The 72,089-nt window shown below is 45.1% G+C and overlaps 2 protein-coding genes across 2 annotated transcripts in view; one reads left to right on the plus strand and one right to left on the minus strand.

Moving 5' to 3' along the window:
* Positions 1-2,098: 2,098 nt before the first annotated feature.
* On the minus strand, positions 2,099-36,342 carry BIVM (basic, immunoglobulin-like variable motif containing). Its single transcript, XM_068268006.1, has 10 exons — positions 36,140-36,342; positions 32,372-32,952; positions 30,160-30,283; positions 19,793-19,888; positions 18,631-18,735; positions 14,201-14,295; positions 7,738-7,870; positions 6,094-6,177; positions 4,279-4,375; positions 2,099-2,519 (listed from the first exon to the last, which is right to left on the minus strand). The coding sequence occupies exons 2-10, from the start codon at positions 32,841-32,843 to the stop codon at positions 2,223-2,225; spliced, it is 1,503 nt and encodes a 500-aa protein (XP_068124107.1). The 5' UTR covers positions 32,844-32,952; positions 36,140-36,342; the 3' UTR covers positions 2,099-2,222.
* Positions 36,343-49,274: 12,932 nt separating this feature from the next.
* POGLUT2 (protein O-glucosyltransferase 2) overlaps positions 49,275-72,089 on the plus strand; it is a 120,187-nt gene continuing 97,372 nt past the window's right edge. Inside the window, exons 1-2 of the mRNA XM_068265257.1 lie at positions 49,275-49,724; positions 69,257-69,462. Coding sequence (XP_068121358.1) covers positions 49,552-49,724; positions 69,257-69,462 — 379 coding nt within the window. The 5' untranslated portion in view covers positions 49,275-49,551. The remainder of the gene's footprint in view (positions 49,725-69,256; positions 69,463-72,089) is intronic.

Raw genomic sequence — 72,089 nt, forward strand, 5'->3', positions numbered from 1 at the left:
TTAGCATAACACAAGGCATGCTGTGCAGTACATATTTATAGTTGCAGTGATGCATACTTTTCATGTACTGTATGCTTCATTGTATGTGCAGCATTGCACGCGTAATGCGAGTCTGTTGTGTTGCGATCCTTTTTTTACAGGATCTGTAGCAGAACACCCCAGCGTAAAACTAGTCTACCTCTGTACAAGCTTCAGAAAACACTTTAAAACCCAATTTGGAATTTAGTTCACAGAAATAGAAATCAGCAGTGAAGGTGGAAGTTCTTTCAGTACACCGAAGAAAACAAAGCTCAGTCGTGTTAGGCTCAGATATGGATATCTCCCCATAGCAAGAAGAAAAAAAGCAAATCACTAGGTATGCTTTGAGAAAACACCCGTCTTTCAAATACCAAGCCTCAAATATTTTTTTCCTTTTAAACAATGCCCATTGCCTGGCTGCCCAGCTGATCTATTGCTTCTAATACTTTTAGCTATACACCCTGAAGTAGCATGCAGATCAGAAGTTTCTGACAAGATTAGCTGCATGCTTGTTACAGGTGTGTGATTCAGACACTACTGCAACCAAAGATCAGCAGGACTGCCAGGCAACTGCTATTGTTTACAAGGAAATAAACATGGCAGCCTCCATATCCCTCTCACTTCAGTTGTCCTTTATGCCCAGAACCCTCTAGCAGCACTTTTCTAAGCCTTTTGTAAGTGCTCATGATTTGAAATGCTCTTGCTAATGTTATGCTATGTGTATAATCCCACTTGAGGGATGCGTTTTTTTTTTTTAAATCCCCCATAGCATTGCATTAACAGGAGCCTTTCAAATCACAAACTCTTAGAAAAGCTCTGCTACTGGGTCCCAGGCCTGAAGGCCCATTCAGACTAGACGTAGGCCTCACAATGGCCAGCAGTGGTGCTATGTGCAGAGTTTGGCTCCATGCCTAGTATGAATTAATTATTGTGAATGCTTATGGGCCTGTTATGGACCAGCCACACTGGTGCAGATTTCCATTCAGAATTAGACACGGCCTCCAGTGGAAATAGGCCCCAAGACTCCTCTTGCTAAGGGCTGGCTCACACTGTAAGAGCTTTTATTAAGCGCTTGTGGTTTTAAAAGCTCTTGCTAATGTATGTGTGTGTTCTCACTTGAGCAATGTGATGCGATTTTATAAAAATCACCCATAGCATTACATTAGCAACTAGCAAGAGGTTTTCAAATCGCTGGTACTAAAAAAGCTCTTGCAGTGTGAACCAGACCTGAGGCCCCATTCACACTCAGAAACCCAAAACGCCAGTGATTTTTTGCAGGAGTGATTTTTCCACGATTTCACATGGTGCAGGTGACGCATTTTTGGGCGATTTGCAGCGATTAGCACAAATCGCCCAAGTAAGAACGGGTCCATAGGGTTTCATTACACTAGCGCTTTTAAAAAGCGCTAGCGTTTAAGCGTTTTGCTGAAATCGCAAGAAAACGCTCTAGGGTGAACCAGGCCTAAGAGAGGATTTAAAACAGCTTGGAGTCCTGCTTTCTATTGCATTTATAATGTCAAGCTTTTAAAGGATGTTACTGTAAAAGTAGCTTAATTTCAGAAAAATATGCTAAACATGCAAGCTGAACCATGGGGCTTGGCTTGTGTACTAAATCAGTCAATTGTTGGGATTGCAGAGGTGATGTTCTGCACGGCAAATTATAAATGACTACCCAAGTAATTATAAATTATGCAGGTCATAAGGCAGGTCTGTCCTCAATCACAGTGTTAAGGCTTCATGGTTTCAGAACGATAAAGCCCAGTGCCGAGATGTCAGCCTTAAGCTAACAACACTTTGCAGCGGTTTATTGAACAGGTTCATTAGATTCAGTAATAGTCTCATGTCATAAAATACTGCAAGTGTGAAGTTCTTCCTGCCATTGCTCCAGCATCATGGATTGGACAGTATGGATAATGGCTACTGTTTGAGGCAACAAGTCAGAATTACAGATATATTGAGCAGCTTACAAAACTGATCTGTTGAACACAAATCTCAGCACTGTATTGTGCATCAACTACCTCAGTTGTATTTTACAGTTCCATTAAAATAAATTTGACAAAACTAACAAAAATCAAGAAGAGAGAGATAGGAGAATATGTATTCCTCTCTAAGACAAGTTCCTCAGCTTGACAGTATTGCTGCAAATTGCTCACGTGGTACAAATTTTATAGGTTAACATTGAAGTTGAAATGTTGGTTTTCAGATCATTCGGTTCCTTCGCCATCTGTATCGCTCTCAGGGGAGCCGCTGCCCCGCCTCTCATGGATGTTACAGATTCTCTTCCATGCAAGCTCCTGATGAAAGCTTGCACTAAAGGACCTTCCCAGGCGGCCATGGTGCTTCTTGCTTACATTATCTTCACTCTCTGACTTCGGTATTCTTTTCACCTGAGCTGGAGGCAGTGGTTCAGGTCTCAGGTTACCAAGCTGCAAGGACCATGGACCAAATCTTTGCCAGTTGAGTCTCTGAAAAGCCATGATGCAGTGGAGATTGCCTCCAGTCTGAAATATAAATCATGTTGTTATGATTATTATTATTGGGAATGTAAAGTACTTTTTTACTTATCAATACAAAAATAGATTATTTTTACTGCCAGCTTCATATGAATTATTACTGTACAGTACACTGTAATGGCTGAATAGGGTACTGGTTTAGGGCTCTGCAGTTCGAATCCTGGCTCTTCTTGTTCAGTAATCCAGCACCTATTCAGTAGGAGACCTTGGGGCAGGACTCCGTAACACTGCTATTGCCTGCAAAGTGCGCTCTAGTGGCTGCAGCTCTAGCGCCTTTAGTCTGCTAGGAGAAAAGCGCAATATAAAATGTTATTTATCGTCTTACTTATGGATATTTAATATTTTCCACTCTAAATCTAACCCAAAATTGCAGCTATTTGACATGTTGGCAGTATACTGTATACGGTAAATCAAAAACAATAATAATTGCCTATTCACAAGAAATATTATTGGAAGTCGTTAACTAGAGCAAGTGCCTTGCCCAAGGGCAAGCCACCAGAAAAAGCTTGCATTTTTTTTTTTTAAATTGGCATAGCTTTATAAAGAAAGGAAGTCATCACAACATAGCAAGCATTTCTTTCAGTCCACAGCAGATTAGGATCAGTAAGCATCATTAATGCTAGGTACCCATCATACAATTTTCTGGCAGATTTACATACCAGATCGTTTTTTTCCAACATGTCCGATATGAATTTTCAGATCGATTTCTATAGAAGTGAACGATATTAATCAGAAAATCGATTGACATTCAAATCGGACGTGTTGGAAAAAAATCTGGCAGGTAAATCTGCCAGGAAATTGTAGGGTGTGTACCTAGCATAATGTGTTAAATTTGACTTAAAGGGATACTGTAGGGGGGGTCAGGGGAAAATGAGTTGAACTTACCCGGGGATTCTAACGGTCCCCCGCAGACATCTTGTGCCCGCACAGCCACTCCCCAATGCTCTGGCCCCGCCTCCGGTTCACTTCTGGAATTTCAGACTTTAAAGTCTGAAAACCACTGCGCCTGCGTTGCCGTGTCCTCGATCCCGCTGATGTCATCAAGAGCGCACAGCGCAGGCTCAGTATGGTCTGTGTCTGCGCAGTACACTCCTGGTGACATCAGCGGGAGCGAGGACACGGGCGTGCAGCCGCAGTGGTTTTCTGACTTTAAAGTCAGAAATTCCAGAAGTGAACCGGAGGCGGGGCCGGAGCATTGGTGAGTGGCTGCGCCAACACAGGATGTCTGCGGGGGACCATTAGAAGCCCTAGGTAAGTTCAACTCATTTCCCCCCGACCCTCTACAGTATCCCCTTAAATCCTATTATTTTGCTGTGCTGGAAAAGGCAACCAAATGCAACAAAATACAACTTGTAAGAATAGGCTAAGACAGTTGCTGCATTAAAGGATACCCGAAGTGACATGTGACTTGATGAGATAGACATGTGTATGTACAGTGCCAAGCACACAAAGGGACTACAGTGTGACCCTCACTGATAAGAAATTCCAACTAAAATGGCTTCTGAGAGCAGGAAAGAGATACAAAGGGTAAATAGTTCATAGATTTTAGCTGTGGCATACTTCAATAAATGTGTCATTGAGCAAAAACAGTTAAAACTTAAAAAGTAGCTTTAAACATAAAATAAAACTGGAATATCTTAAAAAGTCATTTAGGAGAAGATAGATACAATTGTTTACTTCATTAGTTTATTTTCGACATGGGTGCCCTTTAATTTCTCTCCTGTAGATATGTAATGGTCAATCTCACCTTTTTTGTTTTCCTGTACTGTAGGCCTCTCTCAGTGTGTCGAATATCAAAGAATTCTGGATTCTGGGTGTTCAAATCTGTAACAATGTCTGCCCACCTGTAAGATTAATATTATGCTTGCTTTTTATGCAAATAATAAAATGAGGACCTCTAATACACCTTTAGCATTGGGATGAAGGATTTTCGTTTGAAGAAAAAAAAAAAAAAGCTATGATTCTTAATTACCAGAAATAAAAACCGTATTTGAATAGTCTATGCCTCTTAAAGAGACACTATAGTGAATTAGCTCATTTTTTATTTAATAGGCACAACGTAACAGGTATGTGGTAGAAGTGTAAAAAAAAAAAAATATATAAAAAATAAATAAATATATATATATATATATATATATATATATATATATATATATATGTATGAATAGCAGTCACAATGATCACTTATTTAGTGGGCATCCTGTGACTTGTGATAGTTAGCGACAGAGATGCCAATCAGCCCATTCACTTGTGGGGGACAACAAATGTAATAGAAATCTTTTAAATTAATTTTCCTCCCTTCAAAGATGTGGTAGGAACAATGGTACCTTCCTACCTTCTAGAGGTCTGTTGCACTGCTACTACTGGTAAAGCGCATGAACCGGCAAGTTCTGCCTTGAGGCTGCTTCCACACAGGGACGTTACAGGCGCACGTTAGTGCAGCCTGTAACACTCCCCCAACGCACAGCAATGTAACACAAGTGGGCTGTTGAAACAGCCCACGTTGCGTTACATGTAACGCTGCACGTTCTTAAGAAAGTGCAGCATGCTACGACGTTAGAGCGGCTTCAGCCGCGTTAGACTGTCTGCACATGCGCAGTCATGTTGGGGAGGAGCGGAGAGCGGCCAGGCACATGGCTAATTAATATTCACTGCACGTTGTGACGTGCAGCGTTTACTTCCTGGAGCGGCCGCTCTGTGCGGTGATTGGCCGGCGGGACCACGTGATGCCGCATGCGCACATGAGTACGCATCACGAACGCCAGAGTGAGCTGCACAACGCGGCTCACTCGGACGTCCACATAGAAGAGCACCAGGCCTTGCGTTAGGTGCACGTTATGCGACCTTAACATAGCACCTAACGCAACGTCTTGGTGTGCAAGTAGCCTAAAACAGGATTATCAATTCCTACATGAGCTAGAAAGTGCTCATAACATACTGTGTATATATAAAACAAAAAAATCTCATCTACAATAGTATATAAGAAATTGGAGAATGAAAGGGAGGTTTTGACTAGATACTCTGGGTCACAAAAACGGTTCTTGAAGTAGTAATGCATAAGGCTGGTTTTACATTGCCAACCAGCATTAGGCATGCGTAGAAAATGATGGGGTTCCCACCACAACGCCAAAAAACAGCCTTTGGGATTTCCGAGTCAATGCATGGTAATTCCCTTCTGGCTGAAAGCCAAGCAGGAAGTGAGGCTCTCCAGCGCTCCATTCCTGTGGTCGAAAGAACGAATTGCGTAGAAGTGTATTGGCAGAAATACGCTTCCACGCATGTAAGCCACAACGCTGCTGCGAAAAATTAAAATATCTGCGCTGTCATAGATTGACATGCCTTCGAGTCTGCGTGTCATTGTTCATGTAGTCCACCAATGCGCTGTTGATCTAGCATCGCCCATGTGGCGGAAATGTCACTTCCAGCGCATCGCGACAGGTATAAAATGCACCATAGACTTTGATTAGTGTAGTGTTACCCTGCAGAAAACAAGGTAACGCAACTCACCAGTGTGAAAGGGCCCTGAGGCTCAGTGCGACGTGCCAGTGCACACTTGACTTACTTTTTGCAGTGAATTGTTGGATGTTTTCTGCTTGGCTCTCCTATTAATATCCAGTATTCAACTTCATGTGGGAAGAGCTGACCTCTGCAACAGAAATATGTTATAGAGCCTCATATTTAAAAATACAGAATACCACATTGCACCATTTATTTTCTTTGTATGTGTAATGATCCGCTCAGCGGTCTGCACAGACAGACAGCTGTTTGACCATTCCTTAAGTCTGAGGGCTGCAGGTCTCTGGAAAAGAGACCTGTCTTTGCTTTGCAAGTTTCAGACCTGCTCTGCTGCTGAGGAATTTGCATACATTCGTTATGCAAATTGCCTACCTGCCTCCTTTGAAGGCTGGCAGTATAAATACCATGTTCTCCCAGAATACTTTGCTAGTCATCCTCATGGTTTGTTACTGATAAACACTCCTAGAGTGTCAGCCTTGCCTGTTTGTCAAAGATTATCTTAGAGTAATTCTTGGGACTGTACTAGGCATTCCCTCTAGTGCAGTCAGATTGTATTATCTGTTTTGCCTGTACAGTCTTTGTGTTGCGATTGTCCTGTCGCCAGCGACGGTCGACAGGAAATCGTTCTGTCTGTCTGGGGATGCTAACCAGAGCAGCGGTTGCTACTGGTAGCCCCTTCTGTTCATCTGTCTGGATTGCACTCGCCCTAGTGGTAGTGGCAGTGCCTCCTTCTGTTGCGATTGTCCCGTCGCCAGCTGCGGTCGACAGGAAATCGTTCTGTCTGGGAGTGTAGGCCAGAGCTGCAGTTGCTGCTGGCTGCTCCATCTGTCTGGATCGTACTTGCTCTAGTGGTAGTGGTAGTGGCAGTGCCTCCTTCTGTATCTCTGCCTTAGGGGTGCTAGCCAGAGCTGCGGTTGCTACTGGCAGCCCCACCTGTCTGTCTGTCTTGTCTGATATGAACGCTTGCTGTAGGCTCGGTGAGGTAACCGTTTAGCAAGCGTTCGCGTTCTCCATTTCGTGTTTGTCTGTCATTGGTCAGTTAGGGTGGCACGCTTATCACTGGGCGCCTAACGCGCGGTGATCGTGCAGAAACGTGTTCGCTGTTGCAAATGAGTGCGGTGTTCGCGTTTAGCTAGAGTTTGTTATTTTCCTTATCTTCTGATTGTTGTTTGCTGTGCCTTTGCTACTCTCATGCTCTGTTCTTCTCAGTCTGGTGTCTGTTGGCAATCACCATTCGCATTCGCGCTTTCTTTCCGTTGATGTGTGTTCATCGTCGCTGGGGGGGCGCGACTAGATTGGTGAACACACATTCTGTCTGTCCCTGTGCCATTTCTCTTGAGGGCTATTCAGCCCTGCTTGATCCTGCTCGTACAATTCCCATCTGGCATCTGTGGCCGTGCAGAGGCTGTGCTCGTCTGCACGCCACAGCTCCATCTGCTGGTGGGAATTACCCTCTACTGGTGCATTGCACCTAACCTGGGTTCTCCCAATTACATGTTTGTGGAGGATTTTCCACCGCATCAGCTCACGTCTGATGCGCTGACCACGGAAACGATTCCGCAAACGTTACAGTATGGTTGGGATCTGGTTAATATGTCAGTGAATGTTCACAGTTCCCTGAATTACTTAATTGATTAGCTATTAATTCATAAGCTCAATGTAGCATTCATAGAGCTTAGACTTTGCTCACCTGTATGCTTTGCATGCCTTCACTGGAGTGGCTTCAAATCCAATAGGGCAAAAGTAATGATTCTGGCAGTGATAAATGTAGGCCATGGAATCATCTTTCAAGCCTTGCGTTAACTTTGACAAAGCGCCAGCCGCTGAAAAGCACAAATGGAAAGCTAGATCAGAAAAGCAGAAATGAATTATTAAAGCACCTGGAACAATAACCTATTACAGTCGTGGATAATAGACTGGCTGCATATTTATTAACTCATTTACTAATGTATTTCAAGTAAAAGTGTTATTATGGTTTGAAAACCAAACTACAGGACTGCTTATTTGAGGGTACCACAATGTTACCTTTAGATAGTGTCTTGTTGTCTGCAGAACAATTAAAATACTCTGGTGCTTTATGACTCCTAGGAAAAGGCACAGCAGAGCTCCAAACCAGAAGACCAATCTGTATCCAGTTTCTGCTTGGGATATAAAACATTCCCAAGGCACACAGGAAGAGATTAATTAGGGCCTATTAATAAATGTGGCAATCTGCAGTTCATCAGAAAAGTACTGTTATAACTACAGAAATAATAGCTCATTTCTAGCGATCTTCAGATCACCACATTTAAGTGGTGAGGCATGGAAATCCTCAAGTAGTAACTTATGACTCTGGAGTCCCTCCTTTGTCTCCCCCAAGCACCAAAGGCCCACAGATGAGTCTGCTTATTCTATACAACCTTCAGGCCTCTCAAAGAGAGAGTCTGAAGCCAGCAAAATTACCTCTTCATTTCCAAGTCCTCTTCAGCATTAACATCAAAGATGATCTGCCGCAGAACAATGTATTTAACCCCCCCCCCCCCCCCGAAATCCTGGGGCAAAAATTCTATGACTTTCCAAGTTGCAGATTTTGCTGCCCAGAGGAGGCAGAACTGAGCGCAGTAGCTCTGCCTCCAGTCCAATCATTCTCTGCCTCTCCTCACCCCTCTCAGTGCAAGAAGACAGAGGGGCGGGGAGAGGCGGATATTGACTGCACTGGAGGCAGAACTACAGTGCAAAGCTCTGCCTCCTCCAGGAAGTACCGGAGAATTTTGCCCCAAGGATTTCGGGGGAATTAAATACATTGTTCTGCAGCAGGGATGCGGCGAATCAGCTTTGATGATGAGGCTGAAGAGTACTTGGAAATAAAAAAAATAGGTAATTTTACTGGCTTCAGACTCTCTTTAAAAACAGACCAGAAGATTGTTAAAAAACAGATTCACTTACCTAGGGCATCTCCCAGCCCCCTGCATCCTTCCTTTCCTGCGCCAGTACTCAAAGATTCTCCGCAGCTCCATTTCACCACCGTCGATGGCTGCTGTGCCTGCGTATGTATGCACAGGCACAGATGGCTGCAGGGGGCTCACAGAAGTCCCAGGCAGGGCTGTGGAGTCGGTACAAAAATCCACCGACTCCGACTCCTCAGTTTAGGATTCCACCGACTCCGACTCCTCTAATTTGCATATTACAATTTTGTTGATTAAAAGTATGTAACATGAAATTCGTCTCTTAACTGCCAACGCTTAGGAATTTTACAAGACAACTGAAGTGAGAAGGATATGTAGACTACTATATTTATTCTCTTTAGACTAAAACTAGTCCTTGGTAGGAGTACTTGTAAAAGGTGCAAACCGGAACAAAGAACATCTATCAGACCCTAGGCAATGTAAGTGTGGGTACATGTAAGAATGATGTGCAGGTACTCTGCAGGGGAATGAGGAGATTGTAAACAGACAACACCTCTGTGTTCAATGTGCACAGCATTTTCAGTGGATTCCCTGCAGCTCTGTGGGGAGTGCATATGTAGAGTATAGTACTACTGTGTAACAAAGTAAACCTGAGACAGATGAAATTCAAGTTTTATACATACCTGGGGCTTCCTCCAGCCGCCTTCAGGATAATCAGTCCCTCATTGTCCTCCACCACCTGGATCTTCTGCTATGAGTCCAGGTACTTGAGCCAGTCAGGCGTAGTGCGCATGCACACACTCCGCCGCCAGGAGCATACTACACCTGTGCAGCACTATTGCGCAGGTGCAGAATGTTCCTGGCTGTGGGAGCGGCATGCGGCCGGACAGCGCTGACTGGCTGAATTACCAGGACTCATAGCAGAAGATCCGGGTGGTGGAGGACAGCGAGGGACTGATTAGCCTGAAGGGGGCTGGAGGAAGCCCCAGGTATGTATAAAACTTTACTTTTCATCCGTCTCAGTTACCCTTTAATTTGTAGTCACCAAACCAAATTTTAATAACATATCACATTATTTGATTTCATCAGCAAAGGGAGTGCATACATTTGCATAAATCAGCATCAATGCAGAATTATTTCCATCTCGTTGACCATCTCTATTAGTGACACAGCTACACATCAGGCTTTATTCTTACAGCATAGATGTTATTTAGTATATATAAGAGATTCCTGTGTACACATCATATATACAGTCACAATCAGATATGTATATCTGACCTTAAAAATACGGGGACTGCTTTATTGAAGCAGCACAAGCAACTAATTTTGATTAGTTTATTTCATTTTTGTGGACTAAACACAGCTATTACTGTATATATACATTATTTTTAATGACTATTATCCGAGAAATAGAACATTTTATCATATTTTCTATTTTAATTACAGTTACAAATTCATTAGGAGTCGGAGTCGGTGCATTTTTTCCCGACTCCGACTCCAGGCACCCAAAATTGCCCGACTCCACGACTCCGACTCCACAGCCCTGGTCCCAGGTAAGTGAATTTTTTTTTTTTTTACAATCTTCAGGTCCGCTTTAAAGGTAGCAATACATCTAGCAATTTCCCATCGAGCAATTAAGCGATCAACTTGATTGAGGAATCAACTACAGTGTGGTTGATTGAAAGTCAATCGACTAGTGGCACACCCACTACAAGAAATATCGTGTGCGATTCACCTTCACTAATCAATCTGAACGATATTGTGCCTCCATGCTCTGAATGCAAAAGTTGATAGTTTGTCGATCAAAATCATGTGAACAGTAGCCGATTCCTTTACAATTGACCAGTGGCATAGCAATAGGGTACACAGAAGTAGTGACTGCACCAGGGCCCCTGGACTGAAGGGGCCCTCCATCCATCTCATTAGCTTGTCATTGGTGTTGTGCTGGTAATGAACATCTCTATACAGTGGGTTGCAAAAGTATTCGGCCCCCTTGAAGTTTTCCACATTTTGTCATATTACTGCCACAAACATGAATCAATTTTATTGGAATTCCACATGAAAGACCAACACAAAGTGGTGTACACGTGAGAAGTGGAACGAAATTCATACAGGACTTCAAACATTTTTTACAAATAAATAACTGCAAAGTGGTGTGTGCATAATTATTCGGCCCCCTTTGATCTGAGTGCAGTCAGCTGCCTATAGACATTGCCTGATGAGTGCTAATGACTAAATAGAGTGCACCTGTGTGTAATCTAATGTCAGTACAAATACAGCTACTCTGTGAGGGCCTCAGAGGTTGTCTAAGAGAATATTGGGAGCAACAACACCGTGAAGTCCAAAGAACACACAAGACAGGTAGGTCAGGGATCAAGTTATTGAGAAATTTAAAGGGATACTTAAGTCAAATAAAAAAAAAATGAGTTTTACTCACCTGGGGCTTCCCTCAGCCCCCTGCAGCTGTCCGGTGCCCTCGCAGCATCGCTCCGATCCTCCTGTCCCCGCCGGCGGATGCTTCCGGTTTCGGCGACGGCCACCGACAGGCTGGGAACGCCAGTGATTCTTCGCGTTCCCAGCCACAATAGCACCCTCTATGCTGTTATTGCGGCCTTCTTGCCGCAATAACCGCATAGAGGGCGCTATTGTGGCTGGGAATGCAAAGAATCACTCGCGTTCCCAGCCTGTCTGCGGCTGTCGCTGTCGTTTGCAGTTTGCCACAAGCCATGTGGGGGACACAGCAACCATCTGGAAGAAGGTGCTGTGGTCAGAGGAGACCAAAATTGAACTTTTTGGCCAAAATTCAAAACGCTATGTGTGGCAGAAAACTAACACTGCACATCACTCTGAACACACCATCCCCACTGTCAAATATGGTGGTGGCAGCATCATGCTCTCTCTGCATCTCTTCAGCAGGGACAGGTAAGCTGGTCAGAGTTGATGGGAAGATGGATGGAGCCAAATATAGGGCAAACTTGGAAGAAAACCTCTTGGAGACTGCAAAAGACTTGAGACTGGGGCAGAGGTTCACCTTCCAGCAATGACCCTAAACATAAAGCCAGGGCAACAATGGAATGCTTTAAAACAAAACATATCTATGTGTTAGAATGGCCCAGTCAAAGTCCAGATCTGAATCCAATCGAGAATCTGTGGCAAGATCTGAAAACTGCTGTTCACAAACGCTGTCCATCTAATCTGACTGAGCTGGAGCTGTTTTGCAAAGAAGAATAGGCAAGAATTTCAGTCTCTAGGTGTGCAAAGCTGGTAGAGACATACCCTAAAAGACTTGCAGCTGTAATTGCAGCAAAAGGTGGTTCTACAAAGTATTGACTCAGGGGGCCAAATAATTACGCACACCCCTCTTTGCAGTTATTTATTTGTAAAAAATGTTTGGAATGATGTATGATTTTCGATCCACTTTTCACTTTGTATTGGTCTTTCATGTGGAATTCCAATAAAATTGATGCAGGTTTGTGGCAGTAATGTGACAAAATGTGGAAAACTTCATGGGGGCCGAATACTTTTGCAACCCACTGTATGTACACTGAATAATGGTAATCCTTCACATCCTTACTCTAAATACTGTACACCTGTGCTGACACTGCAGATTGATAGATTTTGGGGCTTCATAATAGAGTGCTTGGGGCCTCATGTAAAAAACTCGCACTAGGGCCCCAAGCTCCTTACACCACTGCAAATCAACTTATATCTTCCACCCTGCTCGATCAAAAAAAAAAAAATCGGTATGATTCACTGAGATATCTGTCTATTATTGTTAATCGCGCATACTGGAACACAGTTTGATGAAATAATCAAATCTGTTGGTCAATTGGGCCATCAAAATCGCTAGATGTATGGCCACCTATATAGGAGTGCATACTCTGCAAACCTGTTATCACTACACCTCTCTCTATCCCTCATTAACAACCCACTCTTTTATTGCTGAGAAAGCCCTCCTGCTTTTGGTGAGTGAACAAAGCAAAATGTGACCTGTGTCTTCTTGAGCAGTAGAGAAATGTATTTAGGAGGTGCACTCTCTGATAAATACCAAGTCCTAGGTCCATATGCAATTTACTTTTTCACCTGAGTTTTCTCCTAGTTGTTATTTTCACAACTTGTACATAAAATGCCTTTTACACCACAAACATGCGAGGAAATACTCAAAATAATTTTGCTAGTACTTTTTCACCTACTTTTTGGTACTTTTTCCATTGGAAAGTGCTAAAAAGTTATTTTAAATCAAAGATGAAAAATGATCTCCTAGGAGAAAACTAAGGAGAAAAGGTGAATTGCATATGGGCCCTATTGTACACATACTGAGCACTCTTTTAGTAAAAATATCCTAATACTGACTAGCACCTCACTGTATCATCAAAGCAGCCTCTATTCTGTATGGCAAATAAAAGTGCAGGAGAATGATGCAATTTGTTTAAATTGCTTTAAGAGTTGGCATGCCAGATCTTGAAGCGACCTCATGAGAAATGGGGAACACTGGCACACGGGGAACACTGGCACTAGAGACACAGGGTGGCAAAGGAATACAGAGGGGGCACTTAAAGAGGACACCTTCGGATCATAAGACGCACTGACTCCCCCCCCCCCCCCCCCCACCCCCACATAAACACACTTTTTGGGGGAGAAAAAGTGAGTCTTATGGTCCGAAAAGTATGGTATGCCAAACTCTGTGGGCCACCTGTGCTCAGAATGTAACAACTCCCCCCCCCCCATGTGTCACTGAAAGATGAAACTGGTTAACTGCCTAGCTCAAATGCAGGCCTACCCTATTGTTCTTCCACTGACCCTACCTGCTCTTTTGTACAATGTGCTATTGGCCTAGCAACACATCTGTGCAGAACTCGGCCCCAGTGTCGCTCAAGATATTGCGTGCCAATCGCTGTGGGCGACAGTCCTTATATGTGTGTACAAAGTTTTATGGGAATGGGTTCAAGAGCTACAGCTGCAGGTGACCAAATGTTTCCAACTCAAAAGATCACTGAACTGGAGTCACTGATGTTAGGGAACACACCAAATATGATGAAAGAATCTTTTTTGGGCAACATACATCTGGGATATGTGCACAGCTTTACACTCCTGAGATCATTACTACCCCCCACCACCATAACTTAATGTGACCTCACCCCTGCAAGTGTATATACTTGGTATTTCTTATATATGGCTCTTAAATTATTGGAATCAAATCATTTTGAAGTCCAAATTAACATTTTTTATTTGGGTGTACCTTTCAATATATGCACTGTGTACACTCACCAGACTCGCCAGCAGTCTTGTTTTTTCCATGAGGTTTGTAAAGGATATATGAACATCCTTTCACATGAAAATGGTCATTTATTTGTCTAAACCATCTAGAAAAAAAAAGAAAAAAGTAATTGCCAGTTAACTAGAAATGTACATACAAAAGCTATGGGCAGCACGATTGGGTAGTGGTTAGCACCCTCGCCTTGTAAAGCTAGGTCCCCTGTTCTAATCTGAGCACTATCTGCACGGACACTAGAAAGACAAAAGAGATTGAGAGCCCCAATAGTGCAATATGTCGATTCGATGTGGTAATATACTCACAAAGGTGTGTAACCACTGTGATGGCAGGTGGGGAGATTAGACCCGACCCCACTCGGGTTAAAAATGTCGCTCTCTGTAGATATGAAGAAATGGGGTAAACCCCTCCACCAGGGGTGGAAAAGTAAAGAACAGCTGGTAAAACAGAGGCGCCAGATGAGGGTAAGATAGTTAAAAACTAAAGGAAAATTAAAGGGCGCTGCTTTCTATCTGTATACTTCTCTATCACCAGCTGCTTAAATCCTCAAAGTATGGGGTATCCCCTCAGCCCCTACCAATAGTAAAAAGCAAAAAAAATTCAAAAGAGGACAGCGCTAATGTCTCAGTATTAATGCACCGATGCTATTTATTGTAATTAAAATAAGCTTTTAATTAATTAATTCCCTGAACGGGGAAGGACTCAAACATTCTTTCTAATCAGTCTGGACATAGAACTATCTAACGTTTTGAGCTAGATAACCATTAGGTCAGTAGAGGACCAGGTGGCTCCATTGTATGCGTGGTGGTGTGTATGTATACGGGATTGAGGCATCCCAATATCATATAATTGCATTAGAGACGATTATTGTGTATGTATAGGATCTCATATATCGGATTTCGCATATAATATTTTATTATGAAATTTTTAACTTTTATTGGCTAAAAAAAGCTTATTTTAATTACAATAAATAGCATTGGTGCATTAATACTGAGACATTAGCGCTGTCCTCTTGAAATTTTTTTGCAAGATAGTTAAAAACTGTTTAAAGAGACTGAAGTCTCAAATTTAGTTTTTATTGCAAAAATGTCTAACATTATAGCCCTAAGTAAACCGCTGCATCCCCGCGGCTGAAATCTAACTTAAACCCCCCTAACTCCCCCCTCCCTCTCCCCCACAAAATCCACGACTTTCTTGGTCTTGGATTTTGCTGCTGTAGGAGGCAGAGCTTTCAGTTGCAGCTCTGCCTCCTTATGCGCCGATCAGCGTGTATCTCCGCCTCTCCCCCGTCCCTCTCAGTGAAGGAAGACAGAGGGGCGGGCGGAGGCAGCGATCCTGCGCTGATAGACGCGGAGAGGCAGAGCTGTAGCTGAAAGCTCTGCCTCTTACGGAAGCGCTGCCCGGATTGCCCCCCCGGGGAGTTTGGGGGGGGGGGGGGTTAGTTAGATTACAGCCGTGGGAATGTAGAGTTTTAGTTAGGGCTATAATGTTAAAGACATTTTTGCAATAAAAAGCTGAATTTTGAGACTTCAGAGTCTCTTTAAGGCTACTTGCACACCAAGACGTTGCGTTAGGTGTTACGTTAAGGTCGCATAACGTGCATCTAACGCAAGGCCTGGTGCTCTGCGATGTGGATATCAGAGTGAGCCGCGTTGTGCAGCTCACTCTGGCGTCCGTGATGCGTACTCTTGGACGCATGCGGCATCACGTGGTCCCGCCGGCCAATCGCCGCACAGAGCAGCCGGCACCAGGAAGTAAACACTGCACGTCACAACGTGCAGTGAATATTAATTAGCCATGTGCCTGGCCGCTCTCCGCTCCTCCCCAACATGACTGCACATGTGCAAACAGTCTAACACGGCTTAAGCCGCTGCAACGCCGTAGCATGCTGCACTTCGGCAGAACGTGCAGCGTTACATGTAACGCAACGTGGGATGTGTGAACAGCCCACTTGTGTTACATTGCTGTGCGTTGGGGGAGCGTTACAGGCTGCACTAACGTGCGCCTGTAACATCTTAGTGTGTAAGCAGCCTAAAGGGAACCTAAACTGAGAAGGATATGGATTTTTCCTCTTAAAATAATACCAGTTGCCTGACTCTCCTGCTGATCCTGTGTCTCTAATGCTCTTAGCCACAGCCCCTCAACAAGCATGGAGATCAGGTGCTCTGAAGTCAGACTGGATTAGCTGCGTGCTTGTTTCAGGTGTGTGATTCAGCCACTACTTTGGTCAATGAGATCAGCAGGACTGCCAGGCAACTGGTATTATTTAAAAGGAAACATCCATATCGCTCTAAGTTAAGGTTCCCTTTAACCTGCCTGGCGTCCTGATTCCCGCAGTCGCAGTGCAACGTTTTTTTGCACTTTTTTTTTTTAATCTTTCATGTAGCTAGCCTAGCGCTAGCTACATGATTTCCCCCTCTGTGCAGCATCCCTCCCTCCCCTCCGATCGCCGCCGGCGCAATGACCCGTCCGGAAATCCCGTTCTGAACGGGATTTCCTGGAGGGCTTCCCCCGTCGCCATGGCGACGCACGTCGTGACGTCACAGGGAGACCCGATCCACCCCTCAGCGCTGCCTGGCACTGATTGGCCAGGCAGCGCACGGGGTCTGGGGGGCGCTTGTTACGCGACGGATAGCGGCGCATCGGCGGCGAGCAGCGATCGTCTCCAACACGCAGCAAGCCAAGTGCTTGCTGCGTGTTTAAAAAAAAATTATTAAAATCGGCCCAGCGGGGCCTGAGCGGCACCCTCCAGCATCTCTGGACGAGCTCAGCTCGTCCAGAACACTAGGGAGGTTAAAAAGGAGGAAGTGGTGGACTTGCCTCCCACAAAATGGACTTAAAAGTCGATTTAAAACTGAAAATTTGTTTTATTCAAGAAAATGCTGATATTGCAGTGTGTGTCATGGGCAACATCCCACTTCATCAGGCAGTACTAAGAGCTTAAATAAAGTCCAGCCAGATGGAGGTGCTCATATCTGGCTGGACCTTTGTGAAGCTCGCAGTACTGCCTGATGAAGCGGGATATTGAACATGAAATGCATTGCAATATATCAAAGTTTTCTTGAGTAAAACGATTTTCCGTTTAAATCGACTTTTGAGTCCATCTTGTGGGAGGCAAGTCCACCACTACCTCCTTTTAACTATCTCATCCTTATCTGACGCCTGTTTTACCAACTGTTCTTCACTATCTCCACTGAGTTAGCATGTTCTCCCTGTGTCTGCATAGGTTTCCTCTGGGCACTCTGGCTTCCTCCCACAGTCCAAAAACAAACTGGTAAGTTAATTAGCTTCCCCTTAAAGAGGAACTGTAACGAAAAAACGGCCCCTGGGGGGTACTCACCTCGGGTGGGGGAAGCCTCAGGATCCTAATGAGGCTTCCCACGCCGTCCTGCGTCCATCGGGGGTCTCGCTGTAGCCCTCCGTACAGCGATGACGTAATATTTACCTTTGCAGGCTCCTGCGCAGGCGTTCTGGCTGCTTTCGCTCCGAAGGAGGCGGAAATACCCGATCGCCGTCGGGTCCGCTCTACTGCGCAGGCGCAAGTCTCCGGCGCCTGCGCAGTAGAGCGGACCCGACTGAGATCGGGTATTTCCGCCTCCTTCGGAACGAAAGCAGCCACAGCGCCCCCGCTGGAGCCTGCAAAGGTAAATATTGAATTGAACAGTCGGCACAGTCGCCGGCTGTTCGGAGGGCTGCAGCGAGACCTCCGTGGGACAGAGGACGGCGTGGGAAGCCTCATTAGGATCCTGAGGCTTCCCCCACCCGAGGTGAGTACCCCCCAGGGGATCTTTTTGTTGTTACAGAGTCTCTTTAAAATTGGCCCTAGACTACAATACATACACTACACAAATCAAACAGACATATGACTATGGTGCAGTCTCTGTGCCCCTCTGTGGGACAGTTAAGTGACAAGAAAATATATATATCCTGTACATCGCTGCGGAAGGTGTTGGCACTATATAAATCCTAAGTAATAAAACCCTAACTGTCCCTGCCTCATCCTCCTGTCCGTGTCCCGTGAGGTTTGGCAACTGCGCATGTGTAGCCGTTGGGACAGGAGGACAACGGGGCCAGGGGGTGCGGGCGGACGGGTGCGCGCGTGCACGCAGTGGGCGGGTGCGCACGCGTGCTGACATGCGGTGGTGAAAGAGAACTAGAGCCAGTTTTTAAACGGGCTTAGGTCTACTAGTACTAAATAATAATTAACAATAAAAGCTACTTAAAATATTTGAAGGTAAAAGCAAATGTGCAAATTCACAAGCAGATTTTGTGTATCAGATAACATCTCCTACTGTCCTTAAACGTAAATGGAAAGTACAAGCGTTTTATATGACAACAGCCAAGTACTCAATCCGCTATGTAGGCTGGATTGAAAATGGTGTCTACAATTTAGTATCCTCGACAAAGGAGACCTGACAAGACTTACCTCATTAAAGTTGTATTTCCTGTAAAGGGGCCAAACCGAATCTCTTCAAAGGGTGGCTGGAAACCCAATATATGCAGAGCTTCCTCCTGGCTTATGGGTGGGAGGCTTGATAGGAGAGAATGTACATGTCAATATTAGGGTGAAACTACTGTTATCAGATGTGCAGTATGCCTTCTCCACTGAAAACCGGTGAACTTTATGGACCCAAAAGAGCAACTGTGGGCCCAGAAAGCTATAAAAACCGAGCAGTGGTTCCAATATTCTCTTACCCTGTATAATAGATACATATAGAACATTATTGTACTCCTGCCTTGGCACCGATACTCAGCAAACTGCCAGGCTACTTTCTTAAAAAGAAAGGGACCATTTCATATTGGTTAGGTTATTGTTACTCCTTAGGAGCATGCTATGTTATTACTCATCCAGCTGATACAGGAGATACAGTCTATGTTGTATTATGAACAACTACATTTACTAAACCTAAAGTGTTTTAATTCTTATTTGATGAGAATTACCACATCAACCACATCCTTTTTCTTGTCAAGTGCCCAAACCCACATGATATCCTCTGTTACTTCAAAATGCCAATGTTAAAGAGAATCTGTACTCTAATATTCTTACACTAAAAAGCATATCATTCTATTCCTTATTTTCTCCTGGGCCCCTCTGTGCTGTTTCTGCCACTCTCTGCTGCAATCCTGGCTTGTAATTAACAGTTTTAGGCAGTGTTTACAAACAAACTAACCAGCTTGTAATAGGCTCACATAAGCAGAGTGTGTGAGTCATACAGAGCCTGCAGGGGGCCTGCAGAGGGTGTGTATCGCTTCTATCCAATCACAATCAGCCCTGCACATTCCACACATTCAAGCCTTAGCCCGACAGACATGACAGAGGAAAGGAGATAAGATTTATTACAGAGACAGTGCAATTAGAAAAGGCTGCAGTAAGCCAGAGCACATTAGAACAGGCATAGGAACTTATAGGATAGAAGAACTAAAGTTGAAAATTTTGTTATAGAGTCTCTTTAAACCCAAATAAAGACACAGAATTAGGTAGTGTGCGAAAAAATTGACGGCATTTTCAAATTACTGTAGCAGTACCGATAGCAATCTAAATTTTCCAGAATTTTCTTGTAGCTTTCATGTTTGTTGATATAACATACCTTCCAGATCCCAGAGTGCTATACAGAAAGTTCCAGCAGGATACTAGCGAGGAAATACCACAGGATGTCTTGTACTGAGGCCGACTAATGCAGTACCTGTGGAGAAAAATGTGAGCTTTAGTGTGCCATACTGTCCACAACTATATTGTGCCATATACAATATCTTTGACTAGGAATAGTAGAAAAATATGTGTTGCCCTCTGTTCCCCAGAGTATTACATGACCTTATAAGCTCTCATCTTGATGGCTAATAATAGTTTCCTTTATTTATGAAGCCACAACCTACTTTGCAGTGCAGAACAATACATAATTGTTGTAGATTACAAAAATGAAAAACAAATCATATAAACTTAAAGGCAATCTGAAGTGAAAATAAACTTATGAGATAATGATTTGTATGTGTAGTGCAGCTATGAAACAGAACATAAGTAGCACATAAACCAGGCTAATATTGTTTCCAGAACAAGAAAAGTTAAGAAATTTAGTTATGTATGCAAAAGAGCTTCTCTGAGCTCTCTGACCAATTTAGTCAGAGAGCAGTGCTATTTTCTGAAGAACTTATACATTAAAGAAACAGTGAAACACAAGTTCAGGTAAGATTTTACTGCAGAAAAGTTCAAAGGGTCATTATCTCTCATAGTTTACAATGCAACGTGTAGTTTGTAAACTGCAAATATTAAAGAATAATGCAATGTTATAAAAAAAAGCCATATAACTGAAAATAAAAACAGGAGACTCTTCTTTGCTACTAATGTTCTATTCATTATCCGTGCTTCACATACAATTCATTATATCATAATTTTTTTCCACTTCAGTGTCACTTTAACACAGTTGGAGAAGAGGACTTTGCCATGGAAGGCTTTCAGTCTAATGTGGCAGCTTGTTTCCATTTCAGTCACTCAATGGCACTTTTAGGCTGGGTGCACACATAGCAGAAACGCTAGCATTGCGGAAAAAGCTGCGTTTTTGTTGCTAATGGAAGTCTATGGGCCGCAGGAAACAAAACGCATATAAAAACGCATGTGCGTTTTAAAACCTGCGTTTTTCAAAATGCTGGTTTTGTTGCATAATATTCAAAGACGCATCAAAGACGCACACAATGAAAGTCAATGGGAACGCAATTATATGTGTTTTCCATGCGTTTTTTTCCCTAAAAATATTTTGTTGTATTTCCGCTTCCTGTTGTCTTCCTAGCGATTTGCATGAATGGAAATTTAAAGGCGCATGGAAAACGCATATGCGTTTTGTATATGCAAACCGCAAATGCATTAAAATGCACGCTTAAAACACATCACAAACTCACAAAAACGCACACAACATTAACATAAAACATAGCCTTTAACGTTATGTTATGTGTGCACCCAACCTCAATGTGAACATTTGAAAGTATTCAAATGATCAATTTTCATCGATTTACCCCAATCAACCTCTGCATTCCTACAATGATCTACTGATGCGTTTCTCATTTAGATCTGGAGCTCTGGAAGACTCCTCGCTTCCATGCCACTAGATATGCTCTAACTTAATTGGTTAGGGCTCATTTGGATCACTGTACCAGTTCACAAGCAGTGATGATCAAAAAATGTGACCTATATGCTTATTAACCTCACCCACAAGGCAGAATATAGCATGACGGATATCACAGCTTCCAACTACTACTGCAGTTAAACAGCTGTGTTCTTTGTTTAGTGATAAAACTAATTTTCATGTTAGAATTTTCTGCTCATCTCTATTCAGCAGTAAAAGTAAAGATGCCAACTAACTATAGAATTCTTAGTGAGCAGTACTATTTTTGATTAGATTATTCAGATAATATTGTGTGAAAACTAAACAACCTGGTGGCCCCAACCGAACCTGAACAAATTGCATTATCAATTGTTTCCTTAAAGAGAACCTGAACTGAAAATAAAAAATCAAAATAACCATATACAAGTCATACTTACCTCCTGTGTAGTCTACTCCTCAATCTCTTTCACCTCTACTGTGTCCCTTTTGTCCACTGTGATCAATGCAATTCTCCTTCCTCCATTTAAAAAATTCCTTCTGCTTCCTAGTCAGCACACTGTTAAACTGTAATATCATCCACTTGAGCCATAGGGAAACATGGTCAGTACCTTGCCAATTCAGTTGTAACTGACAGCAACTGGTTTATTTGAGTTCTGACAAAATATTGTCAGAACTGGAAGGGATCACTGTTAGAAGAAAATTGTGAGCTTTTGAGAGGAACTGACAGTGAGGTTAGTATGTAATATTCATTTGCAGCTACGTCATGTGTTTATTTTAAATAATTTTACTCACTTCAGGTTCCCTTTAAAAGGGAACCTAAACTGAGAAGGCTATGGATTTTTCCTTTTAAAATAATACCAGTTGCCTGACTCTCCTGCTGATCCTGTGTAGCCACAGCCCCTGAACAACCATGCAGATCAGGTGCTCTGACTGAAGTCAGACTGGATTAGCTGCATGCTTGTTTCAGGTGTGTGATTCAGCCACTACTGCAGCCAAAGAAATCAGCAGGACTGACAAGCAACTGGTATTGTTTAAAAGGAAACAGCCATATCCCTCTTAGTTTAGGTTTCCTTTAAAATGTACCCAAGCCCAAGCTCGGGTCTAAAGGGAAATACTGTACTTACCTAGGACGTGGGAAGCCTCTGGATCCTGTAAAGGCTTCTCACAGCATCTTCCAGTCCCCCACTGCCACTGGGTGAACCCCCAAAGATTTCCAACAAGGGTTTGCTACTGCGCTGGTGCAGCACACCCACACTTCTGCTTGCAGAGGAATGTGGCCCAGATCTTATGGAGGCTCCCAGTGGCAGCAGGAGCGTGGAGGACCCAGGAAACCTCTATAGGATTCAGATGCTTCCCTCTTAAATATTTCTTTTTTCGAACACAGTGATTAAAGCGCTGCATGAATTAGGCGCGCCTATTCTTGCAATGCAATTTTCGGCTATATAACTCCTTGCCGGCGCGGACTGCATAGTATGGGCGCAGTGTAAATTAACGGTTAACAGCAAACTGTTGTTACCTGCTATGGGTGGCTATCTGCTATTGTTATCATGTCAGCGTCCTGCTCCCACTCATGTCAGCGCCTGAATGTGCATTATTTCTTCTAATTTTTTTCTTCCATCTCGCTCCCATTCATGTCAGCGTCTGCTTGTAAATGTGTATTTTAGCGTCTTTTTTTAAAGTGAATTATTTCGGCTATATTTCTGTTATTTTGTATTGTGTAGTTATTTTCTTTTAAAAGCGAATATCTGCGGCTATTGCTTGTGGGTGGATGTAATTTATTTTATTTGCGGCTGCTTGATATTTGCTTGATATTTTTTTGATGAGTTTATCGGCATTTTTTTGTTAATGGTTAATTGAATGTTCCTTTAGAAGTGAATGTCTGCCGCTACATGTTGTGTGATGGCTTTATTTTATTGTATTTGCAGCTGCTTGATAGCCTGTTGGCAGGCTTTAATAATACTTTTTTCAGTATTTTCTGTGTGTGTTTTATGACCCCACAAGTATAGGTTAGATTAGGTAGCTGACCCCCCCAAGTATAGGTTAGATTAGGTAGCTGACCCCCCAAGTATAGGTTAGATTAGGTAGCTGACCCCCCAAGTATAGGTTAGAATAGGTAGCTGCCCCCCCCCCCCCCCAAGTATAGGTTAGATTAGGTAGCGGACCCCACAAGTATAGGTTAGATTAGGTATCTGACCCCACCCCAAGTATAGGTTAGATTAGGTATCTGACCCCCCCAAGTATAGGTTAGATTAGGTAGCTGACCCCCCAAGTATAGGTTAGATTAGGCAGCTGACCCCACAAGTATAGGTTACATTAGGTTACATTAGGTAGCTGACCCCCCCCCCCCCCCCCCAGTATAGGTTAGATTAGGTAGCTGACCCCCCAAGTATAGGTTAGATTAGGTAGCTGACCCCCCAAGTATAGTTTAGATTAGGTAGCTAACCCCCCAAGTATAGGTTACATTAGGTAGCTGACCCCCCAAGTATAGGTTAGATTAGGTAGCTGACCCCACAAGTATAGGTTACATTAGTATCTGACCCCCCCCCCCCCCCCAAGTATAGGTTAGATTAGGTAGCTGACCCCCCAAGTATAGGTTAGATTAGGTAGCAGACCCCACAAGTATAGGTTAGATTAGGTATCTGACCCCCCCAAGTATAGGTCAGATTAGGTAGCTGACCCCCCCCCCAAGTATAGGTTAGATTAGGTAGCTGACCCCCACAAGTATAGGTTAGATTAGGTAGCTGACCCCACAAGTATAGGTTTAGATTAGGTATTTGACCCCCCCAAGTATAGGTTAGATTAGGTATCTGACCCTCCCCAAGTATAGGTTAGATTAGGTAGCTGACCCCCCAAGTATAGGTTAGATTAGGCAGCTGACCCCACAAGTATAGGTTACATTAGGTTACATTAGGTAGCTGACCCCCCCCCCCCCAGTATAGGTTAGATTAGGTAGCTAACCCCCCCAAGTATAGGTTACATTAGGTAGCTGACCCCCCAAGTATAGGTTAGATTAGGTAGCTGACCCACAAGTATAGGTTACATTAGGTATCTGACCCCCCCCCCCCCCAAGTATAGGTTAGATTAGGTAGCTGACCCCACAAGTATAGGTTACATTAGGTTACATTAGTAGCTGACCCCCCCCCCCCCCCCAGTATAGGTTAGATTAGGTAGCTGACCCCCCAAGTATAGGTTAGATTAGGTAGCTGACCCCCCAAGTATAGTTTAGATTAGGTAGCTAACCCCCCCAAGTATAGGTTACATTAGGTAGCTGACCCCACAAGTATAGGTTAGATTAGGTAGCAGACCCCACAAGTATAGGTTAGATTAGGTATCTGACCCCCCCAAGTATAGGTCAGATTAGGTAGCTGACCCCCCCCCCCCAAGTATAGGTTAGATTAGGTAGCTGACCCCCCAAGTATAGGTAGATTAGGTAGCTGACCCCACAAGTATAGGTTAGATTAGGTAGCTGACCCCCCCCCCAAGTATAGGTTAGATTAGGTAGCTGACCCCCCAAGTATAGGTTAGATTAGGTAGCTGACCCCCCAAGTATAGGTTAGATTAGGTAGCTGCCCCCCCAAGTTTAGGTTAGATTAGGTAGCTGACCCCAGTTTAGGTGAGGTAGATAGGTAGGTGCCCCATCGTAATAGAGGGGGGGAGCCGCAGGGAGGGCAGCCCGACCTCTCCCTCCCCTTCTCTCCCCGCGCCGCCCTCCGTGCTCCCCTCTCGGGCTCAGAGTAATTGCGCACAGGGAAGCGATGTAAATACCCACCCCTCACCTCCAATTGCCACCGGTCTTCTCCCCTCTCTGCATAGCCGCTGTACACACGCTGAAAACCGTGTGTATAGCGGCTATGCGGAGGGGAGAAGACCGGTGGCAATTGGAGGTGAGGGGTGGGTATTTACATCGCTTCCCTGTGCGCAATTACTCTGAGCCCGAGAGGGGAGCACGGAGGGCGGCGCGGGGAGAGAAGGGGAGGGAGAGGTCGGGCTGCCCTCCCTGCGGCTTCCCCCCCCAATATTACAGCGACATAACCAATAAATATTACCGACACTAAACATATGCATATGCAAACATATGCACATAGCCGCTATATAGGAAGGGAGAGGTCGGGCTGCCCTCCCTGCGGCTGCTGCTCAGGCTCCCCCCCCCCCTCCATTACAGCGACATAACCGATAAATTAAACAATAAACCAACACATATAGCCGCTATATAACAAGCACGCTAATCGCGCCCAATTCAACAAGCGGCTAATTCAAATGTACGCTTCTTTTTTGCCCTGAGCTTTGGCTTGGGTTCACTTTAACCACTTAAGCCCACAGGGTTGTTTATTTTTTGCATCTGAGCAACTTTCACCTCCCATTAATTTGCCAATAACTTTATCACTACTTATCACAATGAACTGATCTATATCTTGTTTTTTCTGACACCAATTAGGCTTTCTTTGGGTGATACATTTTGCTAAGAATTCATTCTAAAACCATTTTAACAGGAATATTAAGAAAAAAAAATATGTATCAGTTTTTGGCCATTATAGTTTGAAATTAATCCATGCTACCGTAATTAAAACCCATGTATTTTATTTGCCCATTGTCCCGCTTATTACACCATTTAAAATGATGTCCCTATCACAATGTATGGCGCCGAAATTTTATTTGGAAATAAAGGTGCATTTTTTCAATTTGCATCTATCACTATTTACAAGCCCATAATTTAATTTAAAGAATTATATTAATATACTCCTTTGACATGCATATTTAAAAAGTTCAGACCCTTAGGTAACTATTTATGTTTTTTTTTATTGTAATTTATTTTTTTTTATTATTAAATATTTTATTTGGCTAATTTTTGGTGTGGGAGGTAAACAGCTAATTATAAATGTAAAAAAAAAATGTATTTATTTAATAAAAAATGGATGTGGGTGTAGTTTTACTATTTGGCCATCTTACTATTTGGCCACAAGATGGCCACAGTCAAAAAGTCCTGGAAGTGTACGATCATGCTTCCAGGAACATTAATGAGGACGGGAAACTTTTTTTTAACTCCGGAAACCCCCCCCCCCCAAAAAAAAAAACCCGCAGCCTCTGATAAGAGGCAGACGGTTTTTCTGCGGGGGGCTTTGATCAATAAATGGGAGCTATAATCCCAATAATTGATCGCTGGGCTAACGGCCGGCGGCGGGGGCGCACACAGCCTATCTGGACGAGAAGGTTAGGCTTAAGTGGTTAAAGAAATTGTCAATCAACGTGGTGGATTTTTTCATGGATACAGTCGCAGCTGGTTCAGATACAATCGCAAGTTGAATTCTTTAATGCGGTGGATTACATATGATTTTTTCCTTTGATCTGAATGATTCTTAAAAATTGCATCATTAATGAGCACCTTAAGATAATTCTTTACATTTATATAATTTATGGAAAACGTTTCTCTCGAGGCAATTCTAGTTCTGTTATGGTAAGCTGTGTCTTGCACACAGATTCCATTCTGAAAATCTGTGTAAGAGCTGGTACACACCAAGAGCGGTTCTTAGCATTTTTAAAAACGCTTGCGGTTTGAAAAGTGCTTGGCTAATTGCAATGGGATGGAGCACACCAGAGCGATTCGTTTTTATCCCAAATGCAAACTCAGGTCCTGCAGCATTTTTGCAGATTTCTGAGGTGATTCTGCCTCAAAGTATAGAAAAGTAGAAAATCGGTCTGAATAGCGCTAGATCAGAGCGATTTTCCAAGAATTTTTGTTACAGAAGCTGTTCAATTACAGCTGTACTGTAACAAAAAATATGTTACACCACAACACTCCAAAAATCGCCAGGCATGTGTAGAAAATCGCTCTGCACGTCTAGAATCGCTCTGAAAAAAATGCTTCAAAAAACGCTAGCGTTTTTCGGATATGCTGGCGGTTTTTGGTGTGCACTGGGCTTTAATTGTGGAGGGATTCCATCAGATAGATGCCTCTCTAATGATCTGACAGGGATCTATGTGATGGTCCGGGTATGGCCAGCTTAAAGGAAAGGTTCAGGGAGGGTGGAGGAAAAATAAAAATCAATTTCCACTTACCTGGGGCTTCCTCCAGCCCGTGGCAGGCAGGAGGTGCCCTCGCCGCCGCTCCGCAGGCTCCCGGTGGTCTCCGGTGGCCGACCCGACCTGGCCAGGCCGGCTGCCAGGTCGGGCTCTTCTGCGCTCCAAGTCCTAGTACTTCTGCGTCCCACGCCGGCGCTCTGACGTCATCGGACGTCCGCCGGGCTCTACTGCGCATTCGCAACACAACTTTAACAACTTTAATGCCCCATTATGGTCGCATACAGTAGAGCATACAGGCAATGAAAAGTATGTTTCCAAGTCATTACTGAGCATGTGCAAACAGTCCAAACGCAACTAATAACGTGTATAACGCACAGCATGCAGTACTTTCACTTAACATGCATCTTTAGTCAGCAACACAACGTGTGCACTGTGAATGGGGCATTGATCTTTCATTGCAGTGAGTTATTCTACGTTAAATGTTGTTTTAACGTACGACTTTAAACCTCTAAAAACACAAATGGACAAGCACCATCAACCATTCCCCAAAAGTGAGGGTAATATTATGCGAGTGTGCAGAAAGGAACAAAAATGATTATACAAGGCTAACAAAGAACAGTAGTTCCCTTTAAACATTGCACCACTCCAAGGTTATAATCAAATCATCAACTTTATTCAACAGACATAAAAACACTTAAAACCAATATGAGCAGCCATGTAATAATACTAGGATTACAATCCATAATTAATGAATAAATAAATCTCCACATATAATATGTCAACAAACAGTAATGCACCTATATGAATATTGTAATGTGTAAACATCTACACTGCTAAGCAAGGAGGCGAAACAGCATCACAAGAATGTGAAAAACATGCTAAAAAGTGACAAATAGTGCTAGAGAAAGGAGACCAGTAACAACTAGATAAGGTGAAAGTGATACAGTGCATTGAATATCAGTGTAACAACGCTGTAATTAAGGTGCAGTTAGCCATGAAAAGTGCTGAGTGCAGAAAGGGAAAAGCAGCGACTAGCACTGGGAAAAGAGCTGACGCTTACCGAAGGATCTGTATGTGGAGAAGGAATGACATGGCATTCCAAACCTGCCATCGCGATTCGCCGCTTTCCGCAATATAGCGGCTTCCACTGGGCATAAAAATCTGAAAGTGTCCTCGCACTGTGAAAGAGGCCTTAATAATGCATAAAAGTGCTGGGCTGATACAGCAACAGCACACTGATTCAGGTACAACACCTTTTCACAAGCCATTCTGAATAGCTGCACAGCTTGAGAAAAGGCGGGCTGATGCTGTATGAGCCTAGCAAAAGTATACACTTATTTCATAGGTACTACTGGAAATGTGTTTTGTCATTAAAAGTGTCTAAACTGATGGTGAAAAAAAAAATATATACATATGATGAGATGGATGAGCCCGTGGCTGGATTGGTAAAGGGCAGAGAGCTCCAGTCCGACTCAGACGCCAGCAAGGTGGAGGTGGAGTACTGTTTTGGGCTGGTATCATCAAAGATGAGCTTGTGGGGCCTTTTTGGGTTGAGGATGGAGTCAAGCTCAACTCCCAGTCCTACTGCCAGTTTCTGAAAGACACCTTCTTTAAGCAGTGGTACAGGAAGAAGTCTGCATCCTTCAAGAAAAACATGATTCTCATGCAGGACAATGCTCCATCACACGCGTCCAAGTACTCCACAGCGTGGCTGGCAAGAAAGGGTATAAAAGAAGAAAAACTAATAACATGGCCTCCTTGTTCACCTGATCTGAACCCCATTGAGAACCTGTGGTCCATCATAAAATGTGAGATTTACAAGGATGGAAAACAGTACACCTCTCTGAACAGTGTCTGGGAGGCTGTGGTTGCTGCTGCACGCAATGTTGATGGTGAACAGATCAAAACACGGACAGAATCCATGGATGGCAGGCTTTTGAGTGTCCTTGCAAAGAAAGGTGGCTATATTGGTCAGTGATTTGTTTTTTAATGTCGGAAATGTATATTTGTGAATGTTGAGATGTTATATTGGTTTCACTGGTAAAAATAAATAATTGAAATGGGTATATATATTTGTTTTTTGTTAAGTTGCCTAATAATTATGCAAATAGTCACCTGCACACACAGATATCCCCCTAAAATAGCTAAAACTAAAAACTTTCAAAAATATTCAGCTTTAATATTAATGAGTTTTTTGGGTTCATTGAGAACATGGTTGTTGTTCAATAATAAAATTATTCCTCAAAAATACAACTTGCCTAATAATTCTGCACTCCCTGTATACATGGGGTTTATGTGTTCAGGTGTGATTTTTTTGTGTATGTAAGTGAGTGTGCACTTTTCTGTGTAAGGGCTGGAACCCACGAGAGCATTTTTGGAGCGTTACAGAACGCTAGCGTTTTACCAAAATGCTCAGCTAATGTAAATGGATGGGGCAACTTCCATTGGGGCGTTTGCATTTCCTCAAATCGCAAACGCAGGACATGCAGCATTTTGGGAGCGTCAGCGCTTCAATGTAAAGTATATAAACGGTGGCGTAATCGCTCATCAAAACTTGCATGGAGCGATTTTGCTAGCGTTTTAACGTTACCACACACTGTAACAAAATTAAAATTAATTGAAAGGACCAATCAGACTTTAAAACGCTAATCGCTAATTGCTACACAATCGCAGGCAAATTAATACACTTTGTAAAATCACTTCCTAAAACGCTCATGAAACTAACAAACTCTTCATACAAAATGCTAGTGCTTGCGATTAGCGATAGCAGTGGGTTTTGCAGTGGGTTCCAGGCCTTAGTGTGTATGCAAACTAGGAGCAGAGAGCAGAAAATGGGAACGTACCATCTACGCAGATCTAAGACTTTGCGCTGCTTAACCTCGTCTGCTATGAATTGCTGTGTACATTCCCTCAGTGGCTTCACCTTCCTTTCAAGTTTCTTCTTTGGAGCTTGCTTACTAACCACACCTGCACCAACACAAAACATAAACAGTTAAGATTTACATAAAATTAGAGGGCTACCCAACCCCGTAAAGAACTAACACTTATGCAGGCCTGATAAATGACGACATTTATTGTAAAAATAGCTTCAGTTACAGTGGCATAGCTATGGAGCTATGGGCCCCGATGCGAGTTTTACATGGGGCCCCCCAAAGAACTCTATATGTAACACTTGATACGGCGCAACAAAACCTGCCAAGGTCATCCACAGTGTCAGAGGAGCAAGAAGGGGGTGGGGAACAGTTTGCTAATGATTACTACTATTCAAAGCATCTATAGAAGTGATTATTACCACCACAGGACCAATAAACAGCTAATACTTTGGTTGAGGAAGGGCCCCTCTGGCCCAAGGGCCCAGATGCGGTCGCTACCTCTGCAACCCCTATTGCTACACCACTGTTTAGTTATATTGAAGGGATTGGATAGAAGTCTGTTAGCAGCATAGCGATCTGCAGCCAAATTGGGAAAAAGGGGTGCAGGAGCCCTTACGGAAAAACGGCACTGCAATAGGCGCCATATTATAAAAGCTGAGATTTGCGGCAAAGGACATAATTTTGGGCACACCGCAGCGCTTTCTTTGCCGCAAATCACGGCTTTTATAACGCCCGCAATATGCAGCAAAGAATGTAAATTTTGTCACCTGATTAGCAGCAGACAAGGTAAATTTTGGTGCCCAATAGCATCGCAGGCACCCGTTATGCAATGCCGCAATTTGCATTTCCGCAAGCCCACTGTTAATCAGGCACCACCGGGCGCCGAAATTTACCTTCTTTTCCACATATTTCAGCTTTGCGGTAGAGGGCAGGTTGGGGGGGGGGGGGGGGGGGAGAAGGGGGGTAGGGTTAGGCATCATTGCATTGAATTATTGATCAGGGATCCATTTTAAGCATACGTAAACAAAAGCTACATATTTATTTATAAGTGTGCTAGGCCCCATTGCTTTGCATTGTCGTTTTGTAACCCTGCGGTAAAACGGGGTCTAAAAGGGGCCTAAAGGACACCTGAAGTGAGAAGGAAATGGAGGCTGCTATCATTTATTTCCTTATAAACATAAATTCCAATTGCTTGGCTACCCCGCAGATCCTCTGCCTCTGAGGGCCTGTTTCCACTACACGCAGATTCTGCATGCAGAAAACTGACTCCAATGAATGCCTATGGGAAATCTGCATCAGAAAAATCGTGTTCAGCGGAAACAGGCCCATAGACATTCATTGGAGTCAGTTTTCTGCATGCAGAATCTGCGTGTAGTGGAAACAGGCCCTTAGCCATAGACCCTGAACAAGCATGCAACAGATCAGGTGTTTCTGACACAAATCTGACAAGATGCTGGTTTCAGGTGTGTAATTCAGAAAGATCAGCAGAACAGTATTGTTTAAAAGGAAATAAATACGACACCCTTGATATCCATCTCACTTCAGGTGTCCTTGAACCTGTTCCATACCAAAAGTCTCTGGCCTCTTAAGTACCAGAGACTGCCAGTACAGCAAAGCACCGCAAAACGGAGCTTACCAACAAATCTCTGCACAGTCCCAACGCTCTCATCGGTGATGCTGCACGCCCATTGCCGCAGGTCCCTCTCTCTGCAGTCTCTATGATGGCAGAGCGATGTGCGCCAGACAGGAGACACTTTCATTGGCTCCTGACGTTGTCAATCATTATAAGCCAATGGGATTGGCTTACACCGATAACAGGTTTAAGAGCCAATGAAATCGGCTCCTGACCGGCTTACAGAGCTCTAACGTCATACTGACGGCAGGGCAAATGGATTGCGGCAGTGACAGAGCGGCACAATCGGCGGGACTGCATGGCGACAATTGTTGAAATTTACGTCCTGTGAGAGACGCGCAGCCACATGCAGGACGTAGATTTCAACCAACTCTGTCCCAAAGTGGTTAACAGTCATGATCAGGAGAAATAAAATATAAAAATATCTAGGCTATTTAATATAAAACCATAATATCATAATCATAGGTTATATTGAATTCCTACTGAAAAAAAAACCACACCTCACCACAAAACACTATTTCTTTCTATAAAAAGAGGAAAAGGATTTACCGGATTTAGGTTTTAGCTTTGTAGTCATCGTGTTAAAGTCAGATGTATCAATTTCCCAAGCAAGAGGATAAGTCCCAACATCACTGGATAAAGAGTCCAAGCTTGTGTCTTCATTGTAAATGCTGTCAGAAGCATTAGCCTGAAGACCTATGTAATTCAGTGGGTTGTTTAAGCTAGGTTTCTCTTGGGAACTTGCACTGCTCGTGGAAGTGGACGTTTTGCACAGAGACGTTGCTTGGTTCAGGAATGCATAGTCAGAGCAAATAGTGTAGAACTTTTCCCTGGTGTGAGTCACTGGGCATCCCCAGGGGTAATGATGGTCATTGGCAGATCCTAGAGTTGCAGAATCTGAGCTCCCCACATTGTAAGCCTTCACATTTTCTTGTAAACTGTCTCTCAGAGATCTCTCTATAGACCTCTGCTGATTGCTGTCAGAACCATTAGCTTCTCTGTCAGCCTCTACGTTAGGCATTGAACGGAAAGACAATCTGGAGTTTACAGATATTCAATCTGACAGAATAGATTACCAGAGTAAATGTATTAGTTATTTCATCTGATGAGTTTCAGGACGAGTGCAATGCCTAGAACAAAAAAAACGACAATATATTGGTATTACGTGCAGAAAACAATATGGTTAATATATTATTGCTATATTAGAACTGATATGAAAGATAAGAAAGCTGAAAGTTGAGCTACAAAGGTTTACCATTCCACCCACTAAACCAATGATTTGCAGCTTCAGGAAGGGCAGAAGGGGACCTAACCAAACCGTACTAAGTGAGGATGTTAAAAACTAGATGTTCATGCAGGGCACCTTAGTAACCAAGCGGCTGGCACCCCGGCATTGCTGTTCTAGAATCCTGGGTTTGATTCCAGTCAAAGACACCTGGAGTTTGTTATGCCTGTGTTTGTGTAGTTTTCTACCGTTCTCCTGCATACTCCCCTCCCCCAATTTCTAATCCACTTAAAGTGGACTTGAACTCTTGCACAGGACAGAAGGAATAGAGAAATGCAGCCTGTATGTATTTCGATCACCCTCATCTGTGTCTAATCGCAAGTTGTAATTGGCTCTCCTTGTGTCACCTGACTACCACTGCAGATAAGCTCATTTGAAAGCACAGGATGTTAAAGTGAACTGAGCACCATTTTTAGCACCCGGGGCATCTCAATAGCACATGAAAAATGCATGCCAACAATGTCTCTTTATTAAAATAAACTTCCATTTTACATTTAAAGATTAGCACTTAAGTTTTATAAGCCTACTTCAGCAGGCCTGAGGTCCAGCCCATCCACAGAGATTTCAGGCAGCTAATTGTTTTATTGTACTCATTAGCAAGAAGAAAACAATACCTTTTTTATCAACAGAGGGGGTGGGTGATTAGGACAATTTCTTCAAAGAGCTTATCTAGAGGGGATGAGTGAAGATAGCATCTATGACTTCTGTAAATAAGGAAGATGAGAAGGGGAAGGGAGAACATAGCAGCTACTATAGCTATTACAAGTCAGGAGAACGTCCAGTGAAAGGGTGCTTAGTTCCCTTTAACAATATGTTTGCCTCCATGAAAGCAGGAAGAAGAAACAGTGCAGATTTAGTGTAGGATTGTCATCAACTGTAACAAATAAATGTTTTTCTGTAAAGGTTATTATGTTGTTGTGTATCTTTTAGAGCATAGAGGAAGTTCTGGGTTCAGGTCCGCTTTAACAAAAAATGAATAAAAACAAAACTCCCTTGAAATTGATGTTTCTGCATTCATTGCTGGGCATCACAATGTCTTGGCCATAGACATCTGGAATCCTTCCTGACCTGTGCCCAGGCACTGCAATTCCTAGAACAGGGTTTTTCAACATTATGTTAGAATATACACCTTTATTAGTGACTGTACTGACCAAGTACCCCCTAGCGTGGTTAACATTACCTAGACTACCCAGATAATTGTTAGGCCAGAAACCCACTAGGAGCGATTTTCTGAGCGTTTTGCGATTTGAAAAGTCTTGCTAATGTAATGCTATGGATGTGATCCCACGTGAGTGATGCGATTTTATAAAAATCCCCCATTGCATTAGCAAGAGCTTTTTCAAATCACTAGCGATTAGAAATCGCTCCTAGTGGGTTTCTGGCTTAGAGTGCTCCATAATTGTGCACGGGTTGCTTAAAGCGAGTTATACATAAATAATAGAAATATATACAATTTTCAGTTGGATTGCCTCCTTCATAAAAAGATAAACAATATAATACCTTCACAGCTCTGATTTAAAGATTTATAACTTAGTATAAATACTTGTTCAGGTTTGTTTTTATATGATTTATCATTTTAATCTCAAGACTTTCTATAATAGATTTATAGCAAGGGTGCCCACACTTTTTCCACTCACGAGCTACTTCTGAAACATCCGAGGCAAGGCGATCTATCAGCCCTCGCCCCTCAAGACATGAATGTGCATGAATAGCTGGAGGAGGGGGGGTTAGCTGAAAATAAGTAACACAGTGCCTGTGATATTGTGGATTTTCTACCGCATGTCATGCTAATGCAGCACAGCAGTTTTCGTACATAGAACATTAGTCTGCAGTGTCTCCGGCATAGACTTCTCTCCCTCGCTGAGTTATTACATTCACAGCCCTCATTCGCTGCATGTGAACTACTGGGAGGGGCCAAGTAGACTGACAGTACAGTACCAACCAGTCACAGCACAAGCGCACAGCTTTACTATGTGAGCATCTGACCACGATCTACTCAGCAGTCCTTTGCGATCTACCAGTAGAGCGACGCAATGGGCACCCTGATTTATAATGATTTGTGTACAGAGTGTAAAAAGTGGCACTTAGAAAGTCCTTCTAACCACGTACATGTAATAATAATAATAATAATAATAATAAAAAAAAAAAGATGCTGAATATTACCACTAATAGAATATTGGTAAAATTACTGATAATCTACTAATAAAATGGATCCGAAAGTTGGATTTTATGATCGAATTTGAAGAAAGAATCGTTCAATAAATGTGAACAACCGATAACTCCCTTCCAATTAGTTACAATCATTCAAATTGCTCCGAAAGATTGTATCTGAGAATTTTTTTTTTTACTGTTAATGGGCACCTTTAGCATACCTCCCAACTTTTTGAGATGAGAAAGAGGGACACTTAAGCCACACCCCCATCACACCCCTAGGCATGCATACCATACAGATTTCATAAGAAAAATATGGTTTTAGAATTCAAACCACACTGATCCTTTTTTATCCTGGTTCATTTGCCTTCATATTAACATTTTAAAATTAGTAATATATCAATTTAAAAGATGGGAATAAAGTTTAGAGTCAAACACATATATATTCATGTATCTCTATCTCAGTCCTGTCTGCTGAAACGTATAATAACGTAACATATTGACGTTCCACATTTTATCATAAGCGGTTTATATCCTCGTTTCCAGTGATAAAATGCGGGTTGTTGTTTTTTTGTATTTAACAGTCATAAATGATCATTTCCAGCAGATTAGCTTCAATGGAAACTGATTAAATATATGCAGAGCCGAGACACCGCAGGAGAGAGCAGAGAGCTGGAGGTGGAGCAGGCCTGTGTCAGCTGCTCCTAGACAACCTAAGCACAACAAAGCAGCAGCAGATGGCTGATTCAGCCTCATACACATCATCACATGTAGCCGGGATCATGCTGCAGCAGCAGCACTGCAGAGCACAGGAGCATCTTCTGCTGTACATCTGCTCTACATTGTAATACATGGCAGCTAGAAGAGACATTCCTTCTTACCTCCCATCAACTCCTTCGGGACTCAAATCCAGCAGAGATGACCGACACAAACAGCAGCCTGAGCAGCTCACCGTGTGATGTCAGATGGGATTTGCAGAGCCCATGAAACACCTTACATTATCCACCACTCCCCTAACAGCAGCGAGCCAGGCTCATTCATTCCATGCCATATGATCGCCACCTACTGTATGGAAGACCTCATCATTTAACTGTGTCACTACTGGAAACCCAATGCATTGTTATTAGGCTTGAGTTTTTCGGTAAGCTGCGTACATCAAAAAAGGGCGTCGGGAAAAAAGGGCGCGTGGTGTAAACGATAAACAGTATTATTGTTTATTGAAATATTGTGTAGAATTTCGTTTAGAAATAGTGTTTTAAGAATTTATAAATCACTAAATAATGTGTATGAGATCGGCAATTCTTAAAACGTTAATCTTCCGTATTTGTAAACTGAAACTTATATTTACGTTTGTTAAAACCCTCCCTGTACCTATCCCTAACCCCTAGACCCCCTGTTGGTGCCTAAACCTAAGACCCCCCTGTTGGTGCCTAAACCTAAGACCCCCCTGTTGGTGCCTAAACCTAAGACCCCCCAGTTGGTGCCTAAACCTAAGACCCCCCTGTTGGTGCCTAAACCTAAGACCCCCCAGTTGGTGCCTAAACCTAAGACCCCCCCAGTTGGTGCCTAAACCTAAGACCCCCCTGTTGGTGCCTAAACCTAAGACCCCCCTGTTGGTGCCTAAACCTAAGACCCCCCAGTTGGTGCCTAAACCTAAGACCCCCCTGTTGGTGCCTAAACCTAAGACCCCCCAGTTGGTGCCTAAACCTAAGACCCCCCTGTTGGTGCCTAAACCTAAGACCCCCCAGTTGGTGCCTAAACCTAAGACCCCCCTGTTGGTGCCTAAACCTAAGACCCCCCAGTTGGTGCCTAAACCTAAGACCCCCCCAGTTGGTGCCTAAACCTAAGACCCCCCTGTTGGTGCCTAAACCTAAGACCCCCCAGTTGGTGCCTAAACCTAAGACCCCCCTGTTGGTGCCTAAACCTAAGACCCCCTATGGATAATAATGTTTTACAGACATTAATAAATAAAAAATGTAAATAAAAAAATGTAATTAATTTTTTTGGGTAAATAATAATGTTTTAGAAATGTTTTAGAAATAGTGATTTAGTATCTTTATAAACGTTATTCGTCACGGGCTCATTTTGGAAAGTTAAATCATCACAAACATAGTTATAAATCCTTAAAAATCTCCGAGCGCCGTTTGTTAAAACGTTAATAATCTCCGGCGCCTTTTTTTTCCCTGTTCGGCGCCCGGTAAACGATATTTATAATGGGAGTGAATGGGGCGCCCTTTTTGTCCACTTGTCTCATGCGCCCAAATCTCCTGCTTCCTGGTAAGCTACCTGTAGTCCAATTTGCCCTGCATAGATAGCAAGCATTATATGTAGCAAGACAGAAGATGAACTGGAAATGTAATCTGATTCTGTGCTGCAGGTCACTGAAACTAAACGGACCTCTGGTGTACATGCATGGGCGTAACTAGGAATCTCTGGGACCCCCTACAAAACATTGGGTGGATGGGGCCTCATTCTCTCCCCCCCGCTTTATTCACAGGTAAACTGAGAACTAATGTTGTTCAGCTGGCTTGTGCACACTTGAATGTGTTTTCCCATGCAGATAAGAACTGACAGAAGTGAAACACTGCACACATTTTCTCTATCACTTACATTAGCTTCTGTGATAAAACGTGCATGTTTTCACACATACAGACACACATGCACAGAGAAAACTGTGTGTTCCTAGCCACAACTTTTTTTTTATTACACTCACTCTGTCGACCTCTGATGGAGCAGAACTGGCTCCGCAGACTTCTCCAACATCACTACAGTACAGAGCACTTTGGAAGGGGTAGAGAGGTTGGGGCAGTGCGCTGTACACAAGACTCTGCTGCACACTGAATAGGGACTGTCTACAAATCTTTTGGTGTCCATAACATGGCACAAAAAAAGTGTTAGATTTTCCCATTGATTTGAACTAAACAATCAAATTGAATGAAAGTCAAAAATGATCTTTCTTTCCATCAAGAAAAATGAACATTATCCCGTTTTTTCAATAAAAATCCGATCGGACATGTTGGAAAAATCTTTTTATTCTATCTAACGGAATCAGCAGTATCGGACTGGGGGGGGGGGGGGGGGGGGGGGGGAAGCTGAGATATTCCACTTGCAAGCCACGCAGCAGTAATCAGTTGCTGCTGCTCACAGTAAAGGCTTGCTACAGGTTTCTATTGGGAATAATAACACAGGGTTTCTGCTGCTTGGCCAGCAGGTGGATTTCCTCAGCTTTTCCACCTCTCAGTCCAACACTGCTTATCAGTGGCTGAGCAGCAGATGCAGTCATTAGAACAATTGTGCAGAGAGCAGAAAGCTTTTTCTCACCGTGCCCTTAGTTGACAGTCTCTCAGGTCAGGGAAAATACATTTCTCTTCCCTCGGGGCAGCTGCATCCCATGCAGGGGCAATTGCTACACCCCTGTGTACATGGTAGCATAATTTTAATTATCAAATTTTATTTCATTAGCTCTAACATTTTCCACACTGCTTCACAGCCAGTGTATATTGAACAATGCATAAATGTCCCTAAAGGTGTTATACATCTCTTGACTTGGCTGCCGATCAACCCTCTGATTTGTTAATTATTATCAAATCAGATGAAAATCGGTGCAGCCTAGACCATGGCAGTACACAATGAACACCATGAAAAAGTACTTAAAGAGAGGCTATTTTTACCTTCTAGTTCGCTTCAGTACTCTGATTAGATGTAAACCGCCGCATCCCCGCTGCTAAACGAGTGCTTTAGACTCTCCCCCCCAAATCCCCGGGGGGCAATCCGGGCAGAGCTTTCAGCTGCAGCTCTGCCTCTACTGATGTCGATCGCCGCCTCTCCCCGCCTCTCTCACTCTTCACAGAGAGAGGCGGAGATCTGCACGGCGACTGACGTTAGGAGAGGCAGAGATACAGCAGAAAGCTCTGCCTCTCAGGGCAGCACATTCCACGACCAAGATGGTTTGCCCTCGTTTTACAGCGGTTTACATCTGAGACTACTGAAGCGAACTAGAAGGTAAAAATAGCAATTTTTGTTCGCTTCAGAGTCTCTTTAAATTAAAAAAAACAACAACACATTAATTTAAGATACGGTATAAGTTACTAATGTTCCCAGAAATAATTCTGGCGTGTCAGAGCATCCAGAGACTTTTTTTGTTATGCTGCATACACACTTGAGATAAAAGTCTTTTGAAAAGGCAAGATCACAGACCAATTTTACCCCCTTCCATGTAGTATGAGAGCCATACTCTACACAGTCTATTCTATGGAGCTGAACTCCCCATCAGATAAAATCTTTGCAAGATGCTGCACACAAAGATGCCCGTACACATTCAAAAGATCATTATCTGCAAAAGATCTCTTCCTGCAATAGATCCATTCCTGCAAAATGCATTCATAGTCTATGAGATCTGCAGATCATCATACACACCTTGTTTAACAGGCAATCATCTGCAGATCATCTGCAGATCAGATCCACCAGGATGGATTTTCAGATCTGCAGATGATTGCCAGATATGCAGATGAAGTCTGTTAAACAAGGTGTGTATGAGAATAGAAGTGATTATTATGAGCACAGGACCAATAGAGAGCTAATACTGTAGTTTAGGGCTGATCGGAACAGCTAAATTCCGATTCCGCCGAAATTCGGTGTACCGCAGGCGAAAAAGAATTTCGTGTTCCGAATTTTCGTGTTCGAGTGCATTTCTATTGAATTAAATGGTGCCAATTCTTGTGGTTAATTGTAAAGCCCCCGTACATGCTATTATCACCAAATTTTCCACGTATGTTAAGCAGAGATGTGGCGAACGGTTCCCGAACCGTTCGCCGGCGAACATCTCCAAATCCCTGGGGCTCTTACTACTTCCGGGTCGCACTGACCCGGAGTAGTACACCTGCGCTGCCCGGCGGAACGCATCCTAGATCGCGCTCCTGTTGGCGGGCACTTTCTGCGCGTGTGCGTGACGTCATGAATGACGTCACGCTCATGCGCAGAGAGTGCCCGGCAACAGGAGCGCGATCTAGGATGCGCTCTGCCGGGCAGCGCAGGCGTACTACTCCGGGTCAGTGCGACCCGGAAGTAGTAAGAGCTCCAGAGATGTTCGCCGGGCGAACAGTTCGCCACATCTCTAATGTTAAGCAGATGAGTAGGAACATGGTAAAAAAAAAATTTGTGAAAAGACCTTATAGTTTTTGAGCAAATCGATTTCAAAGTTTCATAGGAAATTTTTTTTTTTAAACTGTGTAAAATGACATTGCTGCAGTACAAGTTACTGCATTCCGAGTTCTGTATACATATTGTATACATTTCATGAAAACAGACAGCGTGGGGTCCCCCCTCCCAAGCCTCCTTAACCTCTTGTCTCCCATGCAGGCTGGGATAGCCAGAATGCAGAGTCCCGGCCACGTGGGGCTTCGCACCCTGAGATATACCAGCCTGCATGGTCCATGGTATGGGGGGGGGCTCTGGAGGAGAGGGGCGGCCAAGCCTTCCCCTCTCCCCCAGAGCCCTTGTCCAATCCATGGACAAGGGTCTCTTCCCCACCTCCGGTGCCCCAGGAGGAGGTGGGGGCCACTGACGTCCTGGGGGGTTTCATGGTGCCATCTGGGGGTCCCCTTTAACAAGCGGATCCCCGGAGGCCACCCCCTCCCCAGGAGAAATGAGTATAGGGGTACACAGTAACCCTTACCCATTTCCACAAAGAGTTAAAAAAAAGAGATAAAAACATGACAACAGCACGACAACTTATTTGACTCAGCAAGAGTTAAAAAAGTTTATTTGCAAGAATAAGTCCACACATGCCCAGTAGAATGAAGCCGCTCATGCACAGCTTTTTTCCCTTCTACTCAAGTGCTTATTTCTACTGGGTATGCATATGCCCTGTCCATGTCTGGGAACGTGGCCAGAAGTCTATTCAGCGTGTTCTGAGTCTTATAGGTGTAGAGGGACCCTGCACTAGACAGGTGGGCTTCAAGAGGATTCAGGAAGCCAATGGGCCACCCAGAGGCTCCCCACTACTGAGGTAAGTATGTATCTTTTTATTTTATTATTATTCAGGTGCACTTCAAGACAAACACACTACCTGCCACCAGCACAACTGTTCAGCAAAATATGGTACCCTCTGCCCATATGCCCAGGATACACAAATCTTTTGCTGCCAAGTCCAACATGTAGTCTGTCCAGAGAAAATAACTGTTCTTCACCTGTTTCTGCATATTTAACAATCTGCCTCCTGCTCCCAACTCCTAAATGACCATCCCTAAGTTTCCCTTGGCCATCCATAGTATGGCTACTGAAATACATGCCTCCCAGTCTTCAGTGCTGTAAACAGAAACCAAGAGATGGTCACGAAATGTACAATAATATAACAAAATGAGAACATTTCATTTTAAAGTATTATATCGTAGCTTACCGCACTGCAATTATAAGTTCACAGTGCGACATTAGCGTTGTGGTAACGCACTGCTGCAGTTACAGGAAAGGATGTTTTTATTGCCTGTATGCTTTACTGTAACTACTGCATGCAACGGTAACGCATTATTATTTTTACATTGTGTTGTAATGCTGCATTGCGACATTAACGTCCCCTCAGAACGCCCACTGTGAACATAGCCTGAACAAGCATGCAGCAGATCAGGCGTTTAGGACATTTTTGTCAAATGTGACAAGATTATCTGCATGCTTGTTTCTGGTGTGAGCCAGACACTACTGCAGCCAAATATATCAGCAGGACTGGCAGGCAGGCCGTATCTGTTAAGAGGCACCCGTGGGCCGGTGCCATGGGCGGGTCCTCGGGGGGTGGGGGGGATTCACTGTTTCAAATAATAATAATTTTTTTTCCTTCTGACTTTTTTTTTTTTAATTATTCTTTAATTTTTTTTTGGGGGGGGGGGGGGGGGGGGGGGGGCTCCTATGCTCTGCCCCCCCCCCCCATTTAAATGGACTAGCCGAGCCCTGGAAAACTGACTCCTCCTCCTCCTCCGGCGCCATTTTAGATCATGCAGGACAGCAACGCATGAGGTGGTCGGGTCGGGACTCAGGAGCCACTCGGTCAGGAGCCACTCGGTCGGGAGCCACGTGAAGCAGCTGCTGCAGCCCAGCTAGCTAGTTCTCGGTGGCAGCCTGCCCACTCGCCCAGACAGACAGGTACCCAGCAAGCACCCTCGCCCAGCCCAGGCAGCAGGCCACCAGCAGCTACCCAGCCCAGGGTCACAGGCAGCAGGCCCCAGCTGCCCAGGCAGCACAGCAGGCCTCCACCAGCTACACCAGCCCAGGGTCACAGGCAGCAGGCCCCAGCCGCCCAGGCAGCACAGCAGGCCACCAGCAGCTACCCAGCCCAGGGTCACAAGCAGCAGGCCCCAGCCGCCCAGGCAGCACAGCAGGCCACCAGCAGCTACCCAGCCCAGGGTCACAGGCAGCAGGCCCCAGACGCCCAGCAGGCCACCAGCAGCTACCCAGCCCAGGGTCACAGGCAGCAGGCCCAGGCAGCACAGCAGGCCACCACCAGCTACCCCAGCCCAGGGTCACAGGCTGCAGGCCCCAGCCACCCAGGCAGCACAGCAGGCCACCAACAGCTACCCCAGCCCAGGGTCACAGGCAGCAGGCCCCAGCTGCCCAGGCAGCACAGCAGGCCACCAGCAGCTACCCAGCCCAGGGTCACAGGCAGCAGGCCCAGGTAGCACAGCAGGCCACCTCCAGCTACCCCAGCCCAGGGTCACAGGCGGCAGGCCCCAGCCGCCCAGGCAGCACAGCAGGCCACCAGCAGCTACCCAGCCCAGGGTCACAGGCAGCAGGCCCCAGCCGCCCAAGCAGCACAGCAGGCCACCAGCAGCTACCCAGCCCAGGGTCACAGGCAGCAGGCCCCAGCCGCCCAGGCAGCACAGCAGGCCACCACCAGCTACCCCAGCCCAGGGTCACAGGCAGCAGGCCCCAGCCGCCCAGGCAGCACAGCAGGCCACCAGCAGCTACCCAGCCCAGGGTCACAGGCAGCAGGCCCCAGCCGCCCAAGCAGCACAGCAGGCCACTAGCAGCTACCCAGCCCAGGGTCACAGGCAGCAGGCCCCAGCCGCCCAGGCAGCACAGCAGGCCACCACCAGCTACCCCAGCCCAGGGTCACAGGCAGCAGGCCCCAGCCGCCCAGGCAGCACAGCAGGCCACCATCAGCTACCCTAGCCCAGGGTCACAGGCAGCAGGCTCAGGCAGCACAGCAGGCCACCATCAGCTACCCTAGCCCAGGGTCGCAGGCCCCAGCTGCCCAGCCCATGCAGCAGGCCACCACCAGCTACCCTAGCCCAGGGTCACAGGCAGCACAGCAGGCCACCAGCTACCCCAGTCCAGGGTCGCAGGCCCCAGCCACCCAGGCAGCAGACCACCAGCAGCTACCCAGCCCAGGGTCACAGGCAGCAGGCCCCAGCCGCTCAGGCAGCAGGCCACCAGCTACCTACTAGCTACCCCAGCCCAGGGTCACAGGCAGCAAGCCCCAGCTGCCCAGGCAGCAGGCCACCACCAGCTACCCCAGCCCAGGGTCACAGGCAGCAGGCCCCAGCCGCCCAGGCAGCAGCCAGCAGGCCACCACCAGCTACCCCAGCCCAGGGTCACAGGCAGCAGGCCACCAGCTACCCCAGGGTCACAGGTAGCAGGCCCCAGCCGCCCAGCCCAGGCAGCAGGCCACCAGGTCACAGGCAGCCACCCAGCCAGCCACCCAGCCTAGGCAGCAGGCCACCAGCTACCCAGCCCAGGTCACAGAGGCTCCTAGAACTCTGCTCGCTGCCAACCACATAACTGAGAAAGACCCTGAGGCTCAAAGAGCAGCCGAAGTTCTGAGGCTTTGGCCTCCTCCCCGGCTCCCCCTACAGCTCCCTGATGCTGAGAGAGACGTCAGGCGTACTCACGCTGGCCTGACATCTCTGCATCTTCACCATGTGTGGCACAGGCGGGAAATACCAGAGCTGGACAGAGACGAGGAGACAGAGCGAGTGAATGATTGAGCAGCCAGCCATGACAGCAGAGAGAGGAGCTGCAGCCCGAGCCTGCCAGTGACAGCCTCTAGCCTGCCTCACAGACACCCAGAGGGACATAGCTGCCATAGCCAGCCCAGCAGAGTGCACAGAGACAGAGCCTACCAGCCACATGACAGAAGGGGAGGAGGTAATGTACAATGCTCTGTTGTGTTCCTTTTGCCCATACTCCTTCTCTCTTGAATACTGTTAGGGCTGGTTCATATGGACGTCTGCGCGGCGTCGCGTTTGATGACGTGCGGCGGCTGCTGCGCGGTCAGGCTTTCAGCAGCCGTCGCGTCCAGATGCGGTCAGCGTTTTTATCTACGGAGGGGGACATTACCCGTCGCGTTTGGCAGCCCCTGGAAGCTACATGTAGCTTCCAGGGCGGCCACGACTGCAAGCGAAAATCGAGACCCGAACGCTGTGTTCGTGTAAATGCATGTAAAAGCTCAGTGCAAACGCTCTCATTCACTTGAATGGGAGCGTTTAACAAGACGTTCCGAACGCTTGAGGTAAGCGCTCCGCAAGCGTCCGTTGCGATCATTCTCTGGTGAAATGTTGCACTGATTGCGATTATTCTCTGGTGAAATGTGGCCCTCATTGCGTTTATTTTCTGGTGAAATGTTGCACTCATTGCGATTATTCTCTGGTGAAATGTGGCTCTCATTGCGATCATTCTCTGCTGAAATGTTGCACTGATTGCGATTATTCTCTGGTGAAATGTGGCCCTCATTGTGCTTATTCTCTGGTGAAATGTTGCACTCATTGTGATTATTCTCTGGTGAAATGTGGCTCTCATTGCGATCATTCTCTGCTGAAATGTTGCACTGATTGCGATTATTCTCTGGTGAAATGTGGCCCTCATTGTGCTTATTCTCTGGTGAAATGTTGCACTCATTGCGATTATTCTCTGGTGAAATGTGGCTCTCATTGCGATCATTCTCTGCTGAAATGTTGCACTGATTGCGATTATTATTTGGTGAAATGTGGCTCTCATTGCGATAATTCTCTGGTGAAATGTTGCACTGATTGCGATTATTCTATGGTGAAATGTGGCCCTCATTGCGTTTATTTTCTGGTGAAATGTTGCACTCATTGCGATTATTCTCTGGTGAAATGTGACTCTCATTGCGATCATTCTCTGCTGAAATGTTGCACTGATTGCGATTATTCTCTGGTGAAATGTGGCCCTCATTGTGCTTATTCTCTGGTGAAATGTTGCACTCATTGCGATTATTCTCTGGTGAAATGTGGCTCTCATTGCGATCATTCTCTGCTGAAATGTTGCACTGATTGCGATTATTCTCTGGTGAAATGTGGCTCTCATTGCGATCACTCTCTGCTGAAATGTTGCACTGATTGCGATTATTCTCTGGTATAATGTGGCCCTCATTGCGCTTATTCTCTGGTGAAATGTGGCCCTCATTGCGATTATTTTATAGTAAAACGCTCCCCCATTACGATTATTTGGCACCCTTGGGGGGGCCCATCCAAATTTTTGCAAGGGGGCCCAGTGATTTCTAGTTATGCCCATGACTACTACCTAAACTGAGGATACCTATAGACCTGGCTATCTATACTGGAGACACCTATATGTCTATATTGGGGACACCTATAGACCTGGCTACTTTATATTGTACTTGTACTAATTTATATAGCGCCAACATATAACGCAGCGCTGTACAGAGTATGTATTGTCTTGTCACTAACTGTCCCTCAGAGGGGCTCACAATCTGATCCCTACCATAGTCATACGTCTATGTATGTATCGTAGTCTGGGGCCAATTTTTAGTGGGAAGCTAATTAACTTATCTGTATCGTATGGTATTGGGATGTGGGAGGAAACCAGAGTGTCTGAAGGAAACCCACACAGACACAGGGAGAACATACAAACTCCTTGCAGATGTTGACCTGGCTGGGATCTGAACCGGGAACCCAGCGCTGCAAGGCGAGAGCGTTACCCACTACGCCACCGTGCTGCCATACTACTGTACTATATTGTACTGCCATCTTCAGCAGCACTTCAGAGTACGTAGTCATGTCACTGACTATCCTCTGAGGAGCTTACAATCTAATCCTACCATAGTCTAATGTCCTACCATATTATTATGTATTTATATAGCACTGACATCTTCTGCAGCACTTTGCAGAGAACATAGTCATGTTACTGACTTTTCTCAGGGGAGCTCACAATCTAATACCTACCACTATTTTGTGCGAGAGAACACTGGCTAATGTGTGGTTTTTTTTTTGGGGGGGGGGGACATTTCCTACTTGCTTTTTTAGGGTCACTTTACTTATACCCGTGGAGAAAACATGGCCCCACCGACTTCGGGCTGCACTCTTACCAGGAAATTTTAATTGACCACACCCACTGTATGTTATGGACACGCCCACTGCAGTATGTGACCACGCCCATTTTCGCCGCCACTGCAGTATGTGACCACGCCCATTTTCGCCGCCAACGGCCTCCTCAGGGGGGGGGGGGGGGGGGCCTTGGCGCCATAGGTTTAGGGTGCCTAGGGGAGCCCAAACCCTAAATACAGCCAACTGATATTGTTTAAATCAGGGGTCTCCAAACTTTTGTAGTCAAGGGCCAGATCAGAATACTTCAGACTGCTGAGAAGCATACCCAGATACCCAGGTGACAACCCGCTGTCCAATTGGACAGCAGTGTCACCTGATGCAGAATTCGAATGGAAACCAGTGAATAACTGCTCGCTGGCTTCCATGTGGATAGGTGATACCTGCACTGCTATTCTAAATGTGGACCTCTGATATTTAAAGATGTCGCAGACCACAACTTTAGGTAATACATTATGTGAGTGGAGGGCTGGTGAAAAAGTCTCATTCGGCCCGGGGGCCTTAGTTTGAGGACCACTGGTTTAAATGGAAAAAAAATGGCAGGCTCCATATCTTTCTCACTTCAGCTACACTTTAAAGCAATTTTCCTGTGAAAATATGGGTATTTAGATGTGTTTCTATTGTTTCCATTCAGTGTTCAAAACAAAATACAAAGTAAAAAAATACGACACTACACATACAGTATCTAGTTATACTCGTCTTCAAAACTGGAAACTGTTATAAACTACAGGGGGCTGACTACAAATACTGGATCCAATGTAATGAAACGCAGGAATGTAGTATGTTGCAAAGCTGCCACAAAGTTACATATGTGAGAGCACCAGCCTGGTTAGCCTGCGAGTATTCTAAGGACTATTATTGTGAAGTAAAATTAAAAAGGCATGTGTATTAGTTTAGCATTTGTCCTAAAGCAAAATGCACTTGAAATGTATGTTTTCATGTGTTGCTGTCACTTACAGTACAACAACAACAAGGGAACATTTGTAAAGTGCTTTTCTCCCGTAGGACCCAAAGCGCACAGTAACTAGTGAAAATCTGAAACCTGTAACAGATTTTGGACCAGGACATCTCTTCCTGGTGGATTTTCAGTATTTTCTTTACAGGATTCAAAAGGCCAAAAAAGAAATGCAGTTTTACTTACCTGGGCCTTCTTCCAGTCCCTAGAAGTCATTTGGGTCCCTCGCCGCAGCTCCAATCCTCTCTGTGGTCCCACTGGCAGCCTGTAAGGATCCTCACTGACTGCCAGCGGGACCCCTCTTACAGGCTGCCAGCGGGACGCCGGAGAGGACCAGACTGCGCCGAGGGACCAAAATGACTTCTAGGGGTTGGAAGAAGCCCCAGGTAAGTTACATAGTTTGGTTGAAAAAAGACATTTGCCCATCAAGTTAAACCAGAGTAAGCAAAATTACATTTTTTGGGGAGGCTTTGTGAGTCCTCTAAGGCGGCCATACATTTGTCGATTTTGTAGGCTGGCCATTCGATTATTATTATCGAATTGAATGAAATCGGTGCCACAACAGGTATGCCCAATTGATAATTTGACTAATTTCGGGCTGAAATTGGCTGAATGTATCGAGTGGATAGTGGTTGATCGGATGTGCAGAAGTAATGGCGTGCAATATCACAAGGACCAATGAATGTGATGGAACCCCCGGCCGCTGTCCACCCAAATGTTATATGTCTCCACGGTGCCCATGCATGTAAATACTTTACCTGTTCGCTGCCCCCAAGTCTCCGCCATATTTCCGCATTTGTGTCCTACGTGACTAACGGCATACAGCATGTGGGGCCAGTGTGTGATGTCACACATGCATCCCACGTGCTATAATGTGAGCAGACACGTGGGACACCAATGCAGAAGTACAATGGACATTTGAGGGCAGCGGACAGGTAAAGGATTTATATGCTTGGGGTCATCTAACATTTGGGGGGACAGCAACCGGCGGTGTCACGAAGCCAATTCCAAAAAGACTTAATTCTGAAATCAAACGAGAATTGGCCTGCCAGCAGATGCCCATTAACAGTACAGTTTTTCACTAAATGCAATCATTCGATGCGATTTCAACGATCGTAACTTATCAGAAGACAATTATCGATTGTTCACATTTACTGAACGATTCTTTCTTCAAATGCGATCATAAAATCCACCTTTCGGATTTTATCCTGTTTAGCAATTGACCAAAAAATTATTCACTATCGATTGCCTTCATAAACGGCAAATTTTCTATACAATTCGATCAGAAACACTGCATTGAAAGATCGCATTTGGTGAAAAAATGGTACCGTTAATGGGCACCTTCTGATCAGATTCCTACAGGGCACTTATTCTTTTCAAAAGCACTCTCTGGAAAAGCATGGAAACACAGGAATGCAGCATGTTGTAAAGCTGCCACAAAGTTACATAAGTGAAAGAAGTGCATATAACCTGATTAGACTCAGCTGCAGTAAGCTTTAGCCTGCAGGTACTCAAGCACTGTAACATTTAACAAGGTATCTTACAACCCCCTATTGAATAATTCACATAATTCACATTTCTATACAAGATGTTTCAACTTTTAAAAGAGGTCCAGCATGCCAGAAATGATTGCTGCAGGAGCCAATCAGAGGGCAGTTTGCAAGAGCAGCTGTGAGGGTGGGAGCAGAGCTCTGCCAGTCAGACTTGCAGACACTGAACAGAATATGTTTGGCATGTCTTTCTAGCATTGATCCTAAGCTTACAGCATGCTGCTCCAGTCCATGATGACAGGCAGGGATGTCGCACAAGACACATGAAGAAACTTGTCCATCCATCCTCTAGCTCTGCCTCCCACATCCTCTGCAGACTCGCAGGAATCTGGAGCAGACAGACAGGCAGCAGTTCCCATTCTCTTGGCATCTACATGACGATTGCTCAGCCTGTGCTGTAATCTGGCTGTTCTGGGAGTTTGCATTGCTGAATCTCGTCAATGCTCTGGCAGCTCTTATTAGTGACCGCTACAGCAGCCTCCCTGAGCTGCGCTGCCAGTCCCCCCAGAGTAAGTGCAAAGCTCAGCCGGGTATGGGGTCCTGGGCTCCGGGCAGAGGTGGTGCTTCCTGTCCGCTACTTCTACATCCAGGCTGTGGACACACAAGGGAACAAGTGAGTAACCTCCTCTGAAACTGCGACTTCTAGTCTGGAACAGGCCAGGCAGACAGAAAAATACAAGTTACAGAAACTTGGCTGCACTTCTGGAATTAGTGTTTCAGTTGTTGCTACAGAAGGAGATAGTTTATATGTTTGGAGACTTTAAAGTAATCAAAGATGAAGGCAAGTATTACACTGCCAGTTCTACATATTATAGTGGGCCTCTACCCGAAATTATTTATTTTTGGATAACATGAAGAGGGCTTATATGCCTTGAATTTTTTTTTTTTACTACAGAATACCTGTCAAACTTGCTATTATTTGGTCTTTCTGTTGGCAAAGAATTAGCCTAGAATACAGTGTATGCTGCTAATGCACTTCCCACCCTACCCTTTCCTTCCTGTAACCTTAATTGCCCGCTTTACTCTGTCATTAGCTTTGCCTCCAGAGGTGGTTAAAGGATACCCAAAGTGACATGTGACCTGATGAGATAGACATGTGTATGTACAGTGCCTAGCACACAAAAATCTATGCTGCATTCCTCTTTTTCTTTCTCTGCCTGAAAGAGTTAAATATCATGTATGTAATGCTGGGGATACACGGTACGTTTCTGTACCGTGTATCGACCAGCTGTTCCGGCCAGCTGATAATATTCAGCTGGCCGTTCATCAAGCCGCTCGACCCGCGCTAGCTCGATTCCCGCCGGCGGACAATGGCAGGGAATCGAGCGGCTGATAAGTACCGCCGGCGGGGACCGATCCGCACGGACAAGCGGGGACGCGGCGGGGGTCGATCCGGCGGCTAATCGGCCGCCGGAACGACCCATGTATGCCCAGCATAAGTGACTGACTCAGGGCTGGTGCACACCAGAGCGGTTCTGAAGCATTTTTTAAAACATTTGCTGGGGGAAAACCGCTTGGCTAATGAAAGTGAATGGGATGGTGCACACCAGAGCGATTCCTTTTTTCCACAAGCTCAAACTCGGAGGCTTTTAGATTTCTGAGGCGTTTCTGCCTCAATGTAAGGGCTGGTTCAGATGGACGCTTGTGGAGCGTTTACCGCAAGCGTTCGGAACGTCGCGGTAAACGAGCTTTTACACCGAGCTTTTGCGTGCATTTACACGAACGCGTCGTTCGGGTCCCGATTTTAGTTAGTGTTCGAGCTGCCCCTGGAAGCGACATGTAGCTTCCAGGGGGAGGCCAACCGCGATGGCTAATGTCCCTCTAGGGGAAAAAAAACGCGACTGCATCGACGCGAAGGCTACTGAAAGCCTGACCGCGCAGCCGCCGCAACGCCCCCAAACGCGACGCCACGCAGACGTCCATCTGAACCAGCCCTTAAAGTATAGGAAAGTGGAAAACAGCTCTGAAAAATGCTAGATCAGAGTCAATGCTAGTTCAGTAACAGCTTTACTGTAACAATATTTATAATCTGCTACACAGAAACGCTACAAAAAACGCCAGGCATGTTTAGAAAACGTCTCTAAACATGCCTAGAATCACTCTGAAATCTGCTTCAAAAACCTCTAGCGTTTTGAGGATCTGCTAGAGGTTTTTGGTGTGCACTGGGCCTCAGTCTTGACTTAGACAGGAAGTGACTACAGTGTGACCCTCACTGATAAGAAATTCCTCTTTTTATCTCTTTCTTGATTTTAGAAGCCATTTTCTGCTGGGAAAGTGTTTTATAGTTGGAATTTCTTATCAGTGAGGGTCACACTGTAGTCACTTCCTGTCTGAGTCATGACTGAGTCAGCCACTTACATACCTGATATTTAACTCTTTCAGGCAGAGAAAGAAAAAAAAGGAACACAGCATAGTTATTTGTGTGCTAGGCACTGTACATACACATGTCTATCTCATCATGTCACATGTCACTTCGGGTATCCTTTAATAAGATGTTAATAATTCTGACTTGCGTGCAGTTTGGAATCGTACCAAACAAATACACTTCTTGTTGATTTTGGCTGTATCCCAAGCTATAATGCAATTTGCAATATATTTGCACACAAGTTAGAATTCTTAGTACAGTATCTCATTCACCATCTGTACTCCTGGCCTATTCCAAAGGCACGATTCACACCGTGCACATTGCATAACACATGTGCTAAAATGTGTGTGAACTGCAATGTATAGTACCATATGTATAGTGTGTGCGTTATACCATACACATTATTTCAATGACTGTATGTAGTTAGAATAACACAATCCGTTACAACGCAGAGATGTGAAGAGGCCCACTTAGGCAATTAGTTGACATGCATAATTATTCTGGAACACAACTAATGCAGTGTGAATGAACTTTTATGCTTGTTTCACAGTGTGCGTTGCATTGCATTACCTTTAACAAGAGGAATGCAATGGAATGGTTAAGTGGCGCCACACGTTATCCACACATTGCGTAGCATACAGTGAAACATACAGTCAATGAAAAGTATGCTTCACTGTCACAGTAAATGTGTGTGTTTTTCAGTAACACACTGCATCCACATGCCGTTATACCACACCCGCTGCACTGTGAGCATAGCATAGGTGATATATTGCACTACAGAAAGCTGTGTTACAATGTGGCTGATACACCGCACTGCAACACACCACTGTGAGCGTAGCATAGGGGGTATATTGCAGTGCAGCAAGCCTTGTTACAATGTGGCTGTTACACCGCACTGCAACACACCATTGTGAGCGTAGCATAGGTGGTATATTGCAGTGCGGCAAGCCTTGTTACAATGTGGCTGTTACACCGCACTGCAACACACCACTGTGAGCGTAGCATAGGTGATATATTGCAGCGCGGCAAGCTGTGTCACAATGTGGCTCTTACACCGCACTGCAACACACCACTGTGAGTGTAGCAATGGTAGTAAATTGCAGTTCGGCAAGCCATGTTACAATGTGGCTGTTACACCGCACTGCAACACACCACTGTGAGTGTAGCATAGGTAGTAAATTGCAGTGTGGCAAGCCGTGTTACAATGAAGCTGTTAAACCGCACTGCAACACACCACTGTGAATGTAGCATAGGTGGTATATTGCAGTGTGGCAAGCTGTGTCACAATGTGGCTCCTACACCGCACTGCAACACACCACTGTGAGTGTAGCATAGGTAGTAAACTGCAGTGTGGCAAGCCGTGTTACAGTGTGGCTGTTACACCACACTGCAACACACCACTGTGAGTGTAGCATAGGTAGTAAATTGCAGTGTGGCAAGCCGTGTTACAATGAAGCTGTTAAACCGCACTGCAACACTCCACTGTGAGTGTACCGTAGGTGGTAAACTGCAGTGTGGCAAGCCGTGTTACAATGTGGCTGTTACACAGCACTGCAACACACCACTGTGAGTGTAGCATAGGTGGTATATTGCAGTGCGGCAAGCCGTGTCACAATATGGCTGTTACACACACTGCAATGCATCACTGTGAGTGTAGCATAGGTGGTTTATTGCAGTGCGGCAAATCGTATTACAATGTGGCACTGCAACACACCACTGTGAGCGTAGCATAGGGGGTATATTGCAGTGCGGCAAGCCTTGTTACAATGTGGCTGTTACACAGCACTGCAACACACCACTGTGAGTGTAGCATAGGTGATATATTGCAGTGCGGCAAGCCGTGTCACAATATGGCTGTTACACTGCACTGCAACACACCACTGTGAGTGTAGCATAGGTAGTAAATTGCAGTGTGGCAAGCAGTGTTACAATGAAGCTGATACACCGCACTGCAACACACCACTGAGAGTGTACCATAGGTGGTATATTGCAGTGCGGCAAGCCGTGTTACAATATGGCTGTTACACCACACTGCAACACACCACTGTGAGTGTAGCATAGGCAGTAAATTGCAATGTGGCAAGCCATGTTACAATGTGGCTGTTACACCGCACTGCATCACACCACTGTGAACGTAGCATAGGTAGTAAATTGCAGTGTGGCAAGCCGTGTTACAATGTGGCTGTTACACTGCACTGCAACACACCACTGTGAGTGTAGCATAGGTGGTATATTGCAGTGCAGCAAGCCGTGTTACAATGTGGCTGTTACACAGCACTGCAACACACCACTGTGAGTGTAGCATAGGTGGTATATTGCAGTGCGGCAAGCCGTGTCACAATATGGCTGTTACACTGCAATGCATCACTGTGAGTGTAGCATAGGTGGTTTATTGCAGTGCGGCAAATCGTATTACAATGTGGCTGTTACACCGCACTGCAACACACCACTGTGAGCGTAGCATAGGGGGTATATTGCAGTGCGGCAAGCCTTGTTACAATGTGGCTGTTACACCGCACTGCAACACACCACTGTGAGCGTAGCATAGGTGGTATATTGCAGTGCGGCAAGCCTTGTTACAATGTGGCTGTTACACCGCACTGCAACACACCACTGTGAGTGTAGCATAGGTGATATATTGCAGTGCGGGAAGCCGTGTTACAATGTGGCTGTTACACTGCACTGCAACACACCACTGTGAGTGTAGCATAGGTGGTATATTGCAGTGCGGCAAGCCGTGTTACAATATGGCTTTTACACCGCACTGCAACACACCACTGTGAGTGTAGCATAGGTGGTATATTGCAGTGTGGCAAGCCGTGTTACAATGTGGCTGTTACACCGCACTGCATCACACCACTGTGAACGTAGCATAGGTAGTAAATTGCAGTGTGGCAAGCCGTGTTACAATGTGGCTGTTTCACCGCACTTCAACACACCACTGTGAGTGTAGCATAGGTGGTATATTGCAGTGCAGCAAGCCGTGTTACAATGTGGCTGTTACACAGCACTGCAACACACCACTGTGAGTGTAGCATAGGTGGTATATTGCAGTGCGGCAAGCCGTGTCACAATATGGCTGTTACACTGCAATGCATCACTGTGAGTGTAGCATAGGTGGTTTATTGCAGTGCGGCAAATCGTATTACAATGTGGCTGTTACACCGCACTGCAACACACCACTGTGAGCGTAGCATAGGGGGTATATTGCAGTGCGGCAAGCCTTGTTACAATGTGGCTGTTACACCGCACTGCAACACACCACTGTGAGCGTAGCATAGGTGGTATATTGCAGTGCGGCAAGCCTTGTTACAATGTGGCTGTTACACCGCACTGCAACACACCACTGTGAGCGTAGCATAGGGGGTATATTGCAGTGCGGCAAGCCTTGTTGCAATGTGGCTGTTACACCGCACTGCAACACACCACTGTGAGCGTAGCATAGGTGGTATATTGCAGTGAGGCAAGCCTTGTTACAATGTGGCTGTTACACCGCACTGCAACACACCACTGTGAGTGTAGCATAGGTGATATATTGCAGTGCGGGAAGCCGTGTTACAATGTGGCTGTTACACTGCACTGCAACACACCACTGTGAGTGTAGCATAGGTGGTATATTGCAGTGCGGCAAGCCGTGTTACAATATGGCTTTTACACCGCACTGCAACACACCACTGTGAGTGTAGCATAGGTAGTATATTGCACTGTGGCAAGCCGTGTTACAATGTGGCTGTTACACCGCACTGCAACACACCACTGTGAGTGTAGCATGGGTAGTAAACTGCAGTGTGGCAAGCCGTGTTACAGTGTGGCTGATACACCGCACTGCAGCACACCACTGCGAACGTAGCATAGGTAGTAAATTGCAGTGCGACAAGCCGTGTTACAATGTGGCTGTTACACAGCATTGCAACACACCACTGTGAGTGTAGCATAGGTGATATATTGCAGTGCGGGAAGCCGTGTTACAATATGGCTGTTACACAGCACTGCAATACACCACTGTGAGTGTAGCATAGGTGGTACATTGCAGTGTGGCAAGCCGTGTCACAATATGGCTGTTACACACACTGCAATGCATCACTGAGAGGGTAGCATAGGTGATATATTGCAGTGCGGCAAGCCGTGTTACAACGTGGCTACTGCACTGCAACACACCACTGTGATTGTAGGATAGGTGGTATATTTCAGTGCAGCAAGCCTTGTTACAATGAAGCTGTTACACCGCACTGCAACACACCACTGTGAGCGTACCATAGGTGGTATATTGCAGTGCGGCAAGCCGTGTCACAATATGGCTATTACACACACTGCAACACACCACTATGAGCATAGCATAGGTGGTATATTGCAATGCAGCAAGCTGTGTCACAATACCACTGTGAGCGTAGCATAGGGGGTATATTGCAGTGCAGCAAGCCTTGTTACAATGTGGCTGTTACACCGCACTGCAACACACCATTGTGAGCGTAGCATAGGTGGTATATTGCAGTGCGGCAAGCCTTGTTACAATGTGGCTGTTACACCGCACTGCAACACACCACTGTGAGCGTAGCATAGGTGATATATTGCAGCGCGGCAAGCTGTGTCACAATGTGGCTCTTACACCGCACTGCAACACACCACTGTGAGTGTAGCAATGGTAGTAAATTGCAGTTCGGCAAGCCATGTTACAATGTGGCTGTTACACCGCACTGCAACACACCACTGTGAGTGTAGCATAGGTAGTAAATTGCAGTGTGGCAAGCCGTGTTACAATGAAGCTGTTAAACCGCACTGCAACACACCACTGTGAATGTAGCATAGGTGGTATATTGCAGTGTGGCAAGCTGTGTCACAATGTGGCTCCTACACCGCACTGCAACACACCACTGTGAGCGTAGCATAGGTAGTAAATTGCAGTTCGGCAAGCCGTGTTACAATGTGGCTGTTACACCGCACTGCAACACGCCACTGTGAGTGTAGCATAGGTAGTAAACTGCAGTGTGGCAAGCCGTGTTACAGTGTGGCTGTTACACCACACTGCAACACACCACTGTGAGTGTAGCATAGGTAGTAAATTGCAGTGTGGCAAGCCGTGTTACAATGAAGCTGTTAAACCGCACTGCAACACTCCACTGTGAGTGTACCGTAGGTGGTAAACTGCAGTGTGGCAAGCCGTGTTACAATGTGGCTGTTACACAGCACTGCAACACACCACTGTGAGTGTAGCATAGGTGGTATATTGCAGTGCGGCAAGCCGTGTCACAATATGGCTGTTACACACACTGCAATGCATCACTGTGAGTGTAGCATAGGTGGTTTATTGCAGTGCGGCAAATCGTATTACAATGTGGCACTGCAACACACCACTGTGAGTGTAGCATAGGTAGTAAATTGCAGTGTGGCAAGCAGTGTTACAATGAAGCTGATACACCACACTGCAACACACCACTGAGAGTGTACCATAGGTGGTATATTGCAGTGCGGCAAGCCGTGTTACAATATGGCTGTTACACCACACTGCAACACACCACTGTGAGTGTAGCATAGGCAGTAAATTGCAGTGTGGCAAGCCATGTTACAATGTGGCTGTTACACCGCACTGCATTACACCACTGTGAACGTAGCATAGGTAGTAAATTGCAGTGTGGCAAGCCGTGTTACAATGTGGCTGTTACACCGCACTGCAACACACCACTGTGAGTGTAGCATAGGTGGTATATTGCAGTGCAGCAAGCCGTGTTACAATGTGGCTGTTACACAGCACTGCAACACACCACTGTGAGCGTAGCATAGGTGGTATATTGCAGTGCGGCAAGCCTTGTTACAATGTGGCTGTTACACCGCACTGCAACACACCACTGTGAGTGTAGCATAGGTGATATATTGCAGTGCGGGAAGCCGTGTTACAATGTGGCTGTTACACTGCACTGCAACACACCACTGTGAGTGTAGCATAGGTGGTATATTGCAGTGCGGCAAGCCGTGTTACAATATGGCTTTTACACCGCACTGCAACACACCACTGTGAGTGTAGCATAGGTGGTATATTGCAGTGTGGCAAGCCGTGTTACAATGTGGCTGTTACACCGCACTGCATCACACCACTGTGAACGTAGCATAGGTAGTAAATTGCAGTGTGACAAGCCGTGTTACAATGTGGCTGTTTCACCGCACTGCAACACACCACTGTGAGTGTAGCATAGGTGGTATATTGCAGTGCAGCAAGCCGTGTTACAATGTGGCTGTTACACAGCACTGCAACACACCACTGTGAGTGTAGCATAGGTGGTATATTGCAGTGCGGCAAGCCGTGTCACAATATGGCTGTTACACTGCAATGCATCACTGTGAGTGTAGCATAGGTGGTTTATTGCAGTGCGGCAAATCGTATTACAATGTGGCTGTTACACCGCACTGCAACACACCACTGTGAGCGTAGCATAGGGGGTATATTGCAGTGCGGCAAGCCTTGTTACAATGTGGCTGTTACACCGCACTGCAACACACCACTGTGAGCGTAGCATAGGTGGTATATTGCAGTGCGGCAAGCCTTGTTACAATGTGGCTGTTACACCGCACTGCAACACACCACTGTGAGTGTAGCATAGGTGATATATTGCAGTGCGGGAAGCCGTGTTACAATGTGGCTGTTACACTGCACTGCAACACACACTGTGAGTGTAGCATAGGTGGTATATTGCAGTGCGGCAAGCCGTGTTACAATATGGCTTTTACACCGCACTGCAACACACCACTATGAGTGTAGCATAGGTGGTATATTGCAGTGTGGCAAGCCGTGTTACAATGTGGCTGTTACACCGCACTGCAACACACCACTGTGAGCGTAGCATAGGTGGTATATTGCAGTGCGGCAAGCCTTGTTACAATGTGGCTGTTACACCGCACTGCAACACACCACTGTGAGTGTAGCATAGGTGATATATTGCAGTGCGGGAAGCCGTGTTACAATGTGGCTGTTACACTGCACTGCAACACACCACTGTGAGTGTAGCATAGGTGGTATATTGCAGTGCGGCAAGCCGTGTTACAATATGGCTTTTACACCGCACTGCAACACACCACTGTGAGTGTAGCATAGGTGGTATATTGCAGTGTGGCAAGCCGTGTTACAATGTGGCTGTTACACCGCACTGCAACACACCACTGTGAGTGTAGCATAGGTAGTAAATTGCAGTGTGGCAAGCCGTGTTACAATGTGGTTGTTACACAGCATTGCAACACACCACTGTGAGTGTAGCATAGGTGATATATTGCAGTGCGGGAAGCCGTGTTGCAATATGGCTGTTACACAGCACTGCAATACACCACTGTGAGTGTAGCATAGGTAGTAAATTGCAGTGTGGCAAGCAGTGTTACAATCAAGCTGATACACCGCACTGCAACACACCACTGTGAGTGTACCATAGGTGGTATATTGCAGTGCGGCAAGTCGTGTTACAATGTGGCTGTTACACCAAACTGCAACACACCACTGTGAGTGTAGCATAGGCAGTAAATTGCAGTGTGGCAAGCCGTGTTACAATGTGGCTGTTACACCGCACTGCATCACACCACTGTGAATGTAGCATAGGTAGTAAATTGCAGTGTGGCAAGCCGTGTTACAATGTGGCTGTTACACTGCACTGCAACACATCACTGTGAGTGTAGCATAGGTGGTATATTGCAGTGCAGCAAGCCGTGTTACAATGTGGCTGTTACACAGCACTGCAACACACCACTGTGAGTGTAGCATAGGTGGTATATTGCAGTGCGGCAAGCCGTGTCACAATATGGCTGTTACACACACTGCAATGCATCACTGTGAGTGTAGCATAGGTGGTATATTGCAGTGCAGCAAGCCGTGTTACAATGTGGCTGTTACACCGCACTGCAACACACCACTGTGAGCATAGCATAGGGGGTATATTGCAGTGTGGCAAGCCTTGTTACAATGTGGCTGTTACACCGCACTGCAACACACCACTGTGAGCGTAGCATAGGTAGTATATTGCAATGTGGCAAGCCGTGTTACAATGTGGCTGTTACACAGCACTGCAACACACCACTGTGAGTGTAGCATAGGTGGTATTTTGCAGTGCGGCAAGCCGTGTTACAATATGGCTTTTACACCGCACTGCAACACACCACTGTGAGTGTAGCATAGGTAGTATATTGCAGTGTGGCAAGCCGTGTTACAATGTGGCTGTTACACAGCACTGCAACACACCACTGTGAGTGTAGCATAGGTGGTATATTGCAGTGCGGCAAGCCGTGTCACAATATGGCTGTTACACACACTGCAATGCATCACTGTGAGTGTAGCATAGGTGGTTTATTGCAGTGCAGCAAATCGTATTACAATGTGGCTGTTACACCACACTGCAACACACCACTGTGAGCGTAGCATAGGGGGTATATTGCAGTGCGGCAAGCCTTGTTACAATGTGGCTGTTACACCGCACTGCAACACACCACTGTGAGCGTAGCATAGGTGGTATATTGCAGTGAGGCAAGCCTTGTTACAATGTGGCTGTTACACCGCACTGCAACACACCACTGTGAGTGTAGCATAGGTGGTATATTGCAGTGCGGCAAGCCGTGTCACAATATGGCTGTTACACACACTGCAATGCATCACTGTGAGTGTAGCATAGGTGGTTTATTGCAGTGCAGCAAATCGTATTACAATGTGGCTGTTACACCGCACTGCAACACACCACTGTGAGCGTAGCATAGGGGGTATATTGCAGTGCGGCAAGCCTTGTTGCAATGTGGCTGTTACACCGCACTGCAACACACCACTGTGAGCGTAGCATAGGTGGTATATTGCAGTGAGGCAAGCCTTGTTACAATGTGGCTGTTACACCGCACTGCAACACACCACTGTGAGTGTAGCATAGGTGATATATTGCAGTGCGGGAAGCCGTGTTACAATGTGGCTGTTACACTGCACTGCAACACACCACTGTGAGTGTAGCATAGGTGGTATATTGCAGTGCGGCAAGCCGTGTTACAATATGGCTTTTACACCGCACTGCAACACACCACTGTGAGTGTAGCATAGGTAGTATATTGCACTGTGGCAAGCCGTGTTACAATGTGGCTGTTACACCGCACTGCAACACACCACTGTGAGTGTAGCATGGGTAGTAAACTGCAGTGTGGCAAGCCGTGTTACAGTGTGGCTGATACACCGCACTGCAGCACACCACTGCGAACGTAGCATAGGTAGTAAATTGCAGTGCGACAAGCCGTGTTACAATGTGGCTGTTACACAGCATTGCAACACACCACTGTGAGTGTAGCATAGGTGATATATTGCAGTGCGGCAAGCCGTGTCACAATATGGCTGTTACACCACACTGCAAAACACCACTGTGAGTGTGCCGTAGGTGGTATATTGCAGTGCAGCAAGCAGTGTCACAATATGGCTGTTACACAGCACTGCAACACACCACTGTGAGTGTACCATAGGTGGTATATTGCAGTGCGGCAAGCCGTCTTACAATATGGCTGTTACACTGCACTGCAACACACCACTGTGAGTGTAGCATAGGTGATATATTGCAGTGTGGCAAGCCGTGTCACAATATGGCTGTTACACACACTGCAATGCATCACTGAGAGGGTAGCATAGGTGATATATTGCAGTGCGGCAAACCGTGTTACAACGTGGCTACTGCACTGCAACACACCACTGTGATTGTAGGATAGGTGGTATATTTCAGTGCAGCAAGCCTTGTTACAATGAAGCTGTTACACCGCACTGCAACACACCACTGTGAGTGTACCATAGGTGGTATATTGCAGTGCTGCAAGCCGTGTTAGAATGTGGCTGTTACACTGCACTGCAACACACCACTGTGAGCGTACCATAGGTGGTATATTGCAGTGCGGCAAGCCGTGTCACAATATGGCTATTACACACACTGCAACACACCACTATGAGCATAGCATAGGTGGTATATTGCAATGCGGCAAGCTGTGTCACAATACCACTGTGAGTGTACCATAGGTGGTATATTGCAGTGCGGCAAGCCGTGTCACAATATGGCTGTTACACCACACTGCAAAACACCACTGTGAGTGTGCCGTAGGTGGTATATTGCAGTGCAGCAAGCAGTGTCACAATATGGCTGTTACACAGCACTGCAACACACCACTGTGAGTGTACCATAGGTGGTATATTGCAGTGCGGCAAGCCGTCTTACAATATGGCTGTTACACTGCACTGCAACACACCACTGTGAGTGTAGCATAGGTGGTATATTGCAGTGCGGCAAGCCGTGTTACAATATGGCTGTTACACCGCACTGCAACACACCACTGTGAGTGTAGCATAGGTGATATATTGCAGTGCGGGAAGCCGTGTTACAATATGGCTGTTACACAGCACTGCAACACACCACTGTGAGTGTACCATAGGTGGTATATTGCAGTGCGGCAAGCCGTGTTACAATATGGCTGTTACACAGCACTGCAACACACCACTGTGAGTGTACCATAGGTGGTATATTGCAGTGCGGCAAGCCGTGTCACATTATGGCTGTTACACACACTGCAATGCATCACTGAGAGGGTAGCATAGGTGATATATTGCAGTGCGGGAAGCCGTGTTACAATATGGCTGTTACACAGCACTGCAACACACCACTGTGAGTGTACCATAGGTGGTATATTGCAGTGCGGCAAGCCGTGTTACAATATGGCTGTTACACAGCACTGCAACACACCACTGTGAGTGTACCATAGGTGGTATATTGCAGTGCGGCATGCCGTGTCACATTATGGCTGTTACACACACTGCAATGCATCACTGTGAGTGTAGCATAGGTGGTATATTGCAGTGCGGCAAGCCGTGTTACAGTGTTGCTGCTAAACTGCACTGCAACACACCACTGTGAAGGTAGCTTTACATTCATTCCCCACCCCCATATTCCTCTGCTGAGTGATAACCTGTAAAACTCCACAACCCCCAACAGTCTCCTCCCTATTTTTTTGTACACGCTGGCACCACGCTTGCAACCACGGAAAACAGTTGGGGTTTTCCATGGATGATTGTGTGCATCTAGCGGGCGTTTTAATGCACACTTCACCCAAATTTAGCATCTGGAACTTGCAGACAGTCTATAGTAATACCACATGAACTTCCAATTGAATGTGCACATTGCCCCTGAAAACCATTGGGTGCGATTTCGCAATGCGCAAAAATGCACACAATTTTTAGACCCGCCACTAATTTTTAAGTACTGTAATCACTAAACTAGGTGCACACATGTGTGATCTTAAGTGTAAGTCACGCTGTTACAGGCCCAGCACAGTCACTGTGCCCGCCTTTCCACATGCTTTTTAGGGTTTAAAGAGGAACTTAAGCGTAATGGAGAAAAATGAAATCAATACATTGCAAAATGACAACAACAACAACAACAACAACAAATAACATTTGTAAAGCGCTTTTCTCCCGTGGGACTCAAAGCGCATAAGCATGGCTCCGACCATCGTGGTACAGGGGAAGAATTTTATAAATCTGGAAATGCCAGGCTAAACAGGTGGCTTTTCAGTCTGGATTTGAATAGCTCCAGGGATGGTGCTGTCTTTACTGGGTGTGGTAGGGAGTTCCAAAGAGTAGGGGCAGCATGACAGAAGGCTCTGTCTCCAGATTTTTTGAGGTGCACTCTGGGAGTGACCAAGTTTATAGAACTTGCTGATCTGAGGTTGTGAGAGGTGTGGTGCAGCTTCAGCAAGTCCTTCATGTATCCAGGGCCCAGATTGTGCAGGGATTTGAATGTCAGCAGTCCAATCTTGAAGAGTATTCTCCATTCTACTGGTAGCCAGTGCAGTGAGCGAAGGATCGGTGTAATGTGACAGTGGCGAGGCTGGTTTGTTAGCAATCTGGCAGCAGCATTCTGCACTAATTGCAGGCGACGCAAGTCTTTTTTGGGGAGGCCAGCATAAAGGGCATTGCAGTAGTCCAGCCGTGATGTGATGAAGGCGTGGACTAGGGTTTGAAGATCCTCTGGGGGAATCAGATGTTTAATCTTTGCAATGTTCTTCAGATGAAAGAAGGAAGATTTAACTACAGATGAAATTTGGTTTCTGAAACTCAATTCCCCATCGATTAGTACGCCAAGGCTGCGCACAAGGTTGGAGCTGTTTATGTCTGAATTCCCAATCCTGATTGGTGTTGCTTTAGGATAGAGCTGTTTTGATGGCGAGCACTGGCTTTGGACAAACAGGACCTCAGTTTTGTCAGCATTCAGTTTCAACCAGTTATCATTCATCCATGCCTGAAGCTCAGCTAAGCAAGAGTTTATTTTTGGGGTAGGGTCTGTTCCACCAGGTTTGAAGGACAGGTATAGCTGTGTGTCATCGGCGTAGCAGTGGTACGTCAGGCCATGTCGTTGGATAAGTGTACCGAGTGGCAACATGTAGATTGCAAACAGCAGAGGGGATAGGATTGATCCTTGTGGCACTCCGAATTGTAGAGGTGCAGGTTTGGACATTATAGGTCCTAGGGATACTCTCTGTGTTCTGTCAGTCAGGAATGATCTGAACCACTGGAGGACTGATCCACTGATGCCACAGTACTCCTGCAGTCTGTTAAGCAGGATTTCATGGTCAACTGTATCAAAAGCAGCTGAGAGATCCAACAGGATTAGGATGGAGCATTCCCCTCTGTCCCTTGCCATGAGCAGATCGTTGCAGACTTGGATGAGGGCTGTTTCACAGCTGTGGTGTTTCTTAAAGCCAGATTGTAGAGGGTCCAGGATGTTGTTTACTGACAGCCTGGTTTCAAGTTGCAGATAGACAGCCTTTTCAATAACTTTACCTAAGAAGGGGAGGTTGGAGACAGGTCTGTAGCTGCTCATAGCATCTGGATCCATGGAAGGTTTTTTGAGAAGGGGCTTGATGATTCCTTCTTTTAGAGAGGTAGGAAACCTCCCTGCTTGCAGAGAGCAATTTACTATTTTGTGAAATGCTGGACCAAGCAGGTCAGGGCATTTCAGCATATGTTTAGTTGGTCCAGGGTCCAGGTCGCAGGTTGTCTGGTGGAGACGACAGAGGGTGTCTGAGATCTCTTCCTCACTAATACTTTTGAAATCAGTCCAGGGTGTTAGGTTGTTTTTGCAGCTATTTCCATTAGTTGCATGAGTCTTGGGTGCTGTGGACTGAATGAGAGACCGAATAGAAGATACTTTGTCAGCAAAGTAGCAGGCAAATTTCTCACATAGCTCCTTTGAGGGAGTTATAGTGGGTTTTAGACAGGATGGATTACATAGTCTATCAACTGTGCGGAATAGTTGGGCTGGTCTGTTGGCGGCCTTTGCGATCTCCTGTGATAGGTAGGAGGATTTTTTCTTGGTGATCGCATTTTGGTAGCTTTCCCGGTGAGAGACAAGGGTGTGTTTATCTTTTGAATTCTGAGATTTTCGCCACTTCCTTTCTAGTCTGCGCACTTCTTTCTTTAGGTCCTTTAGTGAGCTGTCAAACCACCGTGCATGGTGAAGTGGTGTAGATCGTTTGATGCGAACTGGAGCGAGGGCGTCATAGGCAGATGACACTGCATGGTTGTAAATCAGGACCATGGAGTCTGGGTCTGCGCAATGATTGGTTAATGCGTCGAAGTTGAGGATATTCTGAACGTGCTGGGGTGAGACATCTTTCAGTGAACGGTATTTTATGAGTTCTTTCCCTCTGTGTTTTATCGCTGGTGCTGTCAGAGAGAAGTGGATGGTGTGGTGGTCTGACCATACCACTGGGTTTATATCCATGTGTGATATTAAAAGTCCGGAATGAAATATAAGATCCAGGGTGTGCCCTTTCGTATGGGTGGGGAGGTTGATAGCCTGAGAGAAACCCAGTTCATTCATTATGAGAAGTAGTTCACTTCCTAGCTGGGAGTCGTGATCATCCACCCATGCATTGAAGTCTCCCAGGATGATCCATCTAGGGTGTTCCACTGTTACGCAGGATAAGAGTTCAGATATTTCCTTAAGAAAGGCTGGACCATTTTTTGGGGGGCGGTATATGAGCAATATGTTGATGTTTACTTCTGCTGACAGTTGAGCTGCAATACATTCAAAGGTTTCAGTGGGGCCTATGGGCAGGGGCCTTATGTTCAAGGAGGATCTGAAGCATATGGCAACCCCCCCACCCTTGCCGACTTGTCTCTCACAGTGCAAGATTGAATAATTGGCCGGCACGGTTGCTTCAAGAGTTGGGCCTGCATGCTTCCCAAGCCAGGTCTCTGTCAAAAAGGTCAAATCAGAGAGCTCTATTAGGTCATGTATAGTTGTAGTCTTATTATTTATCGATCTGGCATTGCAGAGTGTAGCTGTGATTAAGCTTTTCTGAGGGCAAATATGTTTTTTATACTTGGATCCACTACCTCTCCGCCCCCTTCTGCATTTCCTGAGTATCCCAAAGGATTTTAAGAGTAGAGCCAGAGAGGTGTTAATTTGTAATTGATTCTTGGGAGGGCATGCAGAGAAAAGGTCCTTTGATGAGTATTTGTATGTTGACATTAGAGACAATAGACTTGTTCAGATAGCTTGTACTTCTGGAGTCCTGCTGGGATCAAAGGGGGTCTATGCAAAATCCTTTCATTCCTACACAGAGTTGGATCATAGATTTATTTTAAGTAAAGTTCCTTGTTTTAGAAGATAAATGATAACATAAATGTGGAAAATAGTCACTTGGTGCATATGCCTTGGATAATGTATAAAGGATTACTCACAGGGTGGAGTGAGGGCAATCACAGGCAATCAAGTTTCCAGAGAGGTTGAAGGTCTTGTTTCAGGTCAGCTGTAATGCTACGTACACACATGCGACAACGATCGTTCGTTGTTAACGACGAACGATCTTTTAATTGACGAAAGAACGACCGAAGTAAAGTTAGTTGTAAAAAGTGTGTAACGATCACATCGTTAGAACGAACGTTACACCATGTAAAAGCACTTATTGCGCCTGCGCATAAAATTGTAAAGTTCCTTGGAGAAAAAGTGAAATGCGCATGTCCAGCCTGGTACGAACGATCGTTTCCAACGATGTACCACTTTTGCTAACGATCGTCGGTGGTAAAAATCCGCCAAGACAGAACTTTGTTTTGTAGCGATTTGCCTCGTTCGTCGTTTGCCTTAATAGTCGTTGGTTCGTTTTTTGTAACGATCGTCGTTGGTAAAGATCGGGGAACGATCGTTACAAACGACTATAGTCGCATGTGTGTACGCACCTTTAGAAGGCTTGGTGTGTTCAGCAGAGGTGAGCTTCATGGAGGATTTCAATCCAGTTTAAATCTCTGCCATCCAAAGTAATCCGATTGTTCTGGTTGGTTGTAGTTGTAGCCTTGGTCGTGGTGGGTGGAATTCCTCTGTATTTTGAGTCCAGTTTCAGCACAAATGAGAATTTAAAAAATAGAATACAATAGAATAATTGATATTCACCATGTAATTTCTTCATATTGTTTGATCCACCATAAGCCTGCATGTAATCATGTTTACTACTTGTAGACATGAAAAAAGTACCAAATGCCAATATTACCACACCCCTTAACAATGCGATAGGCTAAAAGGTTGATTTTTTTTTTCTAGCTATACATATGCACAGAGGGAGATAATGGTTGCTTGGCAGATGAAAACAGCCATTATATCCCACAATGCAATGAGGTTCACAGACAGTAAATTGTCAGGGCCTAGGTTCTGACATCACACTGTAGGAGGGGGTTCACGCCAATATCAGCCATACAGACCCCTCTGATGATCTCTTCGAGAAAAGGTAAGATTTCTCATGGAAAATGGGGTATTAGCTACTGATTGGGATGAAGTTCAATCCCTGGTTACAGTTCCTCTTTAAAGTCTTTGTTGCCTGAACTTCCCCATAAAGCAGATTGTTTTATGAGAACGCACTGTAGCTGCATTGCAAGCCGTAAACATTTAGGGTCCTTTCACACTTAGGGCTTGATTCACAAAGCCATGAGAACTGTTATCACGGTCGCACCAGCGTTTTGCGTGCGCTATAACGTGCGTAATGGTTTCCGTGCGAAATCGCAATTTTTCAAGCGTAAACGGTCGCGTTTTTGCATGAAAATCCGCGATTGCGCGCGGAAACATTCCGCGCATTATAGCGCGTGCAAAACCCTAGCGCAACTGTGATAAGAGTTATCACGGTTTTGTGAATCAAGCCCTTAATGTGGTGCGTCGCAGTAGTCCAATGGGGCTATCATATTGAGTGCGATGCGGCGTGCCCCGTCATGATGACATGAGTAACCGTGTGTCATCCACATTTCATCCGAATATGAGGCACACTTTCACTTGCAACTTTGCCTCACTGTACGGTTGCACCACAGCTGTAACGTGTGATATGGCCTGTTGAGGCGATGTATAATATTCGCACCACAACTTATGCCAAAGGGGCCTTAATCTGTCACCAGTGAGGTAGGGGGAGTCAGGTGATCTTTGCTGAACAGAGATGGCCAAAATGATGCAAAACATTCCCCCCATGTATTCAAATTTCATGCAATTTATATGCAGCTTGAAATCGGACCAAGCAAAATAGGTTCTTGATGCTTTTGATTGTCCAATTTCAAGCTGTGTACAATTTGCATGAACTTTAAGGCTGTATTCACAGTAGGACGGTGCGGTTTAATGCAACGTTAAAGTGTTTCCTTTAAGGGCTCATTTCCACTATCGCGAATTCGCATGCGTTTTTCGCATGCAAATTCGCATAATAATACAATTGAATGGGACTGTTTCCACTTGTCAGGATTCCTTTGCGTTTTTCTGTGCAGAAAAAATTCGCATGGCAGAGCCATCAGAATTCGCATACCGCATACCGCTATGCGAAGCGCATACAATGTATTTAATAGGAAATTCGCATGAGGTTTTGGGCATGCAAATTTTCATGCGAATTTGCATAGAAACAATGGAAAAGCACACCAGCACTGCCATAGTTAAATTCGCATACATCGTCATCCATGCGAATTCGCATGAAAATTTGCATGGACCCGCATGCGAATTTCGCATCCGCATGCAAATTTTTACCGCAGCAGAGGCAACACACTGCAAGCAGTGAGTTACCACAACATTTTGAATGCAAGTTTAACGTCCCCTGTGAACGGCCCATAGGATTAGCATTGCAATGCGGTAAGCTGCGTTATAAGACTTTATAACGCGCGACCATAAGGTCCCACTGTGAATGTGACCTAAATGCAATCCAGAATTATTTGCATCTCAGTGACCATTTCTAGTGATGACGGGGAAAGGCTGGTTTGTGCCCCCTTCCCCTTACAAAAGGTGCGTACACACATCCAATCTTAATTGGCCAATGTTACCCTTTCCATGTAGCACAAGGACCAACAGAATTTGAATAGATTGTGCAGGATAATCTCCCCTACCACATGGAAATGGTAAAACTGGCAAATCAAGATTGGATGGGTGTACTTGGCCTAAATCATATGAGTGATAATTGGTTGGGGGGGGGGGGGGGGGGGTCGGACAGCTTTATGTCCAGTAAAAATGCACAGCTGCACTATCGTTTCAACAGGAAATTAGTAAAATGTACAGACATACAATATACAAAATTTTGCTGAATAATGCAAGTTTACTATCATATGCACTACAAAATTGGAGACTTAAATAGGGCTTTGAGCTCAGATCCCAGATGAAAATGTTACTAGAAGGGTAGAGGGGTTCTCTCCGGCCATAAGAGGAAAATACTACATTTTATAATGCATTTTTTGGAAGAAGACTAGACTTGAACTATTGTATAGTAAGATGTTCTTTTCTTTTCCTATTTAGCTTTACGTCTTCTCCAGGAAAGGATATTTTCCAGGTCCGTATCACTGCGCCTGGAGAGCAGTACACCAGAGTGGGAGTGCAGTCACTTGACCGAAGAGATGGCTCCTTCTTGGTTCGGTACAGAATGTTTGCTAGCTACAAACATCTGCAAATTGAGGTTACAGTCAGCGGCAAGCATACTGCAAATTCCCCTTACTTCCTAGAAGGTATCATATTCTGTCAACATTGCTATTAAAGCAATTCAACAAATCAGGTTTTGCAGGATGCACCAGATAATTCACTGAGGTTACTAGAATGGATATGGGTAGTATAGGACTGTAGCCAACCTTGTAGAAAATAAATCTTTAGAAATTTGTGGAAGCTAACATCCTCCATCAATGTTAATTTGGTGCATCTGTTTTGAACACAAGAATCTGTCTTGTGTTCATCTCTTGTAATCTCTCCTCTAATGCAAATAGTTCAATGATCAATAAACCTTATTTGATACATCCAAAGAGTTTCCAAAATTTTGGAATCACATAAGACGGACCCCTATCTCAAAACAATTATATAATCAATACAATTCTTGATTTAATGTCCAGATAAATTGAGGCCCCTTGCACACATAATGCAGAGCACTGCGGTACTCTCCTCCGCCGCTCCCCCACCACGGCTCATCCCAGTGGCCATTGATCTCAGTAAGACAGGCCACAGTACCTGCAGTGCAAAGCAGTGCACTGGAAGTAGTCCGGCCAAAGCAAAAGCTGCAGCGTGTTGTCGAGTGGTACCACACGATACACAACTCTATGGGAGTCATTGGCCTGGCAAACGACCTTTACAGATTGTTGCGGCAGCAGCGCGGCACGCAAGCGCATATTGGCAAAATCCTGTGATGTACTTCCTGTCTGGAAGTGTGCACGTGACTGAGGGGGCAAACGTTTCTGACCTTTAACGTTTCTGACCTCTAAAGTCACTGGCCTACATGTTCAGTCGGTGGGGCCATGCATATTTTCCTGTTGGCGCAATCTGCCACAGGGAAAATCTGCCTGCAATGCAGCTGAAGACCCAGGTATTACTAAGATTCTGCACTCTGCAAAATCTAAGTTGTGCGCAGGTGTCCCCTGATGTTATTCTCCTCATGTGATCGGATGGAGTGCACTTATTCACTGATTCACTGCCTGTTGTTCCAGCAGAAACTTTTGTTCCCATACCGGGGGCCTTAAGTTTCAGTTTCCATCTCCTTTGCCCATCACTCAATCTGGGTATCACTATATGACCCATGCACATTTTAAGGATGCGCCAAGGTACAGAAATCTGCTGGTAAAATAGAAGGTGAAAGTATATTTCTAGATTCTGTTATACTACATGTCATTTTGGTGTAAAGCCTTTGGTGTAAGTCTTTATTTAGCAGCATTTTTTAATCATTCCATTTCATGTTCAAAGCACATTGGTGCTAGAACTTTGACAATAACCCTATACTGATTGGCCACTGCACTACAAATATTAGTCTTAAAGGGAACCTTAATTGAGAGTTATATGGATTTTTCCTTTGAAACAATACCAGTTGCTTGTCAGTCCTGCTGATCTCTTTAGCTGCAGTAGTGACTGAATCACACACCTGAAACAAGCATGCAGTTAATCCAGTCTGACTTCAGTCAGAGCACCTACCTGATCTGAATGCTTGTTGAGGGGCTGTGGCTAAAAGAGGCAGAGGATCAGCAGGAGAGTCAGGCAACAAGGAAAAATCCATATCCTTCTCAGTTTAGGTTTCCTTTAAAGCATTAAAGGACAACTGAAGTGAGAGGTACGTGGATACTCATATTTATTCCCTTTTAAGCAATGCCAGTTGCCTGGCCGCCCTGAAGGTGTATTTGGCTGCAGTAGTGTCTGAATAACACCAGAAACAAGCATGCAGCTACTCTCGCCAGATCCGACAATAATGTCAGAGACACCTTATCTGCTGCATGCTTGTTCAGGGTCTATGGGTAAAAGTATTATGCTGGGTACACACTATGAGATTTTCTGGTCAATTTACTGTCAGATCGATTATTTCCAACATGTTTGATTTGCTTTTCCGAACGGTTTCCGAGCATTTTCCGATCGATTCCTATTAAACCGCACGGAAATCGATCGGAAAATACTCGGAAATCAATCGAAAAGCAAATCGGACATGTTGGAAATAATCGATCTGACAGTAAATCGACCAGAAAATCTCATAGTGTGTACCCAGCATTAGAGGCAGAGTATCAGCAGGATAACCAGACACATGGTATTGCTTTAAAAGGTTTCTTCAAATAGAAAGTACATCAGTGCCCTCTGCTGGTTGAAAGAAAATACTACACATGTTGATCGAAAAGTATGCATTCAGCGTAGCATATTAACTTGTTTGCAAGGATAACCTTTATTGTAGGCATGTGTGGTAGGGGACTACAATATGCATGCCTATCTACTGCAAAATTAGCACTGCCCAGCTGATTTTTATAGGAATCTCAGGGATGCAGCTAAACTCTGCAGTAATTTATCTGAAATTGTTTATTAAATGTTTTTTTTTTACAAACGAATGCATTGTCTTATACTGGTAGTTATATCATATTCATGATCAAATTTTGAATGTTAATATATTTGATTATTGTTAATGATTTGTATAATCTTCTGTGGCACTGTACAGATACAAATGCATAGAGCTCCATATACAAGACTATTTCACTTTCTGAATTGTACGTAGAGAAGGGACAGCAATGTACATTTTATGCGAAGAAAGATCCGCAGACTAGACGAGGTTGGTGAAAAAAGCTGGTATTCTTTATTGAAAACTCCACGACAGAGGACAATTAAAACCACAGGATCAACTGAC

This window comes from Hyperolius riggenbachi, chromosome 2 (assembly GCF_040937935.1).
Source record: "Hyperolius riggenbachi isolate aHypRig1 chromosome 2, aHypRig1.pri, whole genome shotgun sequence".
Classification (NCBI taxonomy): Eukaryota; Metazoa; Chordata; class Amphibia; order Anura; family Hyperoliidae; genus Hyperolius; species Hyperolius riggenbachi.

Bases quoted from the DNA above. Each gene is read 5' to 3' on its own strand.
- BIVM (XM_068268006.1), bottom strand. From the start codon at position 32,843: ATGCCTAACGTAGAGGCTGACAGAGAAGCTAATGGTTCTGACAGCAAT. The intron at 30,284-32,371 runs GTAAATCCTTTT...GTGTTGGTGCAG, and splicing joins AAAGCTAAAACCTAAATCCG to GTGTGGTTAGTAAGCAAGCT. The intron at 19,889-30,159 runs GTACGTTCCCAT...TTTTCTCCACAG, and splicing joins GTCTTAGATCTGCGTAGATG to GTACTGCATTAGTCGGCCTC.